The 62,412-nt window shown below is 41.9% G+C and overlaps 1 protein-coding gene across 1 annotated transcript; it reads right to left on the bottom strand.

The window, feature by feature from the left end:
• Positions 1–3,062: 3,062 nt before the first annotated feature.
• On the bottom strand, positions 3,063–59,041 carry LOC126198873 (myrosinase 1-like). Its single transcript, XM_049935475.1, has 11 exons — positions 58,846–59,041; positions 49,122–49,255; positions 42,577–42,711; positions 38,152–38,274; positions 32,960–33,143; positions 31,473–31,567; positions 27,244–27,391; positions 24,453–24,601; positions 13,562–13,696; positions 4,080–4,186; positions 3,063–3,405 (listed from the first exon to the last, which is right to left on the bottom strand). The coding sequence occupies exons 1-11, from the start codon at positions 59,027–59,029 to the stop codon at positions 3,279–3,281; spliced, it is 1,521 nt and encodes a 506-aa protein (XP_049791432.1). The 5' UTR covers positions 59,030–59,041; the 3' UTR covers positions 3,063–3,278.
• Positions 59,042–62,412: the final 3,371 nt, after the last annotated feature.

The following is a 62,412-nucleotide window of genomic DNA, read 5'->3' on the forward strand; positions in this document are numbered from 1 at the left end:
ACACCGGTGTGTCAGACCCACCATACTTGCTCCGGACACTGCGAGAGGGCTGTACAAGCAATGATCACACGCACGGCACAGCGGACACACCAGGAACCGCAGTGTTGGCCGTCGAATGGCGCTAGCTGCGCAGCATTTGTGCACCGCCGCCGTCAGTGTCAGCCAGTTTGCCGTGGCATACGGAGCTCCATCGCAGTCTTTAACACTGGTAGCATGCCGCGACAGCGTGGACGTGAACCGTATGTGCAGTTGACGGACTTTGAGCGAGGGCGTATAGTGGGCATGCGGGAGGCTGGGTGAACGTACCGCCGAATTGCTCAACACGTGGGGCGTGAGGTCTCCACAGTACATCGATGTTGTCGCCAGTGGTCGGCGGAAGGTGCACGTGCCCGTCGACCTGGGACCGGACCGCAGCGACGCACGGATGCACGCCCAGACCGTAGGATCCTACGCAGTGCCGTAGGGGACCGCACCGCCACTTCCCAGCAAATTAGGGACACTGTTGCTCCTGGGGTTTCGGCGAGGACCATTCGCAACCGTCTCCATGAAGCTGGGCTACGGTCCCGCACACCGTTACGCCGTCTTCCGCTCACGCCCCAACATCGTGCAGCCCGCCTCCAGTGGTGTCGCGACAGGCGTGAATGGAGGGACGAATGGAGACGTGTCGTCTTCAGCGATGAGAGTCGCTTCTGCCTTGGTGCCAATGATGGTTGTATGCGTGTTTGGCGCCGTGCAGGTGAGCGCCACAATCAGGACTGCATACGACCGAGGCACACAGGGCCAACACCCGGCATCATAGTGTAGGGAGCGATCTCTTACACTGGCCGTACACCACTGGTGATCGTCGAGGGGACACTGAATAGTGCACGGTACATCCAAACCCTCATCGAACCCATCGTTCTGCCATTCCTAGACCGGCAAGGGAACTTGCTGTTCCAACAGGACAATGCACGTCCGCATGTATCCCGTGCCACCCAACGTGCTCTAGAAGGTGTAAGTCAGCTACCCCGGCCAGCAAGATCTCCGGATCTGTCCCCCATTGAGCATGTTTGGGACTGGATGAAGCGTCGTCTCACGCGGTCTGCACGTCCAGCACGAACGCTGGTACAACTGAGGCGCCAGGTGGAAATCGCATGGCAAGCCGTTCCACAGGACTACATCCAGCATCTCTACGATCGTCTCCATGGGAGAATAGCAGCCTGCATTGCTGCGAAAGGTGGATATACACTGTACTAGTGCCGACATTGTGCATGCTCTGTTGCCTGTGTCTATGTGCCTGTGGTTCTGTCAGTGTGATCATGTGATGTATCTGACCCCAGGAATGTGTCAATAAAGTTTCCTGGGACAATGAATTCACGGTGTTCTTATTTCAATTTCCAGGAGTGTATGTTTATCTTTCCCGATATTTCAGACTACCTACATTGTCACACCAACCCTATCCTACAACCTAGCCAAAAATTTTGGTGGGGTTTACTCGATGTTAATAATTTACATCCATCACAACTTCCTATGAGGCAAGCGACCTCCCCCAATCTGATTCTTCAACAGAGGCTTCTACTGCATAGTCAGATGTTATTACGCGCACAAGAATAGAATTTGGTGAGGGGGGGATTTATAATAGAATTGGGAGTTCAGTAAATAGTTCGTTTGCATATCGCCCCATGGCAGCAAAGGAAACTCGGAGGTTGCTTCCCAAGGTACCCAAATCAAAAATAATAAATTCTTTGTTTCTATGCAACAATATAAATAAAACCACGGAAGGGAGCGAAGCAATGTTAAGTTTTTAAAACCAAAATGAAATCTGTATATCTGTATGCCTTAGGCCGGTGTTACACTGTCATATTTCTTTGTCAAAGCTGATGTGTCTAATATTTATGTCAAAGAAATTTGATGGACTTCATCAAATCTCGCCCGTAGTCAAATAAATATGATCAAATCTAGGGCTTTACAGTAGATTTCATCATAAAAGTCGTTCGTCTTCTGTTCAGTGCAATGTGAAATGTAATCGCTTGGATCGCTGGCGTCGCTACAGCTATTTTTCGTCTATGTAGTGTGTTTGCAAACAAGTCTTTAAAGTTGGTTGGTTCCTTCGACTCTTTTTTATTTTTTTTAATAAACTTGCTTCGACTGAGGTGGTGGTTAGCAAGGGGCACGGTGCGTGCTATTAATTGTGTGTTGATGGGCAGGTGAAACATGTAGCAGGTGACTTCATGTCCACAATCACAGCTACAGCCAACCAAGTTCTTATTGCCCATGTAGTGTACTAAATTTTTATTTACCTTCACATATACCCCCTTCAGTACCTTATAAATCACTTCACATGTTTCTGGAATCATTTTGATAAATGTGCAATGTGATATTTGAGTGCTGTGTTGTAAACTAAAGCACCTCTCTTAGGTATTAAGAAACCACGTGTTGCAAATACACACACAGTGCAATTTTGGTGCTAGAAACTGCAGCGCGTATCCCCATCTTGAAAACTGACGAAAAATATGACGGCAGTGTAATACCCTTTTTTAGCGCCATGTCGAAGAGCTTTCTCAAAGAAATTTGACGAATATTTGATCATATTTCTTTGTCAAAGAAATATGATGTAACTACGGCTATAGACAATTCACTATTAGTTTGTGCTCGTAAAGATAAGATTTTGGCGCTTAATTCTGCCTCTGATGTAAATTTCTGAAAATATATTTGTCACTAAGTTTAAAAAAACTAAAAGTGTCATCTGTTGGTTTTCTGGTTTACTGCGCTGTGATGATTACATCCTGAACTTGTAAGCTAAACATACGATTTTAGATAGCTTTTCTTTCCGTGATCTGGTTTTGATGATTACTCCTAGTTACGCTCGAGGCACCTGTGTAAACTCTATGAAAATTTGTCATGCAATTTTGGAGATCGGTGTGTTCAGAGAAACAGACAAATACGACTGTTTTAGATAAAATTTTAAACCATGATATCTTTTTATTTCATCATTCAGTTTTGATTAAGTAAAGCCTGCATTTGACCCAAGCTACACTTAATTTACCTGCAAAAATCCCATAAAAATTTGTTTCGCATTTTTGCAGATTAGCTTGTTCAAACAGACAAACAGACATACGTGACAGTTTTACATTTTTTTACAGGCATAGAATAACACATGCGATACAACGACAAAGAAAAGCAAACATTCCTTTTGTGTGACATTATTAGTTATCAGTGTAGTGGCAGTTAATTCCATTTTTATTTTTGGAGCATTATTACATACAATAAACTTAACAGCTTAAAGACATCGATACGAATTAGTTAAAATATTCCATTGGTAACTCATTGCTAGAGTATATTTGAGCTAGGGTCTGAACCGAGTCCTTAGCTGTCCTCGGTCGCGCGTCATCATTGAAGTCCACGTAGTAGAGTCCAAATTTGGCCCTGAAAAAGAAAAATAAGAGACAAATAACTGTCAAAGATAATCAAATCTCGCCGTTCCCAAGAAAGTAGACAATAATCAAGTCAGTGAAGAAGTCTCAGAAACTGAGAGAGGGTGAATTTCTTCGCTAAGATCGCCAAGATTCACGATTACCGGTTTTGGTAAGCATCGTTACTGTCTCCTGTACCAGCTGTACAAACACTCTTTCTAAAACATTGCCAGGTATGTGAGGGACGAGATGAACGACGCATCGGCAAGTCAGGATTAAAATAACAATGTACAGAATAGTTTTAAACCTGACTTTCCGGCGCACCCCTCCTCTCATCCCTCACATACCTGACAAGATTTTAGAAATAGTATTTGTACATCTGGTATAGGAGACTTGTAATAAACTTTTATCGGCGTCTGAAGTTGGTAATCATGCTTACCGAACACGGTAATCAGGGATTGTTTACAAGCGATCTTGGCTATGAAGTTCTCCTTCTTTCAGGTAATTAATACAGATTGCTCCTTACCACTCAAGATGAGTAAATTAAAGACTCAAAAAGTTTTGCCCTGTGTATTAAGAAGAAAGAGGAAGGAAATCGTGTTGCATCACCACGTCATAAAACTGCAATTTAAGAGAATATCGATGGAAATGTCGGTGTAAGTATCGATGCAGACAGGCAGAACTTACGTGTATCCCCATGACCACTCGAAATTGTCCATGAGAGTCCAGGCTGTGTAACCGAAAATATCGATGCCATCTTCGTTGATTGCCTTCAACATCTCCGCCATATAGCTCTGAAAGCAGTAGTGAGAAAATTCAACATATTTTTGTCGTTTTAAATGGCATTTTTCCTTCTTAATGTAATATGACATACTTTAAATTAATGAATATGAAGTTAAAAAGGAAAAAAGAGTTGCGAAGAACTAAGAAAAGATTGCCATAAAATTTTACGATCATAATTATACAGACAGTGGAGGAGTTCCTAGATAGTGGCGCACATTATGTCATTCATAACAGAGAGTTATCCTGAAACACAAACAGGTGTACCCAAAGGGAGTATTGTAGGACCACTACTATTCACGATATATTGTGTATAGGTACAGTCGTATTGCACCACTAGGTGGACTACACCTGTCAGTACAGACTAACCTTTTAGCGTCCATGCATCTACCCTTCAACACCTGACCTGCTACCCAGGGGAAAATAAACGTTAATGACTTGCACTTGCCAGATGTACTTGGAGGTACTAAACAACCAAAAAACATATAACCCGTAAAGAATGTAATTAGTAATATGCAAATGACGTAAGTGCTGATGTAATATTATTCGGTACACTATCCTTAGTCACAAATACAAAAGTGTGCAGTGATACCTGCTGTACCCTGTACATAAATGACCTAGAGGATAACGTCAGGACTCCCACGAGGTATTTTGCAGATGAATACAGTCAAGACGAAAAGCTAGAAAACTGTGGCGAAATGCACTCACACTTGAACAGGATCGACGCTTGATGCAGGGATTAACAATTGACCCTCAATAATAACAATAATTAGACAGAAATACTCATTGTTGTACAAAATACTTTATGCCGAGATTATATACGACCGGTTCCGCGATATCGAGGGGAAGATTACAATAGCGCGAAACCGGTAACTTGTTATCTTCGAATAAAGCTGTTTTTTCAGTCATCCGTCTTGTGACTGGTTTGATTTGACTGCCACAAATCTCTTTCCTGTTACCTCTTCATACAAGAGTAGCACTTGCTACCTATATCCTCAGTTATTTGCTGAATGTACACTAATCTCTTTCTTCCTCTGCAGTTTTTACCTACTTCTGCTGCAGTTCTAACCACAAAAGTTATTCCGTGATGTCTTAACACGTGAACTACCATCTTGTCACTTCTTCTTGTCAGTGTTTTCCATATATTTCTTTCCTTGCCAATTCTGCCAACCTCCTCATTGCATACGTTACCAGTCCACCTAATTTTAAACATTCTTCAAGAGCACCACATCTTAAATTCTTCGATTCTCTTCTGTTCCGGTTTATCGACAGTCCATGTTTCACTACCATACAATTCTGCGCTCCAGACGTACATTCTGGTTTCAAACCAACAGATTGCTGTTGACAATGAATAATCTTTCTGCCAGTGCTAATTTGCTCTTTACATCCTCCTTGCTCCGTCCATCATGTTTTCTTTTTTTTTTGTGCAAATCTTTAACTTCATCTACTTCGTGACCAACAATCCTGATATTAGGTTCTTCGCTCCTCTCATTTCTTCTGCTTCTCATTACTTTCCCCTTCTTTCGACTTAGTTTCAATCCATATTTTGTACTCATTAGACCATTCCATTCAACAAAGCCTGTATTTCTTCTTCAATTTCAATGAGCACAACAATGTCATCAGCGAATATTATCATTGACACCTTTTCACCTTGAATTTTAAATCCAATGTTGAATTTTTCCATTATTTCCTCATTGCTTCTTCGACGGATAGATTGAACAGAAAGGGCGAATAACTACATCCCTGTCTTAAGCCCTTTTTAATTCAAGCACTTCGTTCTTGGTCTTCCACTCTTGTTGCTCTCTTTTGGTTCCTGTACATATAGTATATTACTCACATTTTCCTATAGCTTAACCCTATTTTTCTCAGAATTTCGAATATCTTGCATCATTTGACTTTGTCGAACGCTTTTTGCAGCTCGGCAAACCCCTTGAAAGTGTCTTCATTGTTCTTTAGTCTTGCTTCCATCATTAACTGTAACGTCAGAACTGCCCTTTGGTGCCCATACCTTTCCTAAAGCCAATCTAATAGCCCTCTAACACATCCGCTATATTCTTTCCAATTCTTCTGTACATCATCCTAGTCAGCAACTGGGTGTATAACTGTTGAGCTGATTGTACAACGGCTCTGGCACTTGTTAGCTCTTGTAATCTTCGGAATTGTGTGAAAAATATTTTTCCGAAAATCAAATGATGTATCGCCAGACCAATGGATTGAACACACCAACGAGAATACTCGTTTTATGTCCACTTCTCCCAATGATATTAGAAATTTTGATGAATGTTATACATCCCTTCTGCCTTATTTGATCTTAAGTCTTCCAAAGCTGTTCGAAATTCTGATTATTATAGTGGATCCCCTACCTCTTCTATATCGATTCCTGTTTCTTCTTCTATCGCGTCCCCTTATAGACACCTTCAATGCACTCTTTCCACCTATCTGCTCTCTCCTCCGCTTTTAAAAGTGGACATTCACTGCGCTCTTTATGTTATCAGCCTTGCTTTTAATATCATCGAATGCCGTTTTGACTTTTTTGTATGTCGGATCATTCCTTCTGGCAATCATTCCTTTTTCGATTATTCACATTTTGCATGCACCCATTCTGCCTTAGTTTCCCTACACTTTCAATTTCTTTTATTCTTAAGTGGCTTATATCACTGCATCCCTGAATTTCCCTGAGCATATTAGTACTTCCTTCTTTCACTGATCAACTGAAGTATTTCTTCTGTTATTCATTTTCCTTCTTTGCACCTACGATTTGCTTCCCAACTTCTGTGATTGCCATTTTTAGAGATGTCCATTTCTCTTCAACGGATCTGCGTACTGAAATTTGCTTTGAGGAGTATCCACAGCCATAGAGAAATTCAAGCGTACTTCTTCATTCCTTAGTACTCCCGTATTCCACTTCTTTGCGCATTGATTCCTTCTGACTAGACTCTTAAACTTCAGTCTACGCTTCATCAATACTAAATTGTGATAAGAGTCTACATCCGTGCATGGGTACGACTCACAATCCAGTATCTGATTTCGGAATTTCTGCTTGACCATGATGTAATGGGCGGCCAGGGTGGCCGAGCGGTTCTAGGCGCTACAGTCTGGAACCGCGCGACCGCTACGGTCGCCGGTTAGAATCCTGCCTCGGGCGTGGAAGTGTGTGATGTCCTTAGGATAGTTAGGTTTAAGTAGTTCTAAGTTCTAGGGGACTGATGACCTTAGAAGTTAAGTCCCATAGTGCTCAGAGCCATTTGAACCATGATGTAACGTAGTGAAATCTTCGAATACCTTCTATTCTTTTCCGAGCATACATCATCCTCTTGTGATTAGTGAACATAGTATTCGTTGCTAGCAGCTGAAATTTATTGCAGAACTGAATTAGTCTTTCTCCTCTATCATTCCCAGTAGAAAACTCATATTCTCCTCTAACCCTTTCTTCTACTTCTTCCCCTAAAACCACATTACGATCCCCTATGACTGTTAGGTTTTCATCTTCCCTTACGTATTGAATTAAACGTTCAATAACCTCATATATTTTTTCTGTTCATCTTTAGCCTACGACGTCGGCTTGTATATCTGAACTACCATTGTCGGTGTTTCTTTGCTGTCGATTCTGATGTGAACAACTCTATCACTTAAGCCTTCACAGGAAATCTTTCTCTGTCCTGCCTTTCTATTCATAAAGCTTCCTGCTCCGTTATATAGTTTTCTGCTTCTCTTGATGTTATGCTATACTCATATGACCAGAAGTCCCTGTCTTCATTACATTTCACTTCAGTGAACCCCCATTATATCTAGACTGGGCATTAGTATTTCCTGTTCAGTTTTATAACTCTTCTACCACGTTCAAACTTCTGACATTTCACACCCAGAGTCGTAGAACGTTATCCTTTCGTTGGTTGTTCAGCGTATTTCTGATGATCGCCTCCCCCTCGGGAGTATCCTTCCGGAGATCCGAAGGGGGCCTCGTCCGGAATTTTTTGCCAATAGATAGATCATCACAAAAGTTTTTCACTTACATGCCAAATGTCCTGTGGATACACGTTATAGGCCCTTAACGCAGTGGTTTCCATTGCCTTCTGCATGTCGCTGATCATTACTGATTCTTCGGCCTTTAGGGGAAATTTCCCACCCATAGGGCAAGAGAGTGGCCTGAACCTCTGTTTGCTCGTCCACCCTCCCTGACAACACCGTTAGATGAATAAGGACGACTTCTTATGCCGGAAGTCTTCGGTCGCCACTGCAGAAGATTTCTATTCGAACTTTAAAAAAATGGCTCTGAGCACTATGGGACTTAACTGCCGTGGTCATCAGTCCCCTAGAACTTAGAACTACTTAAACCTAACCAACCTAAGGACATCACACACATCCATGCCCGAGGCAGGATTCGAACCTGCGACCGTAGCGGTCGCCCGGATCCAGACTGTGGCGCCTAGAACCGCTCGGCCACTCCGGCCGGCATTCAAACTTTAAGCTGTGGTCGGTAGCGAACCGGGGACCGAGAACATTTTGTTTACTAAAGAAAGACGCTTCCCCTAGCCCAGTGGTTCCCAATAGGTGGTCCGCGGACCCCCAGGGATACGCGAGCTATGCCAGAGGGGTCCGCAAGATGCTTTAAGAGTAAAAAGATATATTAAATATATTGGGTATGATAACAGATTTTTCGTTTTGGCCGCTTCCTGCATGAGCATAGTTTTAGCGAAAGCTAACTTCTGCGTCTAGCTTCTTCTTAGAGTGTAAAGAGACCGGCAGTTAGCACGAGCCACTTCTTATTCATACGGAAGTAAGATGGCTTTCTCGAGGTAGGGTCTTGTTAAGATTTTTTGGACTTACAGACGAGGTGCGTGTCTTCCTTCTTGACACAAAGTACACAGATTTTCTCTCTAACTGCTCTTGGCTTTGCTCAGTTGCGTTCTTAGCTGAACACTTGAATGTGTTAAACTTGAGTTTGCAAGGAAAAAGTGTAGACATGTTCAAAGTTGAGGATACGATTAGTGCTATGGTCAGAAAGTGTCAGATCTGGGCGTCAAGGATAGAAAATGAGTCACTAACTAACTTTTCTACTTTAAAACAATCCTTGGAGTCATCAGAGGAGAATTTGCCTGACCAGATCAAGATCAATGCAGCCGAGCATCTACGCAGCCTAGCCACCACTTTTAGACAGTATTTACCTGAACCTGACCCTGACGACAGATGGATTCGAAATCCCTTCAGCTGTGAAGAAATAGACAAAATCCAAGGCCTCACTGAAGATGAGCAAGATCAACTTGTGGATCTGTCCAGATGTGGTGCGATGATAAACATTTTCATCGGTGATAAAATTACAGACTTCTGGGCATCGGAAAGCAAGGACTACAAGAAACTTGGAGATAAGGCAATGAAAAGTATCCTTCCATTTGCAACCACATATCGGTGTGAACAAGCAGTTTCTTCCACGTGTTTCATGAAAAACAAATATAGGAATCGGCTCGACATGCGGTCGGATTTCAGAGTGAAAGTTTCAAGTTTGGAACCTAATATTTCAGAAATAATGGACTCAAAGGTCAGATTGAACGCATCTAATTAAGAACTGAAAATAAAAACTAACTGTATACTGATGGAGTACTCTGTTGTAACTGTATTTTTTCAAATAAATAATACCTTGTATGAAATTAGTGTTTTCTTATTTTTCACACATGTCTACTCAATGCAATCTCAAGTGTAGTACACTTGAAAGACCAATACACTCAATTTTAATTTTTTCCTGTCATTTCAGTTCATACTCAATTTTTATTTTTTTAAGGGGTTTGTTATACTAAACATCCAGATTTGAAGACAATGATTTTGAGCTACAATGAGAAATTTAACAAAAACAATGATGGCTAAATTAGAAAAGTTTTAAGCTCAATATTTTTTTCGATAATGAATATGTCAATGTTTTTTCTAAGTACCAAAATAGAAAACGTATAAAAAGACTCTTAATTTGCCTTTTTTAGGTACTTGATACTGTGATATGACAAGGTACCCATCATTCACGATGAGGGGGGTCCTAGAGAAAATTATGTTGGGGACTTCTGCCCTAGCCCATGGTCGCAAACTTATAAACAGCTAATATGGTTTCTAGAAGTTTTTTAGAAGATTTTAAGAAAAATGTTTAAAAGAACGTTTTAATAATATCGTGTAGTTACAGCATGGTAGAATAATCACCAGAGATGCATAAGGAGCCAGTTCTAGTGGAACGATAACATAAAATTAATCGCAGGTTATGTACATGGTTGACTGAGTTTCATTGGAAGAATTCGCAGGGAGTGTTGTCCACTCAGAAACAAAGTAGATTTTTCTTAATCTCAGACTAGCCTGTTAAACACTGTTGTAATGTCAGACCTGTTTGCCGTCGTTTTGTGAACACATTAACTCGTGACTGCCCATGTGACTGCCATCATACATCAAACATACCTCGTTATGGAAGACTGAACTGTGTGAACTACCATTTTTCACTGAAATAAAATGTTGTGTGAGAGATGGACCATATATTTTTTTCCCTCGACAGAGCTACCTTAGAGGAGAAGGATTGAGGTAAAGCCGGCCGAAGTGGCCGAGCTGTTCTAGGCGCTACAGTCTGGAACCGCGCGACCGCTACGGTCGCAGGTTCGAATCCTGCCTCGGGCATGGATGTGTGTGATGTCCTTAGGTTAGTTAGGTTTAATTAATTCTAAGTTCTAGGGGACTGATGACCTGAGAAGCTAAGTCCCATAGTGCTCAGTTGACCTTTAACATAAAGAAATGTAATATTTTCCACATACGTATTTGAATAGTAACAGTCACATCAATCTAAATGTATAAAATGCGTATTACAAACTGTAAGTCATTCACAGTATCCAACGGAACTATGATTAAAGTTCTCCACCTATCAGCAGGTCCCTTAGCCCATAGGAGTGATGCGGATTATCCAAAGCTGAGCAGCGCGATTTGTCACTGGTTCGTGTAGAAAGGATGCGAGAGAGATACAGAGAGACGGACAGAGGGAGAGAGAGAGAGTTATGTATTTGCTCATCTGATTCCAGTGGCGGGCGCTACGAGAAACGCTGTAGAGGATGTGCTTAAAGTTTTTCCAAAATCAAATAATTTTCGTCCTGAGGAAGTATGCTAGATGCAGGTATGCAGAATGTTGAAACGGCTAGCTTAAAGCAAACAGTTTCTTTTTGTCTTTTTGGATACACTTTCACGTGTGCTCCGCTCATTGGCCGCAGAACGTATAGGGTACCCAGTTTCTCTACATGTCTCTGCCTACACCTCTTCCGACACCGCCGTTAGAACATCGCTTATTCGTACCCTAAGAGTTTATGGAACAGAAACTGGTGAATCGAACGCTTTATGTTTAAGAAAAAACACAAAAGATGTCAAGATGAGTTATGTCTGCTGAACCTGGTGGCCATGATGTTCGACCGTCTCCAGCGATCCTTCTGTCTCGAAAGGTTTCATCCAAGAAATGGCGAAAAAGTGACATCTAGTGTGCACGGTCATGTTGAAATACTACCCATTGTTGGAAGAGGTAAGGAAAAGTAATTAGATGCTTTCAGAACACATGCAGGGGTAAATCCATAAAAACTTGGTGAGTTAAGTAACCAACAAACCGCGTAGCTGTATCTAGCACAGTTACATAAATATAAATTTCTGTAATCAGGGAAAGACTTTATGCTCCTTCCGGTGCACCACAATGAGGTTTATTGTTGAAATTGCGAAAGTGTGCATGCTAGCTGTACATCTGAAACCATTTGACTATCTTTGTTCCCATAGTGCATGATGGACTTCCATACAGTAAAAATTTTATTCATGGCTGTCAGTCAGCAGCCGTGAAGCACGTTTTATGAATAGAAATATTCTGTTGTCAGATGCACAATTTTTTTATTAAATTAACTTCTTGACCAATTTCGGCAAATTAATTTGCCATCCTCAGAAGATATCACAATTAAGCTTACATCGGAAAGAAATCTTGAAGCAAACTCTGGAAGATGGAGTCCTTCGTTAAAATAATATATGATATGTTAGTGTTGGTTGCGCGTGTTCTCACATTTTCAACAGGATTCATACTTTCTTTAAACATGGAACAAAACGAGAAATTAAATATATTGGGAAAACAGGTCAAAGAAAAGGGCATCATACGGTATCTATAGCCTCAGCGAATTTCGAGTACATCATTACTGTTCCTCGCAGCTTCAGTCTGCAACATTCTTGACGGGTGATTCTTCCTAAAGATCGTCCTACGCTTCCTCCGAGTTTATGTGTCGTCATGGTTGCGCCTTTCAATCCAGTATATTATTCTGGTGTACTGCCGCAGATAACTCTTCATATCTCCAGTATTTTTACAAGTATGCCCCCTCCCCCAGCGATTCTGAGAAATGTGTTAACTACTACTAGCAGAAATTTAGACCAAACCTCATTGAGTCTTTCACATCTCCCACATTTGTTACCGACACCGTATTATCCCACAGCGCTGTTATCCGCTACTTCACCTATTATAGTGTTCAAGCCTCCGATTATTAGGTTTTAGTATCCATTTAAGTCATGAGATACGGTATCAGTTCGTTCATACACACTCTATATCTAGCAGTCTTCTGTTTGTGACTAGGCATGTATATCAGTACTACTGTTGTTGGTGTTGGTCTGGATTCGATACTGATCAGGAAAATCCTGTCGATGAAATTTGTACACTCCTCGTTCAACTTGTTATTTACTGTATACCGAATTCTCCTCCCGTTGTAAAATTTTTGAACTTGTTTATTAACCTGTGATAGTATGTCTTTCCAGTCTTACCATTTCACTTTACTGGCTATAAATAGATCTGCAATCTATGTTAGTATTTCCTTACTACATTTAGACTTTGTAAATTCCGCTCTCACTCTCGTTGAATCACACCCTATTTTGTTTTTTATTCTTTTAATAGGCACTTCTTCCTTGAAAATTCCCTGTGGGAGATACGAATAGTGAATGGGGCTTTACGATGGAATCGATTGCCACTGGAGAGACCAACGCTTTACATTTTAAATTATAGACATGATTTCCTGTGGTTACAACTTATGTATCCTTAACTGAGTGCCTCCTTATGAAATTGATTCTGATTATTTCGTTTTTGTAGGCAGTTTTATAATCCACGACCCCCAGAATCTCCTTCTGGTCCTCCGCCCTCTTTGACAATGCCGTTCACAGAACGACGATGGCTGCTTTTACTAAACCATAGCTGAAGATTTTTATTTATAATGTAAGCAGTAGCTGTGATTGAACCCGGCACACAGGACCTGTGGATTAGTAGTCGAAGATAACATCCCTATATGACGATGAAAGTATTATAATAAAAACGGTCTGTAAGGAAAAGTTACAGAACAGAAGAAAATATTTTGAATCGAGCAATAACTTACGGTGATATAGTTGGTACGGTTCACATCGTTCCACTCGCCATTGTCTGAATATCCATTCTCCGTAACAAATATGGGATGTCCTGGGTATTCATTAGCAATCCAGTTGAGAAGCTTACGGAATCCCCAGGGGGCCACCTGTTCGAGGAAAAACAGGAGAAATTTTTGCTAAAGTAAATTTATTACATTACTTAAGATACAGAAAGTCAATAATCTTACAATGAAACCCAAAGACATCTAAGTATGCTCTCATATATTGTTCACCAAGCGAAACACAAACAGATGGAGGTAACGAGAACCAAATTTTACTGGCGTCTCAGGAAAAACAAAAAGTAAGTTCTTTTTTACTTGCATTAGGTCACAACTAAATAAGTATCAAGAAACGTATTGTAAATAGCTAAAACTATTGAATACTCACGGGGTGAGTAAAAAACTAAAACTATTCAAAACTCACCTCGTGACAATAAATCCGCGTAGTCTATGGAGCGTCTAGATTTTAATGTCATTTACATTCTTTATATGGCATTATAACAGGGCGTAAGGGATTGTAGTGAAGGATAGGTGATTCCAGACTGAAACGAGCGGCAGTATCCTATTAATCTAAGCAGTCCAATTTAGCGTTCCATTAACAAGCAATCATCGCAGAGTGTGTCTGTTAACTTCCTCCAAAGCTTGGTAATATATAACCCCTTGGTGGCACATATTTCAGTTACGAACTTTTAGTTATTACGACGTCTGCTGAAGGGAATTGTACCACTGGTGCAGTTGACCTTCTGTACACTATGCTAGGTTTAATAGATATTAATTTTCATCAGAAGAAATTACCGCCAGTTCACGGCTTTGAACATTTCGTGAGCATAAGGGAAACTTTTTAACGTACTCACTTCACTTACGTGTAGAACTGTTTTCGCCGGCCGCGGTGGTCTCGCGGTTCTAGGCGCGCAGTCCGGAACCGTGCGACTGCTGCGGTCGCAGGTTCGAATCCTGCCTCGGGCATGGCTGTGTGTGATGTCCTTAGGTTAGTTAGGTTTAAGTAGTTCTAAGTTCTAGGGGACTGATGACCACAGCAGTTGAGTCCCATAGTGCTCAGAGCCATTTGAACCATTTAGAACTGTTTTCCTTAAGCCAATAATTCTAATAATGGAAGCTCTGATAGATTTTATTTCAGTCCATTACAACGACGTAAATTGATGTACCCAATTTCTTTACAAATAGCAATAATGCTCTAAAGGACGAATTATCCCTCATGCTATAAATAGTTTATGCTGGAGAGAATGCCTGTCACCAATACCACGCTGGTCTGTAAATTAGTAAACACTTGCAGTGTAAAATGTTATGATCTGATGACTGCAGCCTCGTGTCTGAATCTCGCTGTATCACGTAGCATAAATTTCTATTTCTGCAATATTTTTGTAGTGAACGCTGAAGAAAGCACCTCAGCAGGCATCTAAAACGCAGGCTCATATTTCTGGATGAGTTATCTTGGTTACACGACTAGCTTCCACAGAAATAGTCATTTTCGAGTATTTAACCAGAGCAAAGTGCCATAGTCGTAAAATGGTACCGAACTTACACTGCATACTACCGTTAGCGATGGTCATAGCACAAGTGCTGTTCCTCGTTATAGGTCACGAACAATGCACTTTAAACTAACTCTCGCACCCAACTATACGCTGGAATTGAATAACAGACTCTTGCTGATTCTTGATGAATCATCTACCAGATACATACACTTACATTGTCTCTCGAACTTAATGAAAACATTTCTAATCTCCAATTTCGACCACGATTTTTGTGAGGTTTCCTTTGATCATGAAGTAGATGCTGGAACAGAACTTCTGCTTCCAAACACTCTTATTTAGGATTCTCTCTGCCCCCAGTTAAAGCCCGTTGGGTTGAAAAGATAAAGTCCTACAACTGCCCGGCTTGCGGTTACGTTTTGAGAATAAGAGATGTAAACAAAATAAATACGTTGATGACATCAGACTGTTTGATTCAAGTACAGAAGAAATTTCAACAGCAAGTGAAACAACTTAATTAGCAAATTTAAAGAAAGTCCTGAAAATCAGTTATATTAAGAGTTCAATAACTTACAGCGACCACATAGAAAGGGAAACTGTTCAAATTAATAATTAATTCAAAGAACGAAGTTGAGCTCCATCTCACTCCCCCTCTCTGTCACGTGGGGGCTCGCCATCGGTTGCAAGTTTTTTCAGGTGAGGCAACTGAGGCGACTAGTGTGTCGCCGATGATGAGCACAATACAACACCCGGTCGCTGATTGGAGAATATCCCCAATCCTGATAGGAATCGAACCCAGGCCACTTCGGTTGGCATTCAACCTGGCTTTTCCCGCATATAACGAGGAAAATGAAACGTTCCATAGTTTTCCGCGATGCAGTGGTGTCGCGCGAAGTCTCAAGCTCATCTACAATTCCATGCAATCCATACGCTCCTAGCGATTTGCTGAGAGAGATATTCACCATGTGACATTTTTCACCGTTTGTTACGAAGGAAATTTTTATGAATGAACCCGAGTCAGTGTTGAGTACTGCTACACTCACAAAACGGTCATCATAATATTCGTTAGCCACGATGCGTACGATTGTCACTACTCCAGCTCCAATGATACAGGGTGACAATTATTGAACTACATGAAATAAAATCGTCGTAACTTCTGAACGGTTTATATTAGGGCGTACAAACTGCATGGGGCATGATGGCAATTAGTATGCGCTGTGTGGTTTGGGTTAGCGACGAATCCCACCTTCATTTGGTTTTGTTCGTCAAGAATCAAAACTGGCGCATTTGGGGGACTGAGAATCCACATTTCGCGATAGAGAAAGGTTTTGGAAGATGATTTAATCCCCATTGTCCAAAGTGACCCATATCTCGACAAGATGTGGTTCATGCAAGACGGATCTCGACCCGATCGCAGTAGGAGTGTGTTTGATGTCCTGGAGGAGCACTTTGGAGACCGCATACTGGCTCTGGGGGACCCAGAGGCCACTGGCGTGGGCCTCGATTGGCCGTTATACTCTCCGGATTTGAACACATGCGACTGCTTTTTGCGGGGCTATATTAAAGACAAGGTGTACAGCAATAACGGTTTGTATTGTGGTGTTCAAACTGCATGATGGGCCGCGGGGCATGATGACAACTGGCAAGCGCTGTATGGTTTGATTCATTTCTGAAGTGAAAACAGCCATTCAGGAAGTGATCGACAGCACAGCTGTTCCGACACTCCAGCGGGCCATGCAGAACTTCGCTATTCGTCTGCGCCACATCATCGCCAATCATGACAGGCACGTCGAACATGTCATAACCTAAATCCGAAAATCTCTAGTGACGTTTACATGATGAATAAAGTGTGTGCATGCCGTAGTTCTTAAATAATTTTTTCGTTTTTCCCTCAGTGCAAGATTGACTTTCATGCAATGTTGTGCAATAGACATAGATCCTCAGAAATGTCTTCCTCAGATGAAAGCCACTGCTCAATACTAGTCTTCTTTCAACGAAGAATGTTTTGTTTGCCTTGCCAATCTGCTTCTTAATTCATCTGTGCAGAATTTTTTAACATCAGTTACATGCTTCCCAGGTTTGATGTTAGGTTTACACATAATTGATTTTCCTACCCACCATTACTTTTTCCTTTCTTTCGTTTACTCTCAATTTATTTTCTGGACTCAAGTGCCTGTTCATACTGTTCAACAAGTCCTTTAACTACCACTCACTTTCACTAAGGATAATGTCGTTATGCATTTTATGACTGCTATCGTGTCACATTGAACTGTAATTCCACTCTTTAATCTTCCTTTTATTTCCATCATTGCTTCCCCGATGCACAGGTTGTAGGGAAGAATGCATGCGTGCATTACCAATTTTTAATCTGGATACTTGCCTTTGGTCGTCCATTTTGATTGTTCCCTACTCCTGCATGTATTATCCGCTTTCGCCTTTAGCTTATATCCATTTTTCTGAAAATCGTTATACTTTCTCAAACTGTTTTTATTTTGCAGACAAATCACATCAGAGTCTCTAGACTCTTCTTGAGCCTTACTCCCATCATCAAGCATGTCAGAACTGCTTCATCTGTGCCTTTAAATCACCAAAGAAAGGATAACGTTCTACGAGTCGGGGCGTGGAATGTCAGAAGCTCGAATGCGGTAGGGTAGCTAGAAATCTGAAAAGTGAAATGCAGAGACTCGATTTAGGTATAGCAGGGGTCAGTGAAGTGAAATACAAGAATTTTTGGTCAGATGAGTATAGTATAATATCAACAACAGAAGAAAAAATGGTTCAAATGGCTCTGAGCACTATGGGCCTCAACTTCTCAGGTCATCAGTCCCCTTGAACTTAGAACTACTTAAACCTAACTAACCTAAGGACATCACACACATCCATCCCCGATGCAGGATTCGGACCTGCGACCGTAGCGGTCACGCGGTTCCAGGCTGTAGCGCCTAGAACCGCTCGGCCACCCCAGCCGGCAACAGCAGAAGAAAATGGTATAATGGGAGTAGGATTCGTTATGAATAGGAAGGTCGGGCAGAGACTGTTGTAGTGTGAACAGTTCATTGATAGGGTTGTTCTTATCACAATCGACATACTGATAACGATAGTTCAGACACACATGCTGACGTCGTAAACTGAAGATGAAGAGATTGAGAGAGTATATATATTGCAATGGTAATATGAGGATATTGAAAGGGTAATACCATACCTAAAGGGAGATGAAAATCTAACAGTCATGGGGGAGTGGAATGCAGTTGTAGGGGAAGGAGTAGAAGAAAAGGTTACAAGATAATGAGAGAGGAGAAAGACTATTTGAGTTCTGTAATAAATTGCAGCTTGTAATAGCGAATACTCTGTTCAAGAATCACAAGAAGAAGAGGTATACATGGAAAAGGCCGTGTGATACGGGGAGATTTTAGTTACATTACATTATGATCAGACAGAGAGTCCGAAATCATATTCTGGATTTTGGATTTTAAGGGGTATCCAGGAATGGATCACAATGTAGTAGTGATGAAGAGTAACCCGAAGATTAGGAGATTAGTCAGGAACAATCAATACTCAAAGAAGTGGGATACGAAAGTATTAAAAAATAACGCGATACGCTTGAAGTTCTCTAAAGCTGTAGGCAAGCAATAAAAAGTACTCCAGTAGGCAGAACATCTGAAGAGGAATGGACATCTCTAAAAATGGCAATTAGAAGCTGGGCCGCGCGGGGTAGCCGTGCGGTCAGGGGCGTCTTGCACGGTTCGCGCGACTCCACCCATCCGAGATTCGAGTCCTCCCTCGGGCATGGACGTGTGTGTTCTCCTTAGTGTAAGCTAGTTTAAGTTAGATTAAGTAGTGTGTAAGCCTAGGGACCGATGACCTCAGCAGTTTGCTCCCATAGTCCTTACCACAAATTTCCAATTTACAGAAGCTGGAAAGACAAACATATGTACAAAGAAGGTAACTGCAAAGAAACCAATGGTAACAGAAGAAATACTCCAGGTAATCGATAAAAGTTGGAAGTACAAAAACGTTCAGGGAAATTTAGGAAACTGAAATAGACGTTGCTCAGGAATGAAATAAACAGGAAGTACAGGAAAGGTAAGACAAAATGGCTGCAAGAAAACTGTGAAGAAATCGAAAAAGAAATGATAGTCTTAAGGACTGACTCAGCTTATAGGAAAGTGAAAACAACGTTCGGTGAAATTAAAACCAAAGGTGGAATGATTAACAGTGCAATGTGAATTCCTCTGCTAAATGCAAAGGACAGAGCGGATAGGTGGAAAGAGTTTATTGAAGGCCTCTATGAGGGCGGAGATTTGGATGATGTGATAGAACAAGAAACAGAAGTCGATTCAAAAGAGATGGGGGATCCGGTATTAGAATCAGAATTTAAGAGAGCTTTGCAGAATTTAAGATCAAATAAGGAAGAAGGGATCGATAACATTCCATCAGAATTTCTAAAATCATTAGGGAAAGTGACTACAAAAGGACTATTCACGTTGGTGTGTAGAATGTATAGGTGTGGCAATATAACGTCTGACTTTCGGAAAAATATCATCCACAGAATTCCGAAGACTGAAAGAGCAGACAAGTGCGACAATTAACGCACAGTCAGATTAACAACTCATGCATCGAAGCTGCTGACAAGAATAATACACAGAAGAATGGAAAAGAAAATTAAGGATGTGTTAGATGATCCGTTTGGCTTAGGAAAGGTAAAGGCACCAGAGAGGCAATTCTGACGTTGCGGCTGATAATAGAAGAAAGACTAAAAAAAATCAAGACACGTTCATAGGATTTGTCGAGCTGGAAAAAGCGTTCGACAATGTAAAATGGTGCAAGATATTCGAATTTCTGAGAAAAGTAGTGCTAAGCTATTGGAAGAGACGGGTAATATACGATATGTACAAGAACCAAGAGGGAATAATGAGAGTGGACGACCAAGAACGAAATGCTCGGATTAAGAAGGGTGTAAGACAGGGATGTAGTCTTACGACCCTACTGTTCAATCTGTACATCGAAGAATCAGTGATGGAAATAAGGGAAAGGCTCAGGAGTGGAATTAAAATCCAAGAAGAAAGCATGTCGATGATACGATTCGCTGATGACATTGCTATCCTGAGTGGAAGTGAAGAACAGTTATATGACTTGCTGAATGGAATGAACAGTCTAATGAGTACAGAATATGGACTGAAAGTAAATCGAAGAAAGACGAAAGTAATGAGAAGTAGTAGAAATGAGAACAGCGTGAAGACATCATGATTGATGGGCACGAATTAGATGAAATTAAGGAATTCTGCTACCTCGGCAGCAAAATAAGGAATGACGGACGGAGGAAGAAGGACATCAAAAACAGACCTGTACTGGCAAAAAGGGCTTTCCTGGCCAAGAGAAGTGTAATAGTATCAAACATTTGCCTTAATTTGAGGAAGAAATTTCTGAGAATATACGCACAGCATTGTGTTCTAGTGAAAGATTGACTGGAAAAATCGGAACAGAAGAGAACCGAAGGATTTGAGATGTGATGCTACAAACGAAAGTTGAAAATTAGGCGGATTGATAAGGTAAGGAACTAGGAGGTTCTGCGCAGGATCGGAGAGGAAAGGAGTATGTGGAAAACACTGACAAGGAGAAGGAACAGGATGATAGTGTTGTGTCACCGCCAGACACCAAACTTGCTAGGTGGTAGCCTTTAAATCGGCCGCGGTCCGTTAGTATACGTCGGACCCGCGTGTCGCCACTGTCAGTGATTGCAGACCGAGCGCCGCCACACGGCAGGTCTAGAGAGACTTCCTAGTACTCGTCCCAGTTGTACAGCCGACTTTGCTAGCGATGGTTCACTGACAAATTACGCTCTCATTTGCCGAGCCGATAGTTAGCATAGCCTTCAGCTACGTCATTTGTTACGACCTAGCAAGGCGCCATTATCATTTGCTATTTATCTTGTGATGCATGTACCGTCAGACCGATGTTCACCAATTATGGATTAAAGTATTCCAGCAGCTACGTACGTTATTGGCTATATTCATTACCTTGTCCTGTTACAGACCTCACGCCAGCCTCCGTGAGCTTAAAAGCGTGCCTTTCGGCTTCACCTCCTAGTGGCTTGGCTGTCTTGCCAAGTCACAACAGATAGGACATCTGTTAAGACATCAGGGACTGACTTCCATGGTATTTGAGGGAGCTGTAGAAGGCAAAAACTGTAGAGGAAGATAGAGACTGGAATACATCCAGCAGATAATCGAGGACGTAGGTTGCTAGTCTGAGATGAAGTGGTTGGCACAAGAGAGAAGTTCGTGGCGGGCCGCATCAAAACAGTCAGAAGACTGATGACTCAAGAAATAAGTAAATAAAATAAAGAGCCGGAACAGCTATTAAATGATCCTGTATTGACGACCTGTTTTCCAACTTATAGCTGCATCCTCAGGTATATGTAACCAATGCATATAAAATCCAGATCAATATAAGATGGACGACCCAACATTCTCTCGATTTGTCTCAGAGCGTTCAGTTGTCCATTTAACCCTGATCTGGATTTTATATTAACTGATGATGTATACCCGAGAATGTAGCTACAAGCTGCGAAGACGTTTGTTAAAATAAGTAATTGTTTAACAGCTGTTGCTGATCTTCATTTGTCAAGATGTAAATAAATAATAGCTGCATGTTCAGCTGACTTTTACAGATGACTTGTTTTGTATGTCCGTTGTTCTTATTAGAGGTTTGTGCAAGTTCGGCCGTTCATTTACATAATAAAATGGAACACTTACAGTCGTTCTCACGATGTTATTTATTATATTGCCACCAGTTTCGGTGCTTCAGTACACCATCTCCAGGCCTTAACTGATGCTGAGGGGGTTAACTCCAATCGTATACATGATTCATCTATGGGCAACATCTATGAACTGGTTTTACATACTACCTGTAAGAAATACCAAGTTGTATACGACTGGAGATAAGAAGATGGTGTATTGAAGCACCGAAACTGGTAGCCATGCAAGAAATAAGATTGTGAGGTGTTCCATTTTATTATATTTACTGACATAGGTCCATGTCGTAGTATTCTCGAGAGACAATCCACTGCATTCCGCGAATATTTGTTACTGTTACGAAGAAGACATTTTTATAAAGTATAAAGTATTGCTAATGTTGGATATTAAACGTAGTCGTGTACACACGTGAATCAACTGTCCTTACATCTTACTCCTATGACATAATAACTGTCTGCTTGAATGTAAAACGGCAAAGTAGGCAGTTGTACGCTAAGTGATAAATATACGACCGATCTCGTGTTTCTATAACATTTAATAACCTGCTTTGTTCTCTAGACTGCGGCATGGAGATGCCACTATCTGTGTCTTTGAGACTACAACAGCCATATAAAGAGAATAAGAGAGGAATATTGAACATCCCGTGGGTGATGGCGTCGTTAGACAAGGAGCACATTCACGGATTGGGGAGGAGGGGAAAAAGAGTGAGCAGCGTCAAGGCCTTTCTTGCATTTGCCTTAAGAGGTGTAGGGAAATCACGGAACATACAGAACTGGATGGGCAGGCGGATATTTGATGGCTCCTCCTCTCGAATACGAGTCCCTTTTCTGGCCGGGCCGTACTGCTAGGTTATTTAACGGTAAGTTCGATCAACATACGGGTATTACGGAAATATTGGGTGATCTCAAATGAGAATCTCTGCAAGTTTGAAGACGTTCTCCTCGCAAAAGACTTTTCAGGATATTTAGACAACTGGCATTTGTTGCATATTGTAAAACTGTTCTACTATCACCAAAATACACTCGCGTAAGGACCGCGAAGACAAAATAAAAGATATCATGTTCGTACTAAAGTTCCGTTTTCCAGTGGGACACAAAAGGAAATGACGTGGTACAAGACACCCCCGTCTTGCATCATATAGTGGCTTGTGAAGTTGTATGTGGACACACGAGCGGGGTTAAATATGTAATGCTACACAGTTTTTTCCTTGGTCAGTTTAGATTGAAAAGATGCGCAATTTGCTGCGGGACATTGTGGAATATCCCGCTTTACCACCTATAGTTTCATAAATTCCCGATAGGATGATGCACTACGCGTAGATTTCGAAATGTCGCCTGTAACGGAGATGCTTTCCATGTCGCTGAATTTCTTTTGACGGAAAACCAGAGCATCGCAGCCTGCTTCAGAGACCTGGTCGTGAAAGAAAGCACGGTGAGTCGTTGGGCGAAGTGTTTGTTATTATCGCAACAATGTCGCACAAGCCTACTCGATCTCCCACGTGCCGACAGGCCGCACACAGGTGTGACTCCTGCTTTGTTGGAACGTGTGGACATTCTCATTCTAGGTGATCGACGAATCACAGTAAAATACCTCATTGCATAGCTTAACGCCTCTATTGGTAGAAGTGACACACACGTCCACCAGCTGAGGTACCCAAAGTTGTGTGCCCTCTGAGTTCCTCACTGCGTAACAGAAGACCGTAAACAGTAACGAAGCACCGTCTGTTTGGCCCAGTGTAGGCTGCACTCGCCGGCCGATGTGGCCGAGCGGTTCTAGGCGCTTCATTCTGGAACCGTGCGACCGCTGCGGTCGCAGGTTGGAATCCTGCCTCGGGCATGGATGTGTATGATGTCCTTAGGTTAGTTAGGTTTAAGTAGTTCTAAGTTCTAGGGGACTGATGACCTCAGATGTAAAGTGCTCAGAGCCATTTTTAGGCTAGCCTCTGCGGGAAGAAGTACGTGGATAATGCGGAGCCTATTCTTACGGCAAGGTGTTGGCTCCGACATCGACCAGTAGGGTGGAACCATGCAGTCGTGTATGTCCTCCGAGTAAGGTAGCAAAGGCGGCGTAATGCCATCGGACTGAACGAATGGTTTTTTGGCCGAAAGCGTGGGGAATAATATGGTGTTTTGGAATTTTGAATAAAACAAACCTGCTTTCAGAAACAAATGTCATGCACTGCTTAATGGATCCCGCTCGTAGATGTACTGCGCCATCTGGTTCAGTGCTTGTAGGTAACATTTTACTAAAGTATTAAGTTCTGTTACCGTTGGATTTTAAAACCTGGTCTCTAGGTAGTTTAGTTTGCAAAGCACGCTTCATTCGAGACGATATTACAAACATCCACAACACACGCTTGGGCTGATGAAAACCACATGCTTCCTTTGATATGGCAGAGACATACTATTTCAGTTTTAGCTTCCATGTGTCTTATTTCACCCGAAGAGTGACAAAATATCTATCTGCTTGTTGCACGACGCAAACTATTTTACCCATCATTCACATGACACTCATAAACGTGGTTGAAGAATTTACAGACAACCGTGCGACAACATTAATTACCTATAGAGTAATGTCAGTTTAATAGATTTAAAATAAAAAAGTAAGAAAACAGCATACCACTAGCCACTCTGTGGCGGCGTGAGGGAGAGACTGGTTGAGGTACAGCTCAACGCCAGTGTCATACTCCTTGGACGGAACGGCACCAACCACTTTATTCCTGGCGTGCGATGTGGCGTAGTGGTTGAGACCGAAGAAATCGGACGTTCCTGTAGATCACAAGCAGGATGTTGCATCACACTGGAGGTCACACACGTACATCAATAACCGTGTAGTAATTTTATACACTTGTATAGAAACCAGATACGCTACACGAGTACATAATCTGTACAGTGTGTCTTTCCTAAAGTCGTCAGGCTTATTTTTTTCTGATTTTTCGCCAGATATTTGCAATTTAGTTTTTGCGATGTTTAGCTGTAGTCAGCTGCCCATTAAGTCTTTCGTACGACGCACAGCGCTGACAGAAAGTCTGGGTTTGTTTACAGTTACGAGCAAAATGAATTTTAAAGTGGGATTTTAGTGTCGATTCGAATGAGCGGTTTCACATTACGATAGTACAACACTCATTTTAGCAATACGTTTTAAACACGAAAACACGAAAAATAAACAGCAATTCAGCAGCGACTCAGTTGCGGTTACAGTCAGCGCGGACCAGGGTGGCGTTCTCACTGCTGGAGTACTGATTATTCCTCGTGTTTTACTACTTCTATTAATACATGTTGATAAAACGAATATCGCACTGGACTAATTTGGACCAATGAGTAGAATGGACACGTGAAATTCCGCTTTAAGAAAACGCTTAGCTCCTAACGGGAAACAGACAAACAGTTTCTGTGGACACTGATCGTTGCATGAAAGACGTGATCGGCAGTATATGGTAATATATAGCCCGTTTTTCATTTTCAACTGTATATGGGACCACGCAAACCACTGCAAATGCTACAAGTGGACAGGGCGTTTGCTGTTCTCTCGAACATAGTGTCGTGACATTAACAGTGGTTAATAATGGCACACCTGCACTTGCGCGTACGTCATATCGGGGAAACAGTTGACTTTGGGATCTGTGTTTATTAGGATTATTTGCTTGCTTTATTATTGTCCACCCGCCCCTTTCGTTTACTCCTATAATATTTTTCGGCTGATTTCTGAAAAATCACCGTAAGTACAAGTCAGCCTATTCCTAACGAACTGTTTTACGATCTAAAAAGCAAGTCAAAATGTAAATAACTTAATTACAGACCACTGATGATGCTTTAACGCAATAAAGCGAAATTCGCCTGGTGAAAAAATCACATATTTTTGCAGTTGCAACGACAGATCAAAAATACCCTCAAGAATTATAAAGCAACTATGTACACTGTGACCACACAAATGAAGAATTTACAGGATGATAAGGCACGCTGTCAGAAAGTGCATCTGCAAGACAATGGATTGTGGACAATAACACATCTGGAATGGGTTGGCCTGCGCATAGTCCCAACATGAACCCACTGTGACACCTTTGAGATGAGTTAGCACGTCGACTTTTCTCCAGACCCCAAAGTGCAGCCAGACTGCCTTCTACAATTTCGTCTCATGATGAAGGACGAGCTGCCATTCCTCCAGGTCATTGAAAGTTTTATCAACTGAATTCAAGTGTTCATAGAGGCGAAGGGTGGATACATCTCACATTAGACTGACGTGACGAAAGTTGTGAAACACTTCCTAATATCGTGTCGGACCTCCTATTGCTCGGCGTAGTGCAACGATTCGACGTGGGCTGGACTCCTCTGTAGCCTTTCATAATTGAGTAAGTGTCCCTGCTACAGGATGTTGTGCACGACCTGACTTCTCGATTATGTCCCATAAATACTGGATGTGATTCACGTCGGGTGATCTGGATGGTCAAAATATTCTCTCGAATTGTCCGGAATGCTCATCAAACAAACGTGAAAAATTCTGACACATTGTCATCCACAAAAATTCCATCCTTCAACGGCTGCAATTGAAGTAGCCGAACATAACCATTTCCAGTCGGTGATCGGTTCAGTTGGACCCAGTCCATTCCAAGTAAATACGGCCATACCACTATGGAGCCACCACCAGCTTGCACAGTACCTTGTTGACAACTGGGGTCCATGGCTTCGTGGGGTCTGCGCCACACTCGAATCCCACCATCAACTGAAATCAGGACTCACATGACGAGGCCACGATTTTCCATTCGTCTAGGGTCCAACCGATATGATGACAATCCCAGGAGAGGCGCTGCAGGCCATGTGGAGGTGTTACTAACGGCACTGCTGCCAAAGTCCACTATCGCCAGATCCCGCCGTACTGTCCTAACAGATCCGTTTGTCGTACGTCCTACATTGATTTCACTCAGTGTTGCTTGTCTGTTAGAACTGGCAACTGTAAGCAAACGCCGCTACTCTCGATTGTTAACTGAAGGCCGTCGGCCTCAGCGTTTACCGTCGTGACGGGTACTGCCTGAAATTTGGTATTCTCGGCACAGCCGTGGCTCTGTGGATCTCGGAATGCTGCTGAATTTCCTAAGATTTCCGAAAAGGAATGTTCCACGCGTCTAGCTCCAACTACCATTCAAAGTCTCATAATTCCCGTCGTGTGGCCACAATCACGTCGAAAAGCGTTTCACATGGACCACCAGAGTACACCTTGAACGCCTTGGGTACGCGACATTATCGCCATCTGTATATGTGCATATCACTATCCTATGACTTCCATCATCTCAGTATATTGTCCAGTAATAGGTATCCGGATGGTTTTGATCAGATAGGGTATATCAATATCAGCAGTGATATACAGTTCTAGCTGTGAACGCACGCACCGCGTAATTACGAAGCAGCAAGCTCACCTTTGATGTAGGCGACCTCATCGGCAGTGAAAGAGGGCAGCCTGGAACGTGGTCTTCCCTCTGCAGCGCTGTTGGCGTCTATCCGCTGCCGCATCACCGGAGGGTAGTCGCCGTCCGAGCTGAAGATGGGGTGCGCGAACTCTCCCAGCTGCGTCAGGAGGAGACACCATTATGAATATCAGAAGCTAATCGATACTTGCTCACAGCTTTATTGTTAATACAACGCCAATGAGACGACAACGTTCAGCTTGTCATTAAAAACTCGTTGTTAAAACATTTTTTTTTGTTACCTCTGAAACTGCGTGAAAACATGTCGTCCAATCAGAAACTGAAGAGATGATACCAGAGATAACACCAGTAAATAACTATATAATCCTGTTGTATGTAATAACAAATCAAGCGCTGAACAAAAAGGAATAAAATGCGCATTAAAAATTAAGCGTCACATGAGGTTGAACGCTCTAATGATGCCTTTCCCTGGTTTTCCATAAGACGAGATCACATGGTGGAGAAGCACTAGAAACTTTTAATGTACGAGTATATACGAAGACTGAAGCAGAAGCAAAACAATCTATACCGAGGTCAGGATTCGAAACTGCGTCTCCTGCTCCCTTGGCACATGAGCTAAACACTGCGCCACCCTGGCATAGTTGCTTTACACATCTACGCAGTTTACAATGGCATGACTCCCTCCTCAAGTCAAATTTCCATTCAGGCTTCAGCCAACTTCGTATTTCCCCTAAACTCAAACAGCATTGGTGAGACTCTGCAACTATACAGGAACAGCACCTCAGCATGGAATGAAATGGGGGATCTTTCTTGATGCCCAAGTCTAGACGGTTTTATCATATGAAACAATACAGAAAAGGAAGCAATAAGATAATTGAAATACACTCACAAATTCAAGCACTCTTACTGGTATATATCCGTGATGTAACACCGCGAATCCAATTAAATTCGTTGTTCCGTCAGTCTTTGTACTGTAAGTGAAGGGTAAGGGATTCCCAGACCATTCTTCTGAGGTCACAGCATAACTGGCATCTCCTCGTCTGGCTATATGAAGAGACTATAAACATCAAGGTGAGTTGTGTGAACCTTAGGTTTTCCCCAGCATATACGCAGTTCCAGTTGTTTAACAGAATGAATCGAACGGTTTTACAATGGGCTACACATTGTGAAACGATGAAAAATGTATAATCCATAGATACTGGGATTAGATGTACTTTGGTTCCACAGATCTACAGTGAAGGGACCCTCAAAGGTGAAGAGTATGTCATGAAACTCGAAACGCATAATGTATTTAAAAAAAAAGTGTACAATAAGTGAGGTGCATGTAACTATTCATAGGGTATCATTAAATGAACAACGTTTATAGTGACCACATTACTGCAGTGAGGTTCCGGTCTGGTTCGGCATAACAGTGCAACTAAATACATTGTGTGTGTCTGTGTATGTGTGTGTGTGCGCGCACTCGCGCGAGTGTGTATGTGTGTTTGTGTGTGTGTGTGTAACATGGCTAAAACGTACATTATCGGAACGTATTTATCATGGATACCGCGAGGCAGCGCAATCACCGCGATGAAAGGGTCTTGCTCCAAATCGTCCAGAAAATAATGTTCCTGAAAAATCTCCATCTGAAGGTGAGTCTGCAGTGGCTCTAAAACTAGTTACTGTTGCAATAAATTTCATTAAATTCAACAAGCTAGTGGTGCCATATTACACCCACATAAATTGTCAATTTAAATCACAGTTACAGTTCACCATTCACAATGGGCAGAATGAATGTCTCCTTTTGCTCTCATGGTCATTTCATACTCTTTATACGCAAAAAATTAATATGTAGCGCAATTATTCTTGGCGTGTACTCTTTCAGATTTTAATCGTAAGCCTCTCGGTATCGCACAGCGCCTCTCTTGTAGCTTTGTTGCTGGAGTTTGATCTGACGCACTCAGGCTTGTTATGGGAATTCGTGACTCGACCACCTGCTCCCCTTTAGATAATTCCAGTTTTCCTCTTTGATTCTTTCCAGTGGCTACGGTGCTTCCATTTTACTGGTATGCTCCTCTCAAAGATGTTCTTAAAATGTCTTCGCAGCTTGGAGAGATACTTCGTGGACCTACGTTTATAGAGATTGTTAAGCAAGTCATACTGTGACGTAACTCGTTAGTCAGATGTCGCTAAGCGACGGTAAATATAGGGATTGCTGTTTTACTTCTGAAATTTTCTGAACGGAGGAACTGGGTGATTGAAGTCTGGAGTACTGAGCTCGTTAAATTTCCCGTTACTGGAACATGGTGAGAAACGCCTATTGCAAGCTTAGGACGTTGGGTGGCCGAGGAGTGGGTTTTAGAGGGCGGGGTAACGTAAGTCGCCTTTCCAGAGCGGTGTGAAATAGAAGTGGTCGGTGGTGGTAGTCACAAACGCCGTTGGCGTTTCCTAGAAATACACGCAGAGAAACAGCCACCGCCATACTATTGTATGCAGTGTAAGAACAAGCTGCATTTTACTCCCAGACGAATTTACAGTCAATTGGTGTGAAAGCCCGTCCAGTACCAAAACCTACAGGGCTTTTGGAGGAAATTCTGTGGCCTTCCCTTGTGATTTTAAATGTGAAGAGAAATTCTCGAATGTCACGGTGTCAAAACTCGGGATTCCTCCCCTCCACCTGCAGTGGGTAGGAGTAGAGAAGAACATAGGAGAGGTCAATCAGAGTCGCGTTCAGCGACGTAGTGTTCGCCGTTCTGGTGACGCCTCGTCGCGGAGATACCACGAGGTGTCCCTCCTAACAAGGCGCTTCTTTCGCTATTATTTTTAGTGACCATGGGGGGTCAGCATTTGCACTGCTTTTGCTCTGGGTAACTGACAATTTTCGTATTTATTTTACGACGCGTATCTCCTTTTTGTAGTGGACTTCTTGTATTGGGGTTGCCAGTGTATCTTCTCCAGTGTTGTTGCATTTGTGTACTGCTCAGACTTTGAAAGATTATTGGCTTGTTGAGTATCAGTCTTCCATATAGCAGTATAATTTCCCTTGATCTGTGAATCGCATTATTTTTTAATCAATAAGTGAAGGACTAACTTTAACGAATATAAGCGTTTTTCTGTTCTACAACAATTTGATGAGGCGCTAAATAGATATCATCATACGACTCTATGCGCTTGAACTGTGCAGTTGCTGCGTCGGCGTTGCGGTGTAAAACAAGTACCATTATCCGTAACATTTTTTGATTAAGCAGGAAAGATAAGTGTTTCATTCCTTTCGTTTATGAATTTTGGGGGTTCATTTGTTGGTAATTAAACATCACCTGCATCTGCAATAAACATCGTGAGTGGTTATCATTGATAGTCTCGTTCTGTGGTGTTGTACATCTACAAGGTGTCGAACAGCTCGTAGAATTAATCTTGTGCAGATGCCGCATCTCTGACAAGCAGCTTGCGCTCACAACTTCCGAACACCAGACCGCTCACAGGAACCACTTAAATACCATAATATTACAATACTATTGCAAGACAGACTGCGGCATATCAGGTACACAGTGATGTTAATACTAAGAACATACCAGATGGGGTTTAGTATTTGGTATTGGCATTTAACTGTAGATAGGTAGACCAATGACAGTCATAAATGCTGAGAGAACGCGCAAGAAAATTCCGTCAGTGACTAGCTAATTGCAGAAGCCCAAACAGGCGAAGGATAAGGGAGTAAATCGGCATGTTATCCTACCTATTTACAAGTATGGTGAATCACATCCCTTCAGATCCACTGTCTTCTAAACTACCTGTCAGGTTTGCTACGAAAATCCCTCGCTGCACGGATAAAGTAAAGCAGATAATTGTACGCCACGAGCATCCTAAGCTTCTGCTAAGCATCGGTATGTACCGATGAAAATTCGCGTTCCTAGGGAGTGTGTCCGAATCTTTTTTGGTTCTCAAGAAATTTCTCGATCATATGTCACTTCGATACCTCCCATCACTAAATAGTAGCCAAAGGGGATTTTTATTAAAGTACTGAACTGCGTGTTTCCTTAAATGGTACGCCACAGTGCGGCTTCAGAATCCATCATATGAATGTGCGGGACTGTAATAGCGCGGGACTTGAGAATTGGTGTCTGAACGCTGCAGCGTGTAGTTTCACATCTCACATGGCAGCTCTCTGCGTGCTCAGTCGGCAAATATAAATGACAATATCCTTGTATCCTGTAGCTAAAACGAGGAAATCGTAACTGTACCTGGAACTGCAGAGAGCGTTCGGAGGCCTCTTGGTCCTCTGCGGAGTCGGTTGACGGCTCAAACCAGTTGCTGTCCAGTGTGATGCCAACATAACCTGTAACATTTGACTCGTTTGTAGAATGTTTGGCAGAGAGAGAATGGATTAATCAGGTTTGATGACGAACGAAACAACCAAAGAAATCGGTTCTATACTCTGCGTACAAATCACTGTTCCCATCACTACAGTGCTTGACGAAACACAGCAATATACAGTCAACCGCACAAACAAAAACGAAGTGTACCTGTGTGCAAAGATCGCAAAGGAGACATAAATATTTAGTCACACATCACACGAGGTATCAAGGGTTAAGGATTGAAGTTTTAGAACTACTGAAATACGACTGGTTCTCATGCAGTGGGTGCTGGGATATGTTAGATAAACCAATATTTTGTCCTCGTCATCTTCAGGGAAGTCGCGGTTTGGATGGTGGTCCGTAGCACACGTCACGGACTGACGTTAATCTTCTCCGTCGCGCTGTGCGCGGCGGAGGTGTGACGACTCGTGGGTTTTCAATGCGGGCGCGGTTCGCAAGTTCCGGTTGTTGATGTCACCAGTCCTGTAGTCCCGTTGCAGAAGAGTTATTGAACCTCTACTGAACCGAAAACAGCACTTTATTGTACATCTCTACTGAACGAAAGTAGCAATTTATTGTTCACCACTGGGGCAACGAAGGGTACAAAGCGATGGAGGCGAACCATTCCAAGAACGGTAAACGAATATATTTACAAGTCACTATCACTTACATCAGTGTGCTGTAATAAGTATGGAAAAACTTCAGATTCAGTGCTTTATAGCGCTAACGAATCATCACGTCAATCTTAAGGCAACCATATCGACTGATACAAAGGTTTCCAGAATGAAATTTTCAGTCTGCAGCGAAGATTGCGCTGCTATGAAACTTCCTGGCAGACTAAATTTACGTGCTGGACTGAGACTCGAACTCGGGACCATTGTCTTTCACGGGAAAGTGGTCTACTATCTGAGCTACCCAAGCACGACTCACGACCTGTCTTCGCAGCTTTAATTCCGCCAGTACCTCATCTCCTACCTTCCAAACTTCACAGAAGCTCTCCTGCAGACCTTGCAGAACTAGCACTCCCAGAAGAAAGGATGTTGCGGAGACATGGCTTAGCCACAGCCTGGGGGATTTTTCCAGAATGGAATTTTCACTATGCAATGGAATATGCGCTGGTGTGAAACTGCCTGGCAGATTAAAACTGTGTGACGGTCCGAGAATGGATCTCGGGACCTTTGCCTTTCGCGGGCAAGTGTTCTGCCATGTTAGAGATCGTTGCATTCTCAGCTCTGGCCAAAATCCCGTGTAGAAGAGCCAGTGGGACCCTTCCTTTATCCTGACCCGTGTCAGGTAGAACCTGACCTCCAAAGAAAGAAAATTAGTCTACATGTGAAAACGGATAGTGAAGGCTGTGCGAGACTTATACTCACCTTGCTGCGTCGCCTTATACTGGTCCTGGTACAGATGGTAGACCCGTGCGTGCGACTTGAGGACGGTGTGTGCCGTGAGGTAGTCACCGATTCCTGGGTTCGGCATACTGGGAGCGTGCGAATACATGTTGGCGTAGCCGTAGCAAAATGCAGCCGGTTCATTGAACGTGATCCACCACTTTACCTGTGCACAAAAGCGCAACCCCACTTAGCGTTACGAGTTTCGTATCAGGAAGCGACTGAACTACACAAGCAGATGTTCAGTGAATTACCTGAATGCCAAAAATGCAGCAGCGAAAGCAACAGAATTAATGATTTGGAACAACGCAGTAGAAGAAGTGGTATGACCTTTACAAACATAAGATCCATAATGCTAATCAATCACCTTCCCTAGTACCGCACGAACAGAGAGGCCCAAATACAAAGACTAATGGAAGTATCCATGCATTTATTGGAAATATTGGAGAATAGCCACCAAATGCACGTTATGTGAAATATGTATAAGAAGGACTATAAGACCAACAACGAAGGGCTTGCATTAAAAGAGGTGCAAGGCAGAGAAGCAATATTCAGTCTGTACAACAAACAAGAAAGTAAGGAAATAAAAGAAATTTTTTCGAGTGGGATTAAAATGCAGAGTGAAATGAACTCAATGCAACATTTGTTGATGACACTTCTAACTTAAATGAAAGTGAGGAAGAATTATAGGAAGCCTGGAATGAACAGACATCTGAGCACAAAATATGAATTAAGGGTAAACCGAAGAAAGACGAAAGTAATGAGGAGTAACGGAGATGACAGTGGCGCTGAACGTAGTATTAGTATTGGGGGCCTTGAAGTACACGTATTGAAGGAATTCTGCTACTTTAGAGGCAAAATAATTCTTGTTGGACAGGGCAAGGAGGAGATTAAAAGATCAACAGCACAGGCAAAGAAGGCATTTCTTGGATAAAAGATGTCTACTAGTTTATGAAACATAGGCCTTAATCTAAGGAAGAGAATTCTGAATATGTTTACTACACAGCATTGCATGGAAATTAAATTCAGTCTGAGAATAACGGAAATGAGGAGAATGGAACCGTTTGTAGATTTGATGCTACAGAAAGATGTTGAAAATTAAGAGGACTGATACGAAATGAGGAAGTTCCCCCATGGAATCGGTGAGGTAGCTTGATTGAAAAAATTCATTTCATTAGATAATTAACAATAAATTACATTAGACTATCTGCACTCTATATAATGAAGACTTAATATTGTTGACGTATTTTTTAATTTATGAAGTATTCGTGTCATGTTATCTTGTCCCTGAGCTTCTTTGTTTAACCCTGTGGTGCCGTTGTCCACAGCACTGGAAAGCTGTTAATGTCGCTTCTTTGGTGTTTTTAATCAGTTTTGAACATGGCTGCTTGGTTTAGTGAGCGTTTATAAATTAAAATTGAAACAAATGAGCCCTCGGCCACAATTTTTTAGTCTTATTTACGAGGTTTCAGCACTTCTAAGAGTGCCTTCATCAGAATTTAAACATTTAAAGGGGTCTATAACATAATTACAAATTAATGGGAAGAAAAAATTTTTTATATACAAAATTTTAAGTACTGACTAACAATACAAGACAGAGATGGTACTTACATGCCACGTATAAAATAAATAACAGACCAGAAGGGCTTTAGTCACAAAATATTTAAAAGGAATATCTAAATTCTGATGAAGGCACTCTTGGAAGTGTTGAAACCTGGTAAATAAGACTAAAAATTGTTACCGATGGCTCATTTGTTTCAATTTAAATTATAATCGTCCCGAGGGTTGCAAATACTGGCAGACCACAGCACCAGTAGGGAATATTCACTGGAGTGAACTGCGTGCATTTTCAGCGTCAGGACTGATTAATAACGCCAAGGAAGCGACATTAACGTCTACTGCAGTGGACAAATGCACCATCGGTTTAGTACTCTGGAGGATGGCTGTCCGTAACGTGACTCTAGTGTCGCCAGGTTGCTGTCTGTTTTTGCCTCAGTTATTTCCCACTATATTCAATTTGGCACTTCTCTGATTTGTATGCTTTGCCAAGATACGTTGTGTCTACGTCTTTCATATACCATGTTGATAAACAAGCCAACTGCTTTTTTGCTGTACTAATGTGTTTATTTGGAACCGTATTTCGTCTTACTGGAAATAACTGAATAGCGTCCACAAGAGAGACTTGTGCTCAGTAAACCAAACATTAGTTACAGAAAGACTTTGAATAGACGTACGCCTCCGGTAGCTGAATGGTCAGAGTGACGGATTATCAATCCTCTGGGCCCTGGTTCGATTCCCGGCTGGGTCGGGTAATTTTCTCCGCCCAGGGACTTGGTGTTGTGCTGGCCTCGTCATCATCCTCATCTACTGCAGGTCGCCGCAGTGGCGTCAAATTGAAAGAACGGTCTGCCCGAAGGGGGGCCCTAGCCATACGATTAAATAGATAAATTTGAGCAGATATAAATATTTGGCCATAATATTAAGTACGAAATATCGAATCGACCTCTCATCACTCTTGCTATGAGCCAAACGCGTTCAGTTAGCGCTGTTTGGTCGAAAACTGACATTTTGGGCCCGTGGGTGCTTACGAAATACAGACTGAGTCTTGCAGAATATAAAACAGCGACCATCAAATCATCCCCTTTTAACTAAACAACAATTTCATTAAATAACGAAGACACACAATACTAGAATATACAAGATGTATGAATGTCGTATTGAAGATTGTAAGGAAGAACCACTGTAATGTTCAAATGGTTCAAATGGCTCTGAGCACTATGGGACTTAACATCTATGGTCATCAGTCCCCTAGAACTTAGAACTACTTAAACCTAACTAACCTAAGGACAGCACACAACACCCAGTCATCACGAGGCGGAGAAAATCCCTGACCCCGCCGGGAATCGAACCCGGGAACCCGGGCGTGGGAAGCGAGAACGCTACCGCACGACCACGAGATGCGGACACTGTAATGTACAACAGCATTTCAACCGTGGTACCAAGTTATGGAAAAGACTGGAACTGAGGTCTTCAAAAGTTAACATTTTCAGAGTTTAGCACTAGTAATGAGTACTCGATTTGAAATTTCTCACATAATATCATGGCCAAAAGATTCTGTTTGAGTTGACAGAATCATTGTTTTTAAAGTTTGGGTTTCCACACAATATAGCCTCTTGTGGATGCTACTCTGTTGTTTCCTTATGATGAACCAATAAGACGGAAACCCTTTCAAAATTAACAAATTAGTAGTAAAAAGACATAGTTTGTTTGTTTTAAATATGGAATTGCTTTACCAAGAAGTGACGGAAAAATCCATTAATATTTTTCATATTTCTTCGCTGGTATTGACCATAAAGGATGCTGTTTATTATCCAGTTCTGAAAATCGTATTGACGGAGAAAAATCGCAACCCCAAAAAGCAATTAATGTAGAGTAATCATATTTCGACAATAAATTTGTTAAAGTAACATATTTCAGTGATTAACATTGCCAGATTACAGGTTAATGTAAGCGCGAGATAAGCCATTGCAAATGTGTAAATCTCGTACATTAATAACCTGTGTAACCTCCAGAATGTTGAATGCAAGCATGCAAGCGTGCGTGCTTCGTGTTCTACAGGTGCTGAATGTCAGTTTGCGGGATGGAGTTCCAAGTCTGTTGGAGTTGGTCTGTCAATACAGGGACAGTTAGTGCTGTTTGTAAATGAAGCCGGAGTTGTCGTTAAATGACGTTCCATATGTGCTTGATTGGAGACAGAACTAGTGATCGCGCAGACCAAGGTAATATGTAGACACTCCGTAAAGCTTTTTGGATTACAACAGCGATATGTGGATGAAATTTCCCGTTGGGAATTCCCCCTGGAATGCTGTTCATGGATGGCACAACCGGTCCAATCGCCATATTTACGTACAAATGTGCAGTCATGGCGCTTGGGAGAAGCACGTAAGTGCTCCTACTATCATACGAAATGGCACTCTGTTGTAGGTCCAGCCTGTCTAGCACACGAACAGGTTGGCTGCGGGCCTTCAAGTGGCGTCCTTCTAACCAACACTCAGCCATAACTTGTACAGAAATCATAAAAAAACGCAAAAGACCTCCACACTGTAGTTCAATGAGATCTCGCTTGACCCCGCTGAAGTCCACATTGCGGTGGTTTGGGGACAGCGAAATGCACGCTTCAGGGTGTCTAGCTCGCAGCTGCCCTTGAAGTAACGTGTTTTTAACAGTTCGTTGGGTCACTGCTGTGGCAATTACTGCTAAAATTACTGCTCAAATTTGTGCTGCAGATGCATTATGATGCGCCAGAGCCTTACGCCGAAGACGATTGTCCGGCCTAAGTGGCCGAGCGGTTCTAGGCGCTGCAGTCTGGAACTGCTGGACCGTTACGGTCGCAGGTTCGAATCCTGCCTCGGGCATGGATGTTTGTGATGTCCTTAGGTTAGTTAGGTTTAAGTAGTTCTAAGTCCTAGGGGACTGATGACCTCAGAAGTTTAGTCCCATAGTGCTCAGAGCCATTCTTTTTTTTTTTTTTTAAGACGATTGTCTTCCCTCTCGGTAGTCCCAGGTGGCCGTCCGGAACCCGGTCTTCTTGCGACCGTACATTCTCGTGACCACCGCTGCCAGCAATCATGTACAGTGGCTACATTCCTGCCAAGTCGTTCTGGAATATCGCCGAAGGAAAAACTTTGTAGTAACCATGTACATGACCTTGTTCAAGCTCAGTGGGGTGCTGATAACAGCTTTTTTGTCACCTTGACGGCATTCTCGAGTAACATCAATTCACTACGTCCAGTCTCAAAAGCAACTAACGCTCGCGACGGTTACAGCGTTTATTTAAAGCAAACCTGATTCGCATTCTCAAAGCGGCGCTGCGAGCGCCATTCTTATGCGACTGGCGCGAAATTTGAACAGATATCATTTTTAAGATGTAAAAACTCGCCTACCAAATTTCGTTTAGCTCTCTCAACTTCTCCTTGGTGTTGCGATTTTTTTCCAATACCAAATTTCCTCCTCTGATGTTTTACGTTTTTGACATGACGTGATGATAGCGAGTCAGCAAGGAAAACTGTAAAATGATGTAACTATGATCTAGACCATAATTCTGTGTGTAAGTGCTAAAACTGGTCGTTGACCTCTATATGGATTTTACGTTCATTATTGTACGAAAATGTTACCCTGTCTCCAAAGTTGTCGAACAGCACTCTTGCGTATTCCACGAAGTAGTCAGCCACAACGGGATTTGGCCATCCTCCGATGTACTGCAACATCTGGGGGAGGTCCCAATGGTACATCGTCACCTGTAAAAACGTGCCAAATGGAAATACGTTTGCTTTCTCTAAGTTCCATTTCATACGAATGTAATATAAAAGGTATTTAATGGAACTCAGTTTAAAGTTTTAAGAACAGTCTGAACTTAGATGTATACCTTTGTTACTGAAAAAATTCTGTATTTTATTATTTATCGTACGATTTTACAAATACTCGAAAGTATCTACAATCAAATGGAAATGTCAAAATCTGACGACCCGTCCAGAGCACTCCAAGTCACTTAGTGTAGGGTCCTCGTATCAGGTAAATGTTCCCAGTGGGCATTCCTTAACAATATGTTCTATTGTTTGCTACACCATGCCGCAGTCGCAGTCAATATATCAACGAAAATCCGACTTCTTCTGGCCTTCATTCTGTGTACCCCGTATATCCATGAAATGTTAGACAGTGAAAATCCCGTATGCAGAACACTTACTTCCAGAGTAAAGACCTTATGCAGTATGAGAATGTCCTGATAAGTGATCTGACGAAACTGAGTGATTACTTCAATAAATGATGACATCTTTGAAACCCAAATAAAACTGTTACTGCGTTTCATCTAAATAATATGGAAGCTTAAAGGAAGCAACATGTGACTTTCAACGGAATCGAAGAACCGCATAAATAAACAACCCTATGTGTCTAGGAGTCACTCTAGGTCGGTTCATGACATTCAAGCACCATAAGTAAGAAACGTGGATCAATAGTGAATCTACTTCGCCAGATTGCTGGAAGCAGTTGGGGTGAGTACGCACATATTCTGCGCTCTTCTGCTACTGAATATTTTGCTCCTCTGTGGGGAAAGGGCAGTTGGGGTGACGACGCCCATATTCTACGCTATCTGCGTAGAATATTATTGCACAGTGCATATCAGAAAACGTTTGCTGTTGGTGGAAGACGCTGCAGGTTTGCAAAATGTGTAAGGAACAATTACACAAGTGTTGTACGATAATCATCAAATGCATTCGCAACTGCGAGTAAGGACAACCATCTGCTGTAGAATGGAATGACGACAGTGAAAATCTGTGCCGGGCTGGGACTCTAACACGGATATCCCGCTTGTAGCGAACGGTCGCCTTACCAATCGGCTATCCGTGCACGACTCACGGTGACACTCAAACCTCCTGTGTTATTCTGATTACGATGCAAAGTTCCTTTGGATTTGCATTCATGTCCAAAGTAACAGGCACCTGACTACAGAATTACCGAATGCAATGCGGCCCTTTCGTGCAGCTGACTCAATTTAGCACTAATGAAGTACATCCCTGATGAGAAATATTATTCTAGCAACGTACGCAGTGGCTTTCTTTTCTGTTCTGTAACATATTTCAGCATTTTAGTACTAAGTAAGGGGTGATCGTTTCTTGACAATAATGTGTTACTGAAAAATTATAAGTTGTGAGGACTCCCAGATCAATTTGTCTTCCCCTAATGCCCAGTGAGCAACAGACTGGTTCAGTGATTTCTGTCCTTGTCAAGTATCAGACCCATATTTTTCTTAAAAAGTGTTTGGACCGTAACTAGTACTAGAAGTGATTGTCATATATTCACTGAGGTTGGTGATGGAGATGATGTGAAGGACATTGCATTGGTTTTAAGTACACAATTTTCTATATCATACGTCTGAGCTGCTCGAAGGGGCGTAATTATAACTTCCCTTTATTGAGTAATATAACAAGAAAATCTGTAAACATGCCACAAATAAAAATATTTGTACTAATTTCTCTGTTAAAAATTCGCGCTTTGAGTTTTATCACCCACTCTGTAAGAGCAGTGCCAACGTCACAACTGAAAAACTGTATGATGTGTTACTGTGTTAATTGCCCTTCTTGTTATTGCTCCACCTATGGATTTTATTCATGTATCTGACAAGATATGTTTTTTTTCCAATACCATAATTTGCATGGGCGAGATACCTTATACCTTCAGTATTGCTCATAGCCATTAATCCATCTGACCCTATTTCTATTCATATAACACTTTTTACGTCATAGTTACTTAAATAATTATAAACAGTAACAGCTACGTCAGTAATATACTTGATAAGATGATTCCTAACTATTTCTGATGTATCTAAGTCATTTGTATTTCGGATACATCGAAGTCATTTGTAGACTAACAGTGTTAAGAAATAATAACCGTAACAACAGGTACAGCTGATAATAATAATAATAATAATAATAATAATAATAATAATAATAATTGAAATAATAATGACAACAAAATGTGTTTATGCTGGTAGAAGAAGTGATACCATAGCACAGTGAGTGCTAAAATAGAAGACTTCAGCCAGACAGCAGCAGACAGGGACTCTCTGAGATGTGAAAGATCAGGAGGAAAAAGAGTACTGTGCATCAAGGTGTGCATTCAGACCTCATTGCTGTTTTAATGGGGCATTACTTCTCTTTGGAGATGGAAATATCATTCTCTACTACGAGTGATGTACCATTCCGGTTCGTGCTATTTTTTACAGAAAACGCCGCAGGTTAATGTATCTTATGAACTGGACTTCGACTCAAACCCTTCTTGTAGACAACCTTGTAGGTGGGGTAACCACAAATACGGGTAGTCTTCTCGGGGATTAACAAACCGCTTCAGCTGTATTTAGTTCTTTATAATTGAATAACTAACGGTTTCATGGCACTAAAAGCCACATCTTAAGGTGAACATACGACTAAAACATTCGAGCGGAAAGCTCAGAACCTTTCTACACAACATCAGTTGTCAGTCAGAACAAAAGACCGCTAAAAGTCGGTATGAGTATGACAGAGCTCGCGACTGCGTCCCCTGTTTGCGATTCCGTATAAATCCGAAAACGAACCCATCCACTGTATTGGAATCCGACTGTTTTATTCTATGACATACCGCCTTTCAACGATTGTTTGTTCTGACTGACGAGTGTCGGGTAAAGAGGTTCCGAGGTTTTCCGCTCTAATATTTTAGTTGTATGTTCACCTGAAGGCGTGGCTTTTAGTGCCACGAAACCGTTAGTGATCCAATAAGAAAGGAATAAATACAGCGGAAGCTGTTTATTAATACCCAAGATACCTTCTTGCAGAAGTAAGGTAAATTGCGTGACTAGTTATTTACATTCCAGACATACTGATTGCAAACATCAGAGTAAGTTTACACAGTTTCATTCTATCGATTAATAGATGGTGAGAGGGATAATTTCTAATTAAAATTACAAGGGGAAAATAATGTGTAACATATTCCATTTGGTACGTTTCAAGTGGCTTAAAATTGAATAATGTACAATACGTCTCAATAAACACATAAAATTAAGAACGTTATTAGAATAATTCGAAACGAAGAATGGAATTACTGGTAGCATGGTTAAAATGGGTGAGGAAGCAGCGAGGGTGAAGGCTCCAATCTGCCAGTAGCTCTAGTCAACTCTGCCTAAGCTTGTAGCACTAAGTGCTTATATTTCTGTAAATTGCAGTATTTCCAGTGTGATGTAGCTGCGAACTCTATACGATTTCTATTGATCTGATGGAATTACACTTTTGTGGAAACATTTGAGCTTAAACTTTATCTTCAATAAAGATAGAAGCTGAACCGATGAATTATATTTGTTACCGCTGCAAGAACTTTAACGCAGCTCCCCAGCTTACTAGACAGACGTGCTAACCACTACATCACCATAGCACTGTGGCTATCACAAATGTTCTGACTCCCCTACTCCACTCTCCTCCATAATACGAACTTTAATTCACACATTCAGCCCATTTCCCCCTTCTTAAACCCTCAGTATTTCTGAGGCTCTCATACCTTGGAATAGCACCCCAGCTTTTGTATGTAGTAAACAGCAGAGCTGAGTTCATGTCCCGCCTATGGTAGAAATTTTAATTCACTGCTTCAGCTTCTATCCTTATCGGAGATAACGTTGAGACTCACTTGCCTCCAGGGAAATGTAATTCAATCAGATCAACAGATCACCTATGCCTGAGTTACAGGTAAGATTCCCTATTAGCTACAAAGGCGGAATGCTATTCCAATGGCTGAAAGTCTCGGCAATACTCACTGTTGAAGAAGGTGAAATGGTCTGAAAGTGTGGACTGAAATATTTATTAGGGCGGGCACTGGAGGAGCATAGCCCATACATCTGTGGCAGTCGCAGTGGTGCGGTATTTTAGTGAACATCTGCCTAGTGAGAAGGAGATCCAGATTCATGTCCTGGTCGGCACAAAAACTTTAATTCATTCTTCAGCTTCTGTCCTCATCGAAAATAATGCTATTTTTGACCATGGATTAAATAAGGAAATATTGTTAGTTCTTCGAACACTTACCAGAGGTGTGATCCCGTTCTGCAGTAACAAGTTGATGAGGTTGTTGTAGTAGTTGATACCTGCTTGGTTGATGTTATCGACGTCTCCACTCGGTAAGATCCTCGACCACGAGATGGAAAAGCGGTACGTGTTTGCCTGCACAGATTGTAATGAGTCACGTATGAGGAGCATTTATAATTTTTTTCCTTATTTTATTTTTAAGATGTCTAATCAATAGAATCACTCTAGTTGCGCCATTACAGATGTATATCTAAAACATAGTTTAATGTGTAAATAAGCCTTTTTGTAACAAGGGGAGGGGGTTGTGCAGTCGAGATGGTTTTATTTCGTGAACACTCCAGTGTGAACCGAAACAACACGTACAGCCGATGGACAAAAATAGCATCACTTCAATAACTTTGACGGTCAAGGCAATCCTCTGTGATGTTTTCGTAAGTGTTACAGACAAAAGCGCTAATTTGCAACTAAAACAATGAGTGTGTGGTACGAATATGAACTGCAGTCACCCACATACACACACACGCACACACACACACACACACACACACACACACACACACACACACACAAGCACACGCAAACGCAGAACGCAAGTACGCGTACACAATTACATATGATGTTACCGTCAGGTGAATGCCGAAACCGGTAACCCTCTGCCCGCTTCCACCTCTCCTTATAAATAGCTGAAAAGAATAGCGAGTCTGGAAGCGTCGTTTCTAAAATAGTCCACTCTATTTCTTGGAGTATGAAAAAAGAGCTGCGTATAAATTGTGTGTGTGGGGGGGAGTGTGTGAACTAATAGTAGTATCAACACTCTACCATGATAGGCAAAAGGTGTGGAAAAGGACCACGATTTATCCTGAGTTATGAATTATGTGGTACCTGTTGCAGTCACATATAACCATATGCTCTAACGCTACATCAAGATTTCCACAGTAACTTGTAGAAGACAACACCACCTAAAATTGACGAACAATTAAACTGGAATTAGAAACTTCAAATCAAAATCGTCGTATACCATCTCCATCAGCCATTGTGGATGCAATACCTCAGATTACAGCCACGAAGTAAAAACCCGACAGTACGCGGAGGCTTACACCTATGTGACGAACTGATACGAAAAGCTATTAGGCTATAAGTATGTATTGACCATTCTCTATTTGAAACTAAAGGCTAAATTGTTATATAATAAATCTAAAGTTATTAGTATTGCTATTTATGCCGTTAACAGAGTGCGTCGCTCCATTAACATTCTTCCTCTATTAGTCATTTCATTCTTGGCCTTAATTTTGTAGTAAATTCCACAAATATTCAAAATTATTTATAACAGTTTCAATAATTATCAACTTACAATTTTGGGCACATTAATTACTTCCAAATTTGACGGCACCTGATGTCCATTATAATTCGGCATACGCGTGAACCTACTATGATCTCTACCTTATTTGTTACTGGCCGAGAGCTGCTTCCATCGCATTGATTTCAAAACTTGTGAACACCATATCTTACTGCATGCCACTTATCCATGTTTACTTGGAGGCTTGTGAGGTCATATGCTATTAAACGTTTGGGTATTTAAAAATCATTTTGTCTCACAGTAAGCGTAGTAACAGTAGAGGGTGACCCCATGTAACTGCCCTGAAGTGTAGTTCTGTGAAACCTGTTTTCTCTATTTTCGTAGTCAGCGAACTGTTTTCAACTTTCGGAAACAATAAGGCATCAGTACAGGAGTCGTTCTTTGCACTAACTTAATTGGTTATGTTAAGACAGAGATTTAAATTACATGCAAAACGAGTTTAGATGAATACACATTCTACTTTTAAAAAATTTAATCCGCTTTTATACAAGATCACAGTACGCTATTCAGCCTAGTAGCTCATCCTGATGGAACACGTAATACTATCACCGTCACTGTCACGATCCTATAGTGTGATTCATGTGTGATAATTTATTTCTGAATGAATTTCTTTCAACGGCAAACATTTGTAGACCATGAAGTGACCAGCTTGGTCCCCTATTCGAATCCCCGAGAGAGAACACCTGTCGATAATGAGACGACGTTTGAAGACCATTCCGGGAATTTAAGTTGATGGAACAGCCGAAGTAAAGAGTGGCACAAAGCTTTTGACAACCCACTGTCTACCTCGTAGAATCAATGGATCGCTGTGTAGGTAACACTTTTGCACAGTATTTCAGAAACAAAAACTAAGTATATCGGGATACATAACAGCTACGAAGCTGGCCAATTCTCTTGTAGTAGAGAGAGCAGCAAGGCAGTAGGATTTACTTCCCGTGGTGCCTATAGAAACCGTATTAACGCTCTATGGCCAGAGGTCACTTTCACAATACGAAACTGAAATATAATTCGCTGCTTTTAGACTTCTTATCAGTTCGAACTTAAGTTGCCTGTCTGGAGTAGTGTTTCATCTTTTATTGATTACGAGGCAAGTGTTAAACAACTTTCCTTGTTTTCAACAAGATCTCTCAATCCGTTACCATAGGTACTTTTTTCTGTTTTATTTTTCATAATTCGAAGTAAGCAGAGTACGCAACATCCCATAGATATCTGTGAAGAAATTCTGACCCACAGACTCAGCTTGTTCCAGTAGAGCACTTTATAAATGATTAACAGTTTGACTCTATTTTCCACGCTTACGCGAATGATTTTCATTTAATTTGATAACGCTATCCATATAACTATTTGGAAACCTTTTCCTTTATTTCACACATAAATCAATAGTGATGACTGTAACCTATGTGAACAACATTGCCCAGTGATATAACCATCTCATTTTAATCGTTTTAAATAATATTGTCCTGTACTATATTTCTTTAAAGAAAAAGAACCTTTTTACTGTAGTAAACCTCCGTCTTACCCTACAGAACAAAATCAGTAGTGCAGCGCCTTAATCAGTCACCTGTAAGTGCTGAACTACTATGTAGAGCAGTGAACTGTCCAACACATAAAAAACATTGATCAGCAGGTGGTCAAACCCAAACAGGTGAGAAGTAGTCTAACATCTTCCTCACAGTAGCTAGAAGGGGCCTTTTAATTTATAATTTGCTCGGAGTGTTTCAGATAACGCGCAGTGTGACCTGCAATGTTGTCAATATGCTAAACGACGCATCATATTGGGTCAGCAACAGTTTCAAATTACTCTCTGACGACTCCTTTGCCTACCTATTTGAGGCTTACCCCGAACATCTGTCTTACTGTAGCTATGTTGTAGTATATTAAGCGAGATTTGAACGAAAAAATGGAGCTGGCGCCAGGAAAATGGTGCGAATCGATTAACCCCTTTTGCGAAATATTTTAATTGGGCTGAAATTAATGCTCAGCTAATGGCACCATTTCTATATGTTCAGTTTGGATTTATGCGTGCAAAAAATGCACAAAAGCACGTTCTTCTGGGAGATTTATGATGCGCTCCACTTCTATACTTTAAACCTGTACGAATCGATTCAGGCTTTTCACGAAAGTAGATAAACATATAGCGTCAAATTCATTGTCAAAATACGGTGATTTAAAGTTGAGCTAAATGTACCACGTAAAATTCATTCTTAAGTGATCTGAATGTGCTGAAACGGTTTAAAGTAAATCAAATTAATACAAATGCTTTCTACGATAAAATAGAAAACTCACTGTCAAAAATCTAGCTTCATTCCGATTTTACGTGCAAAAAACGCTTTTTGTCTTTTTTATCCTTGCCGATTCTATGTTTCAAAGTTGTGCGAATCAGTTCAAGCTTTTTAAGAGGGTAGGCAAATTCACGTTATTAATGCTCGTCCTGTTGTTTTGTGAAAGCTTTATCCGTTGCACGATTTAGGCAACACAGTTCGAAAGACGATAAAAGTCCCTACACCAGACCAGTCGTAGATACTCTTGTTTTCAAATTTTTCCACAGTTTTCCCATAGTCCATGTTTCACCACCATACAATACTGTTCTCCAAACGTACTGAAATTTCTTTCTAAAATTAAGGCCTTTGTTTCATGCTAGGAGACTTCTCTTGGCTAGGAATGACCTTTTTGTCAGTGCTAGTCTGCTTCTTAAGTCTTTTTTGCTCCGTCCGTCATGACTTATCATGCTGCCTCGGTAGCAGAATTCCTTAACTTCTTCTACAACTTGATCAGCAATACAAATATTAAGTTTCTGGCTATTCTCATTTCTGCTACTTCTCAATACTTTCGTCTTTCTTCGATTGAATCTAAATTCATATTCTGTTCTCATTAGACTGTTCGTTCTATTCAGCCTACCTGTCATTGTCACAGAGGTTAGCAACGTTATTGCGAATCGTATCGATGATATCCTTTCACATGACATTTAATTTCACTCTTGAAATAGTCTTTTATTTCCGTTATCGCTTCTTCAAAAAAATGGCTCTGAGCACTATGGGACTCAACTGCTGACGTCATAAGTCCCCTAGAACTTAGAACTACTTAAACCTAACTAACCTAAGGACAACACACACATCCATGCCCGAGGCAGGATTCGAACCTGCGACCGTAGCGGTCGCGCGGTTTCAGACTGTAGCGCCAGAACCGCTCGGCCACCAGCAGCCGGCTCGCTTCTTCGACGTATAGTTTGAACAGTAGAAGTGAAAGACTACATCCCTGTCTTACACCATTTTTAATCTGAGCACTTTGTTCTTGGTCATCCACTCTTATTGTTCCTGTGCATGTTGGATATCATACTTCTTTCCTTATACCATATCCCTGTTTTTCTCAGAATTTCGAATATCTTGCACCATTTGACATTATCGGACACTTTTTTCAAGTCAAGAAATCCTATGAATTTGTCTTGATTTTTTTTAGTCTTGGTTCCACCATCAACCACAACGTCAGAACCGCCTGTCTGGCATCATTACCTTTCCTAAAGCCAGACTGACTGTCATCTTGTCATTCTTGTATATGTGACTGTTGTCAGTAGCTTAGATGCATAGGCAGGTAAGCTGATTATGCGGTAATTCTCTGGTCTCTCCTCTGCATTTAACACGGAGAATTTCAGTTGCACACTTATTGTTACCGATCTTGCTTTTAATTTCACTGATGGTTGTCTTGATTTTCGTATATGCTGGCTCAATCTTTCCGACAACAATTTTTTTTTTTCGATTTCGTCACATTTTTCGTGCAGTCATTTAACCTGAGCTTCCCTACATTTCCTATTTATTTCATTCTCAAGTGACTTATACTTCTGTTGCCTGCACCTCTCTGAAAATTATTGTACTTCCTTCTTTCATTGATTAAATGAAAAATTTGTTCTGTTACTCATGGATTCCTCGCAGTTATCTTCTTTGTACCCCTGTTTTTCTTTCTGTGATTCTGTGATTGCCCTGTTTAGAGATGTCCATTCTTCTTCAACTGAAATGGCCACTGAACAAATCCTTATTAAAGTAAGTACAGCCTCAGACAACTTCCAGCGTTTATTACTTAGTATTTCCGTACCCCACGTCTTTGTCCATCTATTCTTCCTTACTATTCTCTTAAACTTCAACCTTCTCGTCATGAGAAGTAAGTTGTGATCTGAATGTGTACTCGATACTGGGTCCGCCTTACAATGCAGTATCTGATTTCGGAATCTCTGCCTGACGAAGATATTTGACTGAGATCTTCCCGTATCTCACGGCCTTTTCAAGTATATCACATTCTCTTGTGATTCTTGAACCGAATATTCGTTCGAACTAGTTGAAATTTTTGCAGAACTCAGTTAGACCCTCTCCCATTGCTTGTAGCAAGTCCATACTCTTCTGTAACCATTTCTTCCACTTCTTCCCCGACAACCACTTTCTCTCGTTTAAGTATTCCAGAGTCTCCATGCTAGGATCTCAGTTCATCGGTGTACTCCTTAAGAAAGTGCGGCAGGGCTGCCCAGATAATTTCATTGATAATCTTTGGAATAAAAGCTGCCTTGTTACCACGAATGTCTACTGGGTAAGTTCAGAAAATAGGGGTAAGAGAGACTGCAACAATTATTGTGACTCCATAGCATATATCACATAGATAAGAGTAAGTTAATGGAGTTTAAGCTACATACCATGCCTCATAATATTTATCTTATTCAATGGAAAAGGTACAAAGGTTAACTGTGTGTGTTGACTCTTCAGAAGGGCATGTAATACGCCATCGAGAGGTAAAACTGGGGTTTTAGACAGATATCTTGTACATTGGTATCGAAGTCGATGAAACAAGTATTAGGAAAAGTGTGATACTGGATGAAAAAAAAAAAAAAAACAATGTGCGTCTAGTTCGGCGGGCCTGAAATATGGTATATGCCTCCCACCTGTCACAACATAACCTTATGGCCAGTTCTCTTGCTGCTGCAAGAAATCGCCAGTACTCGTACCTTACGAAACTTTTCTGAGTTATGCCTATAACGTAAGGGTAATGTTTTAACCATCGAGACTCTTAGTGGTTGTAACAAAATTCTTATGAGGGAAGCAAGATTCCATTTTCTTCTTCAGAGTAACAGTCATAGTCCAATACGAGGTATTTGTTGATATCGATAATTGTAGTACTACTGAGCGGCCGTTTATCAATTGATACTTACTTTCAAGTTCTTGAGGGCCTCAACGTCCTCTGCATACTTGTGGTACGAATCACACGCCACGTCTCCGTTATCCCAATTTGAGGCATAGTCCGGGTGCTCGTGCAACATATGGTCCCATATGTTCTCACCTTTGCCTATAAGCAAACACATGGAACGTCCGAATAAAGGCAAACAAAACAACTCTACCAGTGCAAGAAGATGGAGGTGTTACAACACAATGACAAGTGCAACGAAAGTTAAAGAGTAAAGTATGCAAGACTGACATTATATACAGTTACATGAGCGCATAAAGAGCAGAGTAACACAGGCAAATAATAGCGGGAATTCGTGGACACTTCGTATTAGCCGTAATGTGGAAGAAATTGTGTCAATGTACGTTCGGAGCGTAGACATCCACGGATGTGAATCATGGACTGCGAGAATCGAAGGATTTGATATGTGATGCTATTAAATCCTGTTGAAAATTGAATGTGCTGATGAGATACGAAATGAGGAGGTTCTCCACAGAATCGGTGGGAAACTCTGACACGAAGAAGGAACAGGACGACACGATATGTGTTAAGACATCACGAAATGACTTCTACGGAACTAGAGGGAGCTGTCATGTAAAAAATTGTTTCATTCCATCTTGGTGTTGTGGTACACCAATCTTCTCTTGCTCCCATTTAAAAAAGCAGTCGCAGGTTGCACAGTGATCTTTATTAGCTTAGGAGTTAATAAAGAACAATGTGCAACCTCCGACTGTTTTTAAATAGTAAACTGTAGAGTATAAAACTGTAGAAGGTGAATTATATTGGAATATATCAAACAAACAATTGAAATCACTTTGTGTAGTGCTGAGGAGGCTGCCACAGGAAGACACGTCATTGAGGCCTGCATAAAACTGATCTTAAGACTGATGACTCTTCCACCACTTCTCACCAAATAAGACAAACTGAATTCGTGAAGCCTGAAATTGTCAGGGGGAGACGGCGATCTCAGTGTGGTTTATTAAATACAAGAATTTTAAAGTAATGAACTTTTAATGCCTACACCGCAAAATTTCCTATTATAATTAAAGTACGATAACTAGTTTTGATTGTAATGAACAACCATCTTCAGATCGTTCAAAATGGAAAAATCAGTGAAATACACTGGGGAACACCATTCTCTGTTACCAAGCAAAGACATGCATTCGTAAATACCAATGGAATGACAGAACGTATTTAAAAAACATCACCGTGAGCAAGCCACATTGTAGACCGTAATCGCGCAATATGACGACAGTAAAAGAAAACGGGCAGTTGCGTGAGTAAAAATTGTATCGAAAGCTCATTATCCAAACGAACCTTTGCGTATACTGTTCTCACTCTAATACCTGCTGCACTGTTGCAAATTATGAGTGAAAACAGGAGACGCAACGGTTCCAAAACCGGAACCGTTGCCTATATTGTTCTCATACTAATATTTGCTAAACTGTTCTAAATAATAAGTTTAGAAATTATTTTTCCTCATGCAACTAGTCATTTTCCTTTATCGTCGCTGTGGTGTCACCGCCAGACAGCACACTTGCTAGGTGGTAGTTTAAATCGGCCGCGGTCCATTAGTACACGTCGGACCCGCGTGTCGCCACTGTGTGATCGCAGACCGAGCGCCACCACATGGCAGGTCTAGAGAGACGTACTAGCACTCGCCCCAGATGTACGACGACGTTGCTAGCGACTACACTGACGAAGCCTTTCTCTCATTTGCCGAGAGACAGTTAGAATAGCCTTCAGCTAAGTTAATGGCTACGACCTAGCAAGGCGCCATTTGTACCATTGCATGTACCTCAAGATAGAGTCTCACTTGTATCATCCAGAATGCTGTATACCAAAGGACAATATAAAAGTTAAGTGTTCTAGTAGCTACGTTCTTTTCTTTATCACATTCATTACGAATCCTGTTCCAGACTTAACGCCAGACGGCGTGAGTTGACGCGTGCCCTTTCGGCTACTTCACTGTGGACTGGCTGCCTTAACAGTCCACTACAGTCGCCATTCTGCAAGATTATGGACTAGATAGTGGCTTGTTCCCTGTGATATCTTTACACTACGTACTGTCATTGTCTTCGTATTTATGAATGTTTTCCAATGCGATTTATCGCTTTTTTACATTTTCCGAAGATGATTTTACATGAGAACCGAAACTAATTATGTTACTTCAGTTCTAATTTGAAAATTACGGTCTAAGCATTAAAAGTTTTCTACTGCGAACAAATTTTTTATTTGTGAAACTAAATTGTTTGAAATGAGGTTTCTCCGTTATTTAAATGGATCACAAGATGAACATTGAAATTAGCGATTAAAGGTCGAGTCAGTTACAGGAGATATATTAGCTGAAGTGATTACGTCCACACTGTGGAAGGTAATAGAATCACTGAGTTGCGCTGCAGTATGATCCCAGAGTAAAACGAGTTGCTGGTATTAACAGTTCTGAAGCACAACAGGTCGATATGTAATGTCGTTCCAGGATGTCGATCCATGATATCGATGACGATGATGATGATGATGATGATGATGATGCATATCGTTCGTATTTGCAGTGTACCAGAACACAGTGCTATCGATAGAATTATACCCAGGGTGATCGAGGTTACAGTATCACTCCATGAGTATTTGGAGAACATAGACAGGGCCTCATGTTGAGAAGCGGTTTTCATTTTATCATGAAAAAGACTTTCTTTTCTTTCCGTAGATGATTTCCGTGAGATACTGGCCGTCCTCTTCACAATTTATGACAATTTATAAGGTACATTCAAAATTAAAAGAATAGCGGGTTGTAAAATGTAACAATATTATTGCTTACGAAAGAGGGTGTGGTCCGTATAACAACGCTTAGGCCCCAAACTTGCCGCTAGAGAGACATGGTTACACTCCCCAGTGAGGACAGAAGGAGCACGTGCACACGTCAACCTCCAATGCGGTCAGTATTGCTGGAAACAATGGAGGCCTGAGAAAGAAAGCAAAGGGGAGTAGTGCATTTCCTGACAGCGGAAAGAGTGCATCGAAAGGAAATTCAACAATGGAGGGCACAAGTGTACGAAGAGCACTCCATATCCGTTGCAGGGGTTAAGGCGTGGCACAAGCGATACGTGGAAAGACGGACGTCGTTGGCAGATGAAGCACAATCTGGAAGACCACGTCGTATTACCGATACCATTGTCCAGCGCGTGGAAGCCCCGATTGTCGGTGAGTCATAGCGCGACAGATGGGATTCAGTGTCGGAAACGCTACTAACACACAGTTCTCTCCCTGCGTTTGTGTAGCCCTTGGATTTCTCTTCCCCGCACTCCTCTCGCTGTAAGGAACTGAACTACACCCCTTTGCTCTACTTTTGAAGCCTCAGTTTCGCTGTTTTTAGCGCTACTGATCCAGCAGACGGTCGACATGTGCACGAGCTCCCTCTATCGTCGCGTAGGTGTGCGCCCATGTCCGTCTAGCGGCGAGTTTGGAGCTTCATCCCTCTTATGGGGACCACATCATCCCCCGTAGACAATAGCATTATGAGCCATTCAGCGGTTTCCATTTTACAGCCTCTAGCTCGTCTATTTTTCAATGCACCTTATACAATATTACATAAGTATAAACGAGTGTCCTAACATAGCAACTATGGGCTACTATACTGTAGGCGTCAAAGGGATACGAGATTTAATTTTTGGTCAGGTTGGTTTCACCCTTTACTGATGTGCCATAAAATATGAGCGAGCTACTTTCGTCTCTTGGACAGTGCAGACGCGTCGCTAAGTGTTCCTTGATTTTCTTCCTGAAACTGACGGTCAATACGCGGTTCTGATTAAGCATAACAGCGCAATCGGGTCAGTACATTGCATAAAAAAAGTAACGTTCCAACTACAACACCTGAATCGCCACCAAGAATGGACGGTGGCCATTATAGCGTTGGAAGCGGCCCGCCGCAACAGGAAGATGCTTGTAATGGATGGTCATTTTCCCAGATCCTGCACGGTTATCTGCTTCCCGATGGGATGTTTCAGTATTATCGAAGACTTCAATCGCGTCACGCCTGGAATTCAGTGCCGTGTGGAGATTCTTTGTTGAGGGTAGTTTATTCCTAATAGTACTGCTACAAAATTTGGTGCAAGGGCGTGAGTAGTCTGCCGCTTCACTTTCAACAGTTGGATACAAGAGTCTGGATTCAGACAGCACCACTTGCATTGAAGGATATCAAGATGTGCAAAACACAATGTGAAATGTGGTAGTAAGAGAGTCTGCAGTTACAGTCTCAAAAAAGAGCTGACACTTATTCTAACACGAATGAGAATATTTGTGGAAGGTGGACGCCGTATTGGTGAATATTGACCACAATGCAGTTATTTAAATCCAGCAGTGCATGGACCATTTTTTTTAGTGTAGCTTATTCGGGGCGGCGACTTGAAGTATGTGGCCATTTCACAACAGAAAGGAAACAAAATCTCAAAGCCGTGGCCTTGCATCAAAAAATGCGAAGTCGATTTCATCTGCCGTAAAAGATAGGACCAGAATTTCTGGCATACAGAAGGGATTCTTCACGTCAGTTACCTCGAAAAGGATGAAACTGTCCAAATGGAAAAAATACGTGGTGAGACTGAACTGAAAAATAAAATGAGAATATATTTCTTCAGAACGCTGAGCCTGCCCCGGCAGGATACTTTGGCTATGTGATTGCTGCGCAATATTAAATATCATCTAATGGATTATCCAGCTAATAATGAAATTTGACACCCGCCACCAAGTAAAGTAGTTCATAGTTTCAAAAGATTTGGAGTTCGATGAAATTTACTTCTACACGTATGTATAACAGAGCTTCCAAAGACGAAATTCGTGAATGACAGTTTCTCGCTGCAATAGTCTTAGAGTTGGCTGACCTGCAACCTGATTTTATGTTTTTAAGTTATGAAAAACAGCTATTCGCTGTAAGGTGGAGAGCTTGTCCCCTTGGTTTCGAATGTTATCTTAGCGCTGAAAAGAAGTTGCAGGCCTTGTTATTGAATCATAAAAATCCGTTTCTAACATTTCTGTTATCAGAGACTACTGACTGAAAACATTAGGAATAGCGATGAGAAACTACAAAAATGATGCTTTTGTCAGTAAAGATTGCAAGAGTCTCGAGCTATGTACCCCTCCAGCCACATTAGCACATTGTATTCCTCTTCCAACTTATTCAGTTCTCGATATTTTACTCCCTCTACTGGGATTACCTTCAGGGTTCCACTGGCGTTCCTGGGTGCCTAAAATGTGACGCGGCTTAACGACTCGGAAGAATTTACTATCAATGACAACACGCACGAAGGCTGACTGATTTATGAAAAGAAACAAAAAAATGGCATCTCCGTGGTTCATCACGCTTACACCGTGCGCAAGTTTCTCTAGACTTGGTAATGGGCTCAGTTCTTCAGGTATGCCATACGAGGCTGAAGCTACTCATTGATGATTAGATTCCTTCGAGCTACCAGATAACCCCAGACGTCTTTATGGGATTCAGACCAGCAGCGTTGGGCAACTTCAGTCGTGGGTTCACTGACGCATCCTTTCTTTGAAACTGCCACGCTCAGTCGAGGTCAAACATAGAACTTTTGAGTGCATGGCTGATGTCAGAAGACGGGAGTATCCCAGCATACAGCTCATTATGGAGATGTACAGGAAAGGTTACGGCATCCAGATTGTTAAAGAGTACATGCTGGATAGTTTTTACGGTAACCTGAGTGAATGGCTCAGGTCATGGTAGGAATATCCTTCGAAGGACCACATTCACCCTGAACCACACCCTCCGCACATTTCGGATTAAACGCATCTTTGGGTCGTCTGTGTACTTGACGCCTTCCATCATGTGAAAAGATGAGAAATCGAGACTCATTCGACCATACTACACGTTCCCAATCAGCTACTATTCTGTCTCTATGTTGACTGTCCCACTGCACACGTGCAGCTTTATGTGATGCGGTGAAAGTGGCATTTTGCGACGTAGCAGACTCCAACTTTCCATTAAACGCATTTCCGTTCGCAATGTTCGCTCAGAAACCGGTTGATATGAACCTTGATTATCTGAGAGCAGCATTTCCTGACACAGGACTCTGTTTCCTGTCGGTTGGGGTCTTTTTACAGTCACCGTTCTTACGTAGCGTTACATGCAAACGGTTCACCACTTCTCGTAGACACGGGTGCCAGTCTGCATTCAAACACAAAAAAGATCGGGGAACTTCAGTCACAGGTTCTCAGGTACATCTTTTCTTCGAATCTGTTACTCTCGATCCGGCATCCGATTGGCATATGTAGAGCAGGTGCAGACTGGATCGTAACCTACCCCCTTTCGCGGGCAAGTGCTCTACGACTATTTAAGCACGACTCATGAGCCGCCCAGTACCTCTCTCTTACTTTGAAATCTTTTGTTTAAGGTTTTTTCCTACATGGCTTGCAGTGCTACCACTCCCAGAAGATACTGCGGAAATGGCTTTCACACATTTTAAGGGGATTGTTTTCAGACAGACTTTTGATTTTGCAGCAGAATGTACACTTAGTATGGGTGGATATGTCAGCACGTCAAGCAGTTTCCCACCAGTCCCAGTCCGCCATGCAGTTTTAATGTGTTTGGCACTTTAAGATTCATGCATATCCCGCCGTACACTGGAAATTCAGTCTGGAGACAAACACCATCTGACCAGTAGTATTTGGACACCCTTATGTAATGCGAAACATAATAGGAGATGTCACGAGAGGTAGACCTCACAGCATGTAAGGAAGCGTTAACAGCAGAGTGGTTCTGTCAGGAGAGCTCAGTGATTGTGAACGTGGACTGAATAACAAATCCATCACAGACATTTCAACCCATAGCGGACCTCATGTACTGAAAGTCGAGCATTTCGAAGCGTGGCTGTGAAAATCACATGAAATCAGTGAAAGTAATCATTCGTGTGTTCTAATGTACCATCCGCAGTCCAAATTGCACAACGACTGTGGATAAGGATTAAAGGAATACAACAGCGCCTCTCAAAAGCCCCACATTTCTGCACTCAGTACTGGGCGATGCTTAGGTGGTGTAAACATCGACGCCATTAAACTGTGGATGACTGGAAACGACTGATCTGGAGTGTTGAATAGCCGCTATACCCTGTGTAGGTCCGTTGGAAGAGTGGGGGTATGGCGGTTGCCTGGAGAACTTTACCTACCATCATCTGCACTGGCAGCAGTGAAGTACGGAGGAGGTGGTGTTACGGCGTGGGAATGTATTCGTGGGTAGAGTGTGGTCCGCTTCTGGTGCTTAAGAAAACGCCAAATGCAGAAGAATACGAAGAATAGCATTGTATACCGCGCACAGTAAAGGAGCATTTAGAACGCATTCGGGAGGACGACGGTTCAATGCCGCGTCCGGCCATCCTGATTTAGGTTTTCCGTGATTTCCCTAAATCGCTCAAGGCAAATGCCGGGATGGTTTCTTTGAAAGGGCACGGCCTACTTCCTTCCCCTTCCTCCCCTAATTCGATGAGACCGATGACCTCGCTGTCTGATCGCCTCCCCCAAAAACAACCAACAAACAGTTAGGAGACAATGTTTGTGTAACATGACAGTGCATCGTCATAAAGCAGCAGCTGCGAGGCAATGAATTGTAGGTAATGACGTTCCTGAAATTTAGTGACCTCAACCCAACGGAGCAGCTTTGTAATGAGTTGCAACGTCGACTACACCTAGACGCTAGCGTCGAGAACCGCTACCCTCTCTTGTTCCGGCTCTTGCGGAAGAATTGTTTGCCTTAACTCCGAAGTTATTCAGACATCTCATTGAAAGTCTGGCCGGTATTGTTGCCTGGATACCTTTTATTTACATATATAACCTGATGCGGTGAAGGCCATCAGACCTTCTCCTACATCGGACAATGGTTTCACACTTACAATATCTTTTGTACGTCACAGTTCCCTAAGAAATACAGTTGTAATATAACAAACAATATTAAAATGATACGAGTGTCTGAAGTGGCAATGTGAGTAAACAGTATTAAGAACTAATAAAGTTAGTTGAGGCAATACCTGTACTACTGAAGCTAGTACCACTAATTGTGATAATAGTGTAATAATAATAATGTCAATAATAACAATGATGATAGTGGCAAAAAATGATCCTAAGGATGTACAAGATACATGTTTTAATTTTGTGGCGAGTACTGCGGAAAGGAAATTTAAGGGGACTGCGACACTTAAGATTACTAGGGAAAGAGGAAGATCTGGTTGGAGAAAAGGATGTACAAGGGTTATGAGCGCGTAAGGGAGAATGGTAATCCGTATTGTTACTTTAGTAGATATGTCACTAATTGTCTTTTGAAGGTGGAGATATTATTCAGTCCACTGATAAGATGCGAGGGGACAATCCAGAGACAAGTTCCTGCCAATGACAAGAACTTCGAGAAAGTGGCTGAACGATGGAACGGGACAGAATGGATAGTGCTGTAATGGGACGGGTATTTCTGCCTTGTCGTTAAGGCCGAAGAGAGATATGAGGAACAGTGTACGTTCCGAAGACGGTGGAGAAGGCAGCGGTCGTGGATATCTCTGTTCTTGTCTGCACACAGACAGACTAGCTGTACATAGGATGCTGAAATACAAGCAAAGAGTCTAACATTAAAGATATAGCGAACACAGGCATTCATAACCAGTTCCAGGCGCAGCGAGCTTTCCTGACCTAGGAATTGCAGGGTAACATCGATGAGATCAATAACTGGAAGTACAAGTGTTTGTACAAATTTCTTTTACAGTTTAAAAGAAATAGCTATTTATATTTCCTTAATGCTTGAAGGGATGGTGATGCCTTCTTGCAAACTGTAGTTACGTGCTCAGTCCGATTCAATGGTCCACTCGTATTGTACTGCTAGATTCTTTGCTGAAAGAGAGGAGTTGGTATTTGTCCCATTTACGATTAAAGATGGTAGGAATCACTGATAAATGTGGCTAATGAGACTAGAATGTTAAAATTCATGGTGAAACCCTCAGCTGTCATTTATTTTGCACAATTAGCTACTAGTTTCGGTCAATGGCCGTTATCAAGCCTAGGATGTAGGAGAGGGCCTGATGACCTATATCACATCAGGTTAAATATTTAAATAAAAGCTATCCAGGCACCGGCAGGAAAGTTACACCATGATTTGAACAAAAGTAATTTGCTCTTTTAAGGCCAGCCTAGCAAGTAAACAATTTCTCACAATAATAACTCTGTACGATGGTTTTCTTTGAGAAGCATGTCCTCATCGACAGTTAATAACACACTCAATGACCAATGAGTGTCTTTAGGTATAGTTTGAGCTGTACCCTGTGCCCATTGTGATTGTGCACACAGATCGGTATTGAGATTCTCAATATCTTTCTCCAGATTTATTGGTTTTGCTCAAAGATTCAATTGGATGCCATCAACGTACATTGCAGTAGGGCAAAATTGAAGACTAATCATTTACATACAACGAAAAGAGCAGACGACCTAACAGCGAGCCCTGGGGAACGCCTGGTACTTTTGATCATACAGTGTACATACCACCGATAACTGTGACGTCAGCGGTGGAGAGTCGTGTGACCTCTCAGCACAAGGTCCACACTCTATCTCCAAGGAGCCCACTGTTCTCTTATAAGGGGATATCTTATTCATACAGAGGTGTAAGTTGCAACACCACTGAGAATCATTATTGGTGTGAAATGCGGCGTGAAGCCGTGGGCTAACTAGTGGCCACTCACCGTCCTCGTTCCAGGCGCCCTCTATCTGGTAAGCTGCCGTAGCTGCGCCGAACATGAAGCCGTCGGGGAACTTGTTGACCGCGTCTGCCCGCTTGATGCGGATGGCCGACCGGTTGCCCAGGGCGGCCGCTTGGGCCACCACGAGCCCGGCGGCGAGCAGCAGCAGAGTCCTCGTCGGCACCATCGCTCTCTTTGCCCGGAAGCCCCAGTGCGTTTATTCCTGCATCGGCTACCGTTTATAGCTTGTGGCAGCCACAGCGTTCCTGATAACCCTGGCCGCGGTGATTGGTCCAGCGCTATCTAATTATAGGTTGTAGCGTCAGCATGCTCACTCTGACAACCATATCTCTAGCTATTCATCTTTTGACTAAATCCCATTAATCCTATTTGTTTTCCATTTATGTGTGTACGTGGTGGGGAGGGGCGGAGGAGAAGCGCCTTTGAAAGCAATTTCTTTTCACTTAGTGCGTACGTTTTCCAGTTTATCCCTATGTACAAAAAATACATGGAAGATATTCGTCCCCGCCTCGACGTTTAACACATATACACACCAATTTATAAAGCCAGCTACAGTTAACGTGTTCTCACAAAAAATAGGTGGGAATATTTGCGAAAGATATTACAATAACCTAGCTAACCAAAGTTAGCGAACCAGTGTTGACAGCAGAAATAACAGAAGAATAAATAATTGCCGTAAGATAATGTGGTAGGCAATATGTTGGTAGGTTGATTTGGGTGGAGAGACGAAACAAAGAGGTCATCGGTCCCACTGGATTAGGGAAGGAAATCACGGTGCCGTTTCAAGGGAACCATTCTGGAATTTGCCTGAAGCGATTTAGGGAAATCACGGAAAACCTAAATCAGGATGGCCGGAGGCAGGTTTGAACCGTCGTTATTCCCAATGCGACTCCAATGTACTAACTACAGCGCCACCTCGCTCGGTGGGTAAGATGTATGAACATGCGAAATACCCTCAGATTTCATGAATGTGATACTTCAAATTCTAAGCAATCAGGTGGTGACAGATGGGAACATTACCTAGCTATCACTTCGATAAATCATGGCTGCAAAATACCAACACGAATTCCTTGCGAAAGAATGGGAAACCTGGTAGAAGCCGACCTTTGGGATGATCAGTTTGGTTTCCGGATAAATGGAGGAATACATGATGAACAGTGTCTCTGAGACTTGAAAAGAAAGGTTAAGGAAAGGAAAACCTACGTTTCTTGCATTTGTAAACTTAGGGAAAGCTTTTAACAATACTGATTGGAGTACTCCCCTCGAAATCGTGGAAGTATCAGGGTTAAATACAGGGAACGAATGGATGTTTACAACTTGCTCAGAAACCAGACGACAGTTATGAGAGTCAAGGGGTATGAAAGGGAAGCAGTGGTTGTAAACGGAGTGAGACACCAGTAAAGCCGTAAAGGAAAACAATGAAAAATTTGAAGAAGAGTTAACGTTCAGGAGAAGAAATAAAAACATCTATGTTCAGAGACAGAAAAGGACCTGGAAGGACAGATGAACTGAATTTCTTGAAAGGAGTGTATGGGAGCAACACGAAAATCATGAAATGTGTGTGTGTGACATATTATGGGACTTAGCTGCTAAGGTCATCAGTCCCTAAGCTTACACACTACTTAACCTAAATTATCCTAAGGACAAACACACACACCCATGCCCGAGGGAGGACTCGAACCTCCGCCGGGACGAGCCACACAGTCCATGACTGCAGCGCCTGAGACCGCTCGGCTAATCCCGCGCGGCTCCTGAAATGTGATCGAAATAAATCAGGTGATGTTGAGGGAATTAGATTAAGAAAAAGTTGTAAATGAGTTTTGTTATTTGGGCAGCAAAACGACTGACGATGGTCGAAGTAGAGAGGATATGAAATTTATACTAGCTATGACAAGAAAAGCATTTCTGAAGAAAAGAAATTCATTTACATCGACTATAGATCTAAGTGTTAGGAAGTCTTTTCTAAAAGCGTTTGTATGGCGTGTAGGCATTGAACTGAAACATGATAAACTGTTTAAAGAAGAAGAGAATAGAGACCTTTGGAATGTTGCGTTACAAAAGAATGCTGAATTTTTGATGGTAGATCGCTTTACTAATGAGAAGGCAATGAAAATAAATTGTGGTAAAATTTGACTAGAAGAATGAATCGGTTAATGGGACACCTTCTGAGACATCAAGGATTACGAATTTAGTATTAAAGAGAAGATGGTCTCGGGGAGCGGGGGGATGAAAACAGTAGAGGGAGGCCCAGAGTGAGAGGCCAAGAGATGAATACACTGGGGAAATTAATTCCAGTTTTGGCCAACAGGTGCGAATCTGGCTCTGCGAGTGGAAGAAAGACGTATACGAATGTTTCTCTATGCAATGGATTTGGATAGGGACGTGGGCATAAAAGGTAAAAGAAGCGGGAATGGCATAATTTTTTGTTATTAACCATAGTCTCCACAGTTTCATCTACATCTACATCTACATGATTACTCTGCAATTCACATTTAAGTGCTTGGCAGAGGGTTCATCGAACCACAATCATACCGTCTCTCTACCATTCCACTCCCGAACAGCGCGCGGGAAAAACGAACACCTAAACCTTTCTCTTCGAGGTCTGATTTCTCTTATTTTATTTTGATGATCATTCCTACCTATGTAGGTTGGGCTCAACAAAATATTTTGGCATTCGGATGAGAAAGTTGGTGACTGAAATTTCGTAAATAGATCTCGCCAAGACGAAAAACGTCTTTGCTTTAATGACTTCCATCCCAACTCGCGTATCATATCTGCCACACACTCTCCCCTATTACGTGATAATACAAAATGAGCTGCCCTTTTTTACACCCTTTCGTTGTCCACCGTCAATCCCACCTGGTAAGGATCCCACACCGCGCAGCAATATTCTAACAGAGGACGAACGAGTGTAGTGTAAGCTGTCTCTTTAGTGGACTTGTTGCATCTTCTAAGTGTCCTGCCAATGAAACGCAACCTTTGGCTCGCCTTCCCCACAGTATTATCTATGTGGTCTTCCCAACTGAAGTTGTTCGTAATTTTAACACCCAGGTACTTAGTTGAATTGACAGCCTTGAGAATTGTATTATTTATCGAGTAATCGAATTCCAACGGATTTCTTTTGGAACTCACGTGGATCACCTCACACTTTTCGTTATTTAGCGTCAACTGCCACCTGCCACACCATACAGCAATCTTTTCTAAATCGCTTTGCAACTGATACTGGTCTTCGGATGATCTTACTAGACGGTAAATTACAGCATCATCTGCGAACAACCTAAGAGAATTGCTCAAATTGTCACCCAGGTCATTTATATAGATCAGGAACAGCAGAGGTACCAGGACGCTTCCCTGGGGAACACCTGATATGCCGTCTATTACTATGAAGTGCGACCTTCCTGACAGGAAATCACGAATCCAGTCGCACAACTGAGACGATACCCCGTAGGCCCGCAGCTTGATTAGAAGTCGCTTGTGAGGAACGGTGTCAAAAGCTTTCCGTAAATCTAGAAATACGGAATCAACTTGAGATCCCCTGTCGATAGCGGC

The sequence above is a fragment of the Schistocerca nitens genome, chromosome 8 (assembly GCF_023898315.1).
Source record: "Schistocerca nitens isolate TAMUIC-IGC-003100 chromosome 8, iqSchNite1.1, whole genome shotgun sequence".
In the NCBI taxonomy this organism is placed as follows: domain Eukaryota; kingdom Metazoa; phylum Arthropoda; class Insecta; order Orthoptera; family Acrididae; genus Schistocerca; species Schistocerca nitens.

What these genes read in the sequence shown, in the direction of transcription:
- LOC126198873 (XM_049935475.1), bottom strand. Translation starts at nt 59,029, where the DNA reads ATGGTGCCGACGAGGACTCTGCTGCTGCTCGCCGCCGGGCTCGTGGTG. An exon ending in GGGCGCCTGGAACGAGGACG is followed by an intron (nt 49,256 to 58,845) that starts GTGAGTGGCCAC and finishes GTTTGCTTATAG; the next exon opens with GCAAAGGTGAGAACATATGG. An exon ending in ACCGTACCAACTATATCACC is followed by an intron (nt 4,187 to 13,561) that starts GTAAGTTATTGC and finishes TACTGCTTTCAG; the next exon opens with AGCTATATGGCGGAGATGTT.